General features: G+C 42.6%; 1 protein-coding gene and 1 long non-coding RNA gene across 5 annotated transcripts; both read right to left on the reverse strand.

The window, feature by feature from the left end:
* Window positions 1–13,511: 13,511 nt before the first annotated feature.
* On the reverse strand, window positions 13,512–31,446 carry LOC140687382 (trafficking protein particle complex subunit 9-like). Of its 4 annotated transcripts, none has more exons than XM_072943817.1 (3): window positions 31,315–31,446; window positions 27,093–27,163; window positions 13,512–14,031 (listed from the first exon to the last, which is right to left on the reverse strand). In XM_072943817.1, exons 2-3 carry the CDS (start codon window positions 27,138–27,140, stop codon window positions 13,783–13,785), a joined length of 297 nt encoding a protein of 98 aa, XP_072799918.1. In that variant the 5' UTR covers window positions 27,141–27,163; window positions 31,315–31,446; the 3' UTR covers window positions 13,512–13,782. The 4 variants fall into 4 exon arrangements, with proteins under 4 accessions (XP_072799918.1, XP_072799919.1, XP_072799916.1 ...); XM_072943818.1 differs by lacking the exon at window positions 31,315–31,446 and adding an exon at window positions 30,885–30,904; XM_072943815.1 differs by lacking the exons at window positions 27,093–27,163; window positions 31,315–31,446 and adding an exon at window positions 30,885–31,271.
* A 6,108-nt stretch (window positions 31,447–37,554) lies between these two features.
* Window positions 37,555–59,126, reverse strand: LOC140687385 (uncharacterized). The gene is made up of 3 exons (XR_012061637.1): window positions 58,921–59,126; window positions 40,258–40,443; window positions 37,555–37,779 (listed from the first exon to the last, which is right to left on the reverse strand). It is a non-coding gene; the product is annotated as an uncharacterized lncRNA (long non-coding RNA).
* Between the last annotated feature and the right edge of the window lie 12,963 nt (window positions 59,127–72,089).

Raw genomic sequence — 72,089 nt, forward strand, 5'->3', positions numbered from 1 at the left:
AAGGCTTTCCTAGATAAAATGTCTAGAAATGGTATCATTCTTGATATCTGTTAAACAAGGGAAGATGAAGGAATTACATTTAGTCCCTAAAGTGCATTGATTTTTTTAAAGACATCAATTTTATAGAAATTTTGAAAAATTAAATTGACAGAAAATTGCAAAGCACCTTCTCCTTCTGGTAAAAAACTGTTCTGTTTTCCTTTTTTGATGAATGTGACATAGAAACAGTCCTAATATTGTTTGTATTGTACTTAGTGTTTACAGAGTGATTCACAGCTATTCTCCTATTTCATCTGTGCAATGACCTCTGAAAGATAAGATTTCCTAGTTATGCATTTTAATGTCTATTTCTTATCTCTGTCTAAAAGCAGATTTATTGAGCTCCATTTGCTCAATTTAGAAGGCTGGACTGATTAACTGTGTCAGAACATTCCAGGAGGCAGAGGAAAGGAAGAGACAGGGGTTCTACACGACGGAAGCTGCTCCTGAAATGATTTGACCAGCAGCCTTATCCATTTTTCCCAAGGCTTGAAACAAAACACAACCCAAAGCAAGGAAAACAGGGAGCCCATGTGACTCCAACCTTGGCACGTAGAGTCACGGCTGTCCTCCTGTGCCTTGGAGAAGAGGATGCTTTGGGTCTCTGTTCTACAATCTCTGTTTGGCTTTTCCTCCACAGTGTCTTATTTTACTAGCATATGCTGAAACTTGATTAACATTTCATAGCATTAAAACAAAAATCAGGAACTCTTTATCATTTATAAACATTTTGGCAAATAGTTTTTGGTGAATCTTTAACTTTATTATTAGGACTTACTGTGGCAATGTACAACAGCTAGCTCCCCAGATAACAGCAGTGGCTTACACATGCTAACCTTGTATTTCCCTCTTACATAAAGAAGTCAAGCAATCAGTACCGCAGTGCTGGCTTGCATGAAGGCCCCAGGGTCAGAGAACCAGATGCCTGTTATTTTCAGCCCGTCAACTTGATGGCCCGAAGTGTCTGCCTGAGGGTCAACCATCAAGTCCACATTCCAGGCAGCTGAGAGGAGGGAAGAAAGTTGCTTCAGTTCCATTTTGGAATGGTTCTGTAAAGTCCCAGGTAGCTTTCCTGCTTTTATCTTGCTTTAGACAAAGGGCTGAGAGAAGCTTGCTATGAGGTAAGCTCAGCTGAGGACCAGCCATCTCCCTCGAGGGGAGGGGGGAGGGGGCAGGGAGGCAACTTTCATCCTGCACGTGGTGTAAGGCAACACGATGAGCCACCAGGGGCCTCCGCCGTCCGTCCATTGCTTCGGGCTGCACTGAGCGGCTGGTAACTGTTGAGATTTTCATGTAGAGCTGCGTGTATGCTGGAACAATTGTTCAGTTCATTTAAACTAGTGGCTACTAGAGCACGTTGGAGAACACATTTGTTCTCATCTAGCCAGGGACCCTCCCGCCAGGTTTCTGTCCTGCTGTTCATTTCCACGTTATTTGCCAAGACTTCCGGAGGAAATGTAAGCAGCCTGATGCTCAAATGCTTTTCTGTGTGATTCCCCCCTTGTTCTTTAAAGGAACAGCAAATTGCCTAGAGAACAGTGGACAAAATGCCAGCCCCCCCATTTCTTTAAGGGTCTGAGATTTGGTGTTAGGAAATAGAAGAAATTTCCAGAAACACCCTTAAGAAACATTATTTCTTTCAAATGTGGTTTGGAACAGCAAAAGACAATATATTTTATAGCACAGCTTTTAAGACAACTGAATTGGCAGTAAGTTCCCGTAATGAAAATTCCAACAATTCTTTATATTTCTCCTGGAATTTCCTTGGTTCTTGATGTAAATTTTTAATAATTAATATCAGCTTTCTATTCTTTCTCTCCCTGTAGATGTAGAATTAATGTGAAAATAGCTCTTTGTGTCACTGATAAAGCCTCCTGGTCAGCCTTCTAGCTAAACAGCTTGTGTATGTTTCTGTGGCAGGTGTGCTAACTAGTAGTTTTCAGGCACTTGAGGGATGCCCATCACACCAGTACTGCGGGAGCCTGTTTCTCACCCACGACCAGGTGAGACCCTCCTTTCTTCCGCTGCCTCACCCAGGCCCCCATATTCTGATTCTTTCTCACGATCCATTTTCATAAATTTCAGCCCTGTACCAGCAGAGGAAGTCTTGGTTTCTCAAAGACCAGGAAATTAGTTCTAGGTTTTCTGTTAAAGGACAGTGTATAAAATCAGGCACATTGATATGTCTTCTGAGGTCTCAGTATCCCTGCATTTAAAACAAGAAGTTGAGTTACAATACTATTCTCTTCCACTTTTGAAATTCTAAAGCTCCACACAACAGCTTTTTTTAATTGCTAAAATTTTTCTAGACTATATTTTTTGAAGATTCACAAATATCTGTTAATTTATATTTAAAAATGTTACATTTAAGAAATGGAATAATTATTTACATTTAAATAGCAGTTTAAGTCAAGAAATGTTTGATACTGAATGTTTACTATGAGTTCAAGTATGTAAGCTTGGTTTCTGTGGTACTGTCGATAAACCACAAAATTTGAGATTTGTTGGTTAAAGTTTATCTGGGGCAAAATGAGGACAAGATTCCAGGTGACAGCATTTCAGAAAGCTTGCAGGAACTGCTCTGAAGATGAGGGGGAGCTCAGAGTTATATAAGATTTCAGTGAAGGGGGACATGATGTCCAGTACACGTTTAGGCAGAGGCTGCTGCTAGTCAAGGAGCAGGTGTCTCTGCTAATGATTTTAGTGCTTTTCTAGATAGAAAGAGATGCAAGAATTTGGGCTCATAAAATTTCCTGAAAATGTCTAACTATCTGAAGAATTTTCTGCCCATTTTCCCAGAGTACAGAGTGCTCCATTCCTGATGTTCAGAGGGTGTTGGAGGTCAGCAGCTGCAGTGGCTCATGACTTAAGCAAATCAGAGGCAGATGACAAGTGCCAATTTTTATTTGACAATATGTATATATTGTAGGAAAAAATGTTACTTTCTAACCCTACCCGTACTCTAGTTTTAGTTAGAGATCAACGGATTACTGTGTTAGATGACTTAGGTCAGACGAGAGGGCGACGGATTCGTCTCGTGAGCCGGCCGGTGCTCTATGTCAGCCTCCTTGATCACATTCAATTTCCTTTCTCTTCAAGTAGCATGCTTCTGATTTTGTGAAGTTTGGAGCCTGTCCTGAGCACATGGGATCTGGAGGTGGCCCTGTTCCTGTGGTCTTTGTTTATTCTGTGAATTATGGTGTGAATCTTTATGTGCCCAAGCTTCATCATAATTTCAAACTTAATGGATTTAAATATGGGAGATGGATGCCAAGTTCTGGGAATAGATTTCCAGGATAACAGCCAGGATTGGTAAAAAGTAGGGAGAATGGATACAGCCTTCAAATAAGAAATGCTGTTTTACAATTTCTGGCAGATAAATTAAAGTGTTTGTTGGGATACAATCAGGAATGTTTAATTGGTAGACTTGTCTCCCATTTTCATGAAACAAAATAATTTTATTATTTGTTCAGTGCCTACTGTCTGGCAATGAGGTAGCCTCTTTGCATATAGTTTTATCATTTAATCTCTACAGAAAGTCCTAGGAGAATACACGTGTCACAGGTGAGGGAACCAAGATCATCCAGGGTATGTGGCAGGAAGCTAGATGGGCTGGAGGGCTTACCTTCCTTCAGGCTGAGACAGAGACACCAAGATTTATTGACAAGCATGTTGCTGAAGTGGTTTACTTAATACCTTGCTTCCTTCATGAAGTGGATCCCTTGAAATTGTTTATGTCTGGATTATCTTCCCCTCTCTCCTCTGCCTCAGGACTTCTCATAAGTAGAATGAATTCTGCCTGAACTTATTCCGTAAAACCAGAAAACGTAAAATTAGCCTACACAAATGTCTGGTTAGTCCTTGTAATTCAGTAATTCCTAAAATTCCTAGAAACGCAAGGAAGGTGTGTTACCTTTGGGGCTGAGTGCATTTGAAGAGTGAGAAATGTAGTGTGATCTGGTAAAGGCACAGGCTCTATAGACAAAGATCCGGGTTTGGATCCTGGCTCCACCAAGTTCTGGAAACATGACCACCCATAGCCTCAGTTTCTTCATGTGTTGAATGGGTTAATGGAGCTCACCTCCAAGCAGTCAGGTCAAAATGAGATGGTACGAGTCACTCTCAGGCAGAATGCTTGACATAGTGCTAGTTGCTCTTGGTGCTTTATAATGTCTTCTTAGGTAATTCCGTTGTCCATTGGTCTGCGAATACCTCCTCATTTGGTTTAAGAAAAATAGCATGCCTGAAGAATCTTAAAATAAGGAATGAAGATTTACTGATTAATGCTGGGTGTATTCTTATAGGTCATTTATTAAAAAAAGTAGGAGTTCTCTAAAGAGAATTTATTCAGTGTGCCTAGAATATGATTCAGTTAAATATGATATTCCTTTAAATTCTTTTCAGAAATTTTCTGTGATATTTTTATTGAATAGTAGTTGAAGTTTTCTGAGGAGGGGTTACATTTTAAATAGTTTATTCTAGTAACAATTTGATACATTAAATAAATGATTCATATCCCTGGACAGCATAAAGCCCTGTTTTTTTTTAATATACATAATTTTGGAGGTTAGTTCTATGACTTTTTTGGTCAGAAGTATTTCCCATTTCCATTTTACAGGCAGAGAAGATGAGTCATACGATACTCATTATACAAGAGCAGCAGAGGCTGATTAATTTGGGCAGAGGAAGAAAGTGTGTGGAGCAAAAATCCTTGATTCTCAACTGGACACATTCTGCGGTGCTGTGCAGCTGAAACGGTTTTGAATTTGTTTCTCGGTTGTCCTAGATTTCGGCCCATGTGCCTGGAAAGGTCTCTCAGGCAAACATGTTAATTTAAGAAGTTTGTCATTCTAAATGCTCTTAAGATGATTAAACAAATTTCACAGCAAATAAATGAACATGTATGGAAAGTTTTCCACCCTCATGTAATTTCCAGAAAACAGACATTTTTCACTTGCTAAACCAAACACACAGGTATATTAATGAGCCTGGCTCACATGACTGGACAGCACGGAGGGAGCCTCAACTATTGGCGTGGGTTCTGCTGCAGGAACCGCACCTGAAGGTTTAATTAGAATTTATTTCCAGCGAGTGCTGCTCCAGCCTTTTTCTCCCCAATGTAAGAAAGCGCCCTCCTTGCCTGGCCGTTAGTGTGCAGAGCCCTGCGGCTCACACAATCCCCTGATCATCAGGAGGGTGATGGAGCCAGTTTGCTTAGAAACACTCAACTACACTCGCAGCCGGGATCATCAGTCACTTCTGTGTGTTCACCTCCACGTGCAGGGGGAAAATCGAGTTTTGCTGGCGACAAACGCTAATTGACCACCAGTTGTTTCAGAGGGACTGTGATGTTGAAAACTGGAGTCCCTTTCATTTTTATATGTTGGATGCAGACAAACTGCACGGCGACACCCCCACTGTAAGTACACCCACCAGGGAGGGGGTCGGAATTTGGATCTGCACGTATTCAGATCCTGGCACTGGTCAGCTTACTGTGTTCTCGCTGGGTTTGGGAGACTGTTTCCGTAGTGATTGATTTGGTTTCCAATAAATTTGCACAGCCGTCTCCTTCAGTCGAGTTCTGATGAGTTCAGTTGGGAGGGGCATGTGAAATTGGGACAGGCAGAGCGGTGCAATGAAGACTAGACACCATCTGGTTACCTCTCATTTTTTATGGGCCCAAAAATGGTTGTCTTGTTTTCTTTTCCCCTCCATCCACCCCTTCAGGTCAGGGAGTCGTCTTCAAGAATATCTTCCTAAAATATAAAGTAATGAAGAAGGCAGTGTGTCTCTTTGGTTGATTTCATTTGACTTGGGTTCATTATTAAAGATTTTCTGGTGAGGATATTATGAGCTCTTAAAAGCTGGAAGAGCAGCACAACCAAGGAGAGAAAGTCAGAGAAACGAGTCAGCGGCCCCTGTGAGGTCTGGGGGATGAGGGCAGGAGGTGGGGCAGAGGCAGCACCGTGGCCTCCCCTGCAGCCCTGAGGGCAACGTGCGCATGTAAAGCCAGTGTCTCTTGTCACCATGTGTTCTAACAGGACTCCCACTAAAGGAATGCGTGGAAATTTGGGAAGGCCTTACCCTTTACCCTCTTGTCAAACATCTTTAATGCTGACTGTATTTATTCACGATGACACAGAGATCACCTGCAGAGCTTGAGGGAGCGGTGCTTGCTTCCTGTCTTGCCCGGCCCAGGCTCACTCATCAGACACCTGATTCTTGCAGGCACTGCAGTGCCCGTGGGGAGAGTTCTGCTCCTGGGGGTCTCTGCTCCTGTGGTGGGAGCTCTGCTCCTCGGGCAGCTGGGCACGGGAGTGCTCACATTGGAGCCGGTCGCAACAGCGCTGCTCCCTCTCCACGTGATGAGCCCTTTGTGTAAGTAGTAGATGTGGGATCCAGAGTCTTCCTGCGTCTACAGAGTTCTCCAGTAAAGCCAACTTGGAGGAAAGAAAGAAAATGCCTACTGTTCCATGACTGTGTCCTAAGGGTTTAAAGCTCACTGCGGAGCACACATGAGATCCCATTCAGTAAATACTCTGAGGTCTTGACTCTGACTTCTCATGAATTTGGCATTCTCATAATGTTATTTCTCCTATAATATGTCTAAGTAATCATTTTTGTGTGATGGTTATATGTGCATAAATGTCCTGAAGAAACTTGTGGATGGAAGTGTGGGCATCAGTGATACCACAAGGGCTGGTGGCCCTGGGGGCTGCCCGAGCTCCACACCATTTGTTACCAGCAGTCTTTCAGATTGCATCTTATTCCAGAGTTCACCGGGGCTCCCATCTCTCACTATGTGTCTTGAGAGGATATTTGTTCAGAGGGTAGGGGACAGGATGCTTCCAAGTCTGGGTTCTGGGGTTACCTGTCTAAAGGTGGCACTGGCACAAATCCTTTTTTCATGGAGTAATGAAGTCCCACAATCTCGTGGCTAATTGGGCCTCCCTGTCCTTCATGTGAGGAGCCGGAGGGCTTGGTTTAGGCCCCCAAACCTGTTTATGGTGAGCTTTCAGCCCTATCACACAACCTGGGTTGTCTCATTTCAGTCACATGACTTTGATTTTTGCAGGTAGGTGTGACTCCTGGACAGTGCCTGGGACTTCCAGGTTTCCCCTACAGTAGGGACACTGAAGAAATTTCAACCCATAAGGTGTGTTTGGGGACCTCGAGAACAAGTAGGGACCCACAGACAGATATCTGGATGGGTGGCGATCAGGCCCGTGTCTTGGAAGGACAGAGATTCCATTACTGTTGTAACAGTGAACTTAAGGGAGGAATTCGGGAAGGTCTGATGCATTTGAGATTAAAAGTATTATCTGGCTTTTATTGTTAGAAGTAGTGGTTTTTAACCCTTAGACCCATTCCCGCTTTTTATAAGAAATATTTTCTAACCTTTCTTTTTTGGTGCCCGGAATTGAACATCATAGAAAGTGTAACCTAAGTATAAATATGATAAACAAATAGACAGGTAGATGGAAAGATGGGGTACCTCAATTCTTATATTATGGGGTATTTTATATTTATGCTAATTAGTGACCTCTCAGGACAAAAGACACATACAAAGGAAGTCACTTCTAATAAACTATTTTCCCAAGCCTTACCTAACTGGGAAACAAGTGGCTTCACAATGTTAAAGCATCTCCCAGGCCCCGGGGAAAACACCTTGTCAGAGTTACACTTGCTGATGGTGTCCTGTGCCAAGTGCAAGCAGATGCGGTTCGGAAGCTGCCTGGAGGCTGACTCCAGGGATTCCTTCTCCGTCGCAGCTGTGAGGGAGCCTTGCCTTTCCTGACCACAACCACAGAGGCGATTTTAAGTCTCTGAAAACTGCCATACCAGTGTATATCACAACCCCCACAAGATATGTTGAATAAAGTAGAAAATTTTAAGTGCCTCCTTTAGGATAGAAATAGGATATAAAATAAATCATGATTTAAAAAATTCTAGTGCCCGAATAAGTGCTACATTACACTGGCTGCATTATTAGGATAGACAACTTCATTTCTGCTTTCCATATCACATCTTCGAGTTAGATTTTATTCATCTTTTTTTCCCTAAAAAAAAAAATCATATGATGCATTCTTGTGTCAGAGGTGACGAGAAGAGAGGAAGTGTAAAACCAGAAATTGTGACGCTGGTCAGTCTAATATCAGCTCCGTCACTGCACAGATCATCTTAACTCATTTTCTGCACTTTTTGGAATTACCTTCTCACTTGGATAAACCCCTGTGTCAGTTAGATTTGTTAGTAAAACAATTCTTTTTCTTACCTAGAACATCAGTGATGTTTTGAAGATGATAAAAAATTTTGCCCATGGCATTTCAACAGTTGCTTGTTCTTGTAATTCATGGCTAACTGTCTCGTATTTGTCACAACTGGAGAACTTTGTTTTCTTTGTGCAAATTCTCATTGCTTTGGTGACGCAGGTACACGTGTCCTTACTGGATGGAGTATGATAGTAGTTGTTTGCATTCTCTCCCTAAATCTGGAGTCCTCTGTTATGATTCCTGTTAACTTAAAAAATATGAATATTGTTATTTACCTAAATAGCTAACATCGCACCAGTGATGCATATCAAATTGGTCCAACTAGGAATTCCAATATTAAATGAGATAGTAATTTCATAACCCACTATTCCAAAAATTTGGATTGATGGTTCAATTATACCAGAGACATTACCTGTTTTAATTGAATCAATCATTGCTTTCTTCAATAAAAGTTTCCATTCCATCTGCTCTTTTGGTTTATTGTTCTTCAGTGTTTTGTTTGCTTTCTTTCCCATATATATATATATATGACTCTGGCTTTTGTCATTGAAAATCCTTGCTGGTTTTGCTATCTCATGCTGGAGAGGAAGCCTTGTGACTGTTTTATAGTCACTGGTTTCATGGTTGTATGAGTGCTTAATGTCACCTTGCAGGGGTGTGCAGACCTAATGAAGTGTGTACATAAAAGGTTCAGTCTACACTGAGTGCAGGGCTACTGTGAGCAGCTCATGTCATCAGTAACATAGTTAATCCATTACAATCATCCTCTGTTAATTAGTGTTATCATTCTAACGTCCCCAGGAGAGGAAATGTAGTATTCTAAATGCAAATCGTTGCCACTCTTTTAGTCAATTCAAAACCTTTAAAGCTTTGCTGTAATTGGACTGTGTGCCTGCTATAACTACGTCTGCTCCTCCTGACCCAGGACACGGTCTCCACGTCTGATGATCCACGAGACACTGGATTCATGGTCCCATGGCTCTGTGTGTTCTGGGACATCTAGGGACTTCAGCACTGTTTTAGGGTCTTTGGGTCCCACCTCTTCATAGCATTGCTGAGATGATATCTGTTCTTTCACCCTCATTCTTGAGTGTACGGTGCATTTTTTCTAGAACCAACACACGCCACCGTGGTAACACTGCTTTGACCATGTGCTGGGACAGTGAATGCTTGTCAGTTCTTGGGTTTAAATTTTCTGTTCTAATTTCTAAAATGGGGTATATTGACAGATACACTCCATGTAAACAGAAGCTCTGTGGGGTTTTCAGCAACTTCTAAGAGCATAAATATTCCTGAAGCAGCTAATCTTCCTCCCAACAAGTGAGGAGGAAGGTGGCAAGTCCTGGGTGACTGTGACGGCCAAGCTGTGCAGACCAGGCTGCTCACTGAGGAGCAAGGAGAAAATCTTAAAAACCTATTTCCATGCTGTCTTTCACAGAATCTCAGAAATGAATGTTTTATTATCTAAAGAGGGGTGATTTTTTTAAATAATATTTTTCCTTTTTCAGTTTTATTAGGTAGAATTATTACAGTTCAACTTAACATACACAAATTGCATGTAAATACATGTATAGAGTATACTGCATTTTTTTAGTTTAGATATATGTACCAATTATTTTCTAAGAACAGATTAGAAATTTAGATTTTTAAAATCACAGTTACCAGAGGAATAAGGACATTTACAAAAGAATAATAAACAGAATATGGTAATCCAATCACAAAGGACAGTCAGATGTGCTTACATATATTCAAGAAATCAAAATAATATTTAGTTCATTTGTGGTCTTATTATTATTGCTATTAATTTTAGATTCCCCATAAAAGAAATCATATGGCATTTTTCTTTCCCTTTCCACCCACTTCACTTAGAATGACGGTCTTCAGGTCCATCATGTTGCTGCAAATGGCATCTTTAATGGCTGAATAGTATTCCATTGTATATATGTATCAGCTCGTCTTTATCCAGTCATGTGCTGAAGGACATTTGTGTTGTTTACATGTTCCTTGTTCTATGTCCCTTCTGGCAACAATTACGGATTTTAAATATTTTCCACCTTAAAATCCTTCCTGAAGGAGATGTGGTAACTGGAATCAAAAACAGTTACAGCACAGGGTTGTGTGTGATGGACCCTGGGGGCTTGGTAGAAAGGTTGGCAGTAAGGATTTCAGATTCTTATCAAATGATTCCTCCTCTTGTAGCCCTGCTGACCGCCTCTCTCACGGTTTGCCCTACAAGTCTGACCAGTACCTTCTATGAATCCTACTGTTTTGTGCACAAATTTGTCCAATTGGTGTCACTCAGCAGGGACCTAAAGTGAGGCACCCAAGCTCCTGTGTTGATTTTTTCCATCAGCCCTTAACTTCCTTGGGAGTGAGGACTGTCTCATTGCCCCAAGGATCCCTAATGCCTAGTGAGATGCCTGATACAGCTGGTACTTAACAAGCACATTGGTCAAATGGAAAAACCTGATTAATGAAAAGGCCCTCATTTTTCAGACATGCCTACTTGAGTTCAAAGGGTAAAATGAGATGTCTTCTTGGATTTGCTGTCAAATACTTCAACAAAGGACAAATAAAAGAACAAAGGTCTGAATAAAGGAAATATGGAAAAGTTTGTGAATTCCTTAATCAGGATGATGGGCTTATTGTACTATACTTACTGATGTGTACTTAAGTTAGCTTATAATTTTATTGCCATTAGCTGAATAACAAGTATTAATATGTATTAATTGAAATCCTTAGAACTGACCAAACTTACCCCACACAAAATCCTTAATATCCTAGTAGTCTGTCTTACAGAAATCTTTTCCCACAAAGACAGGAAAAAAGGGAAAGGCAGATCCGTGCAGTATTTCCACGTTGTCAAAAGACCAAAGGCCGACACAAAAGAAGAGATTGTAGAAAAGATAAAGAGGCTGAAATCAATGTCCGGAAAACCTAGCTAAGATTCCTAAATGGCCCAACTTAACTAACCACAGCACTGCCGCATCAAGAATGGGGCAAATAGCACCTAGTGGATTTTATTTTTACAAATAAATAATGATCCAGTTCCTACCACAGACAATTATGATAAGACTGAGAATAAGTTCTAACAACAAATAGTGTACAAATCATAATATCTACTTGATTCAAACTGCTTCTTCTATAAAATTTGAATCTTTTTCCTTAAGACGGATTTGTGCCATATGACCTAGTGATAAAATTTTCAACTGGCTTGTATTAAAAAAGTTCACCATAGTGAGAGTTTATTACATCAACTATTCCTTTATGGGAAACCCATGTGCCTTGTGACTCTCTTTCATAAGATTTCCTGAGGAAAATTCAATCCTTCATTCAGGAAAAGGCTGAGCAATATATCTCATGGAAAGCCGTCCTAAACTGCAACACAAGAAAATGAAAATGACACTGAGCAGCCCGTGAAGCTGGCAGACACACACAGTGCACTGTTGTGTTCCCGCCTCGAATTTCTGTAACCAGCAGGGAAATGTGCATCTCAAGAAATAGACATAAACAAATTTCAGGACCTGAGCACATAATTTCCCTTTCAGGGTTTAGTGGGCTTCCATTTAATTCTATGAGAAATGTTTAAAACAACAGAACAACAGCTGAGATAGGGTTTAAAGTAACTTTTATGTCAGTGAAAATAAAGCCAACTGACAGTTATCATTTTTACTTTATTTGATCTCACTCTCTTACTTTACCTCTCCAACCTCCTCCACAAAATGATGGTGAACATCCCCTCCTGGGTCAGAAATCTTAGTAGAAATTACCAATCACATTGAGGTGTGCTTTGTTGTTTTATTTTTTCAAAACAAACAAGATTCATTCATATGATTTAATAATTAAGATCAGAAACAAAGTCTACTCAATAAATGGTAGACAACACATGTTGTCATAGCTGCTCATCAGGTTTGGCCCCACGTTACACACTTTTACATGGACATGTGCCATGTGCTGTCATGGGAAACAGTGAGTGGGGACAGGGCCTCTGCTCTCACAGGGCACACAGCCTGGTGGGGCAGGCGATGTTCAATCATTGCCCTTTTCTCTTTAATGTACTTACAAATTATGGGAAATGCTATTTAAAAAGAACAAAATGAGTCAATGAAAGTGAAAAATACAAGGACAGTATTTAGGCTGAGGGAAGACAGGGAACCTCTTTGAAGATCTGACACTCCACTGAGACCCAAAGGACAACTCTGGAGCTGCAGGTGAAGGGCAGGGACACACTGATAAAGGGCTGAAATCCAGAATATACCAAAATTTCTTTACACTCAACAAGAAGGATGAATAACCTGATTAAAAAATGAGCAAAATGCCTGAACACACACCTCATCAAAGAAGAAATCTAGATGCCAAAGAAGCCTTTGGAAGGATGCTCCACAGCACCTGTCATCAAGGGGATGCAGACTGAAACAGCGAGATACCACTGCACACCTGTCAGAACTGCCAAAATGCAGAACACTGACAGCACCGAATGCTGGTGAGGATGTGGAGCACCAGAAATTATAATGCATTGTTGGTGGGAATGTAAAATGGCCCAGGTACTTTGGAAGACAGTCTGGCAATTTTTTACAGAGGTAGACGTAATTATAACATATGATCCGGCAACTGTGCTCCTTAGTGTTTACTCGATGAAATGGAAACTTATGTTCACACACAAATCTGCATACAGATGTTAATAGCAGCTTTATTCATACTCAACAGAATTCAGAAGCAACTAAGCCCTTCTTCAGTAGGTGAATGGATAAATAAACTGTGGTCCAGTCAGAAAATGGACTATTATTTGGTGTTAAAATGAAATGAGTTATCAAGGAATGGAAAGACATGGAGGAACCTTAAATGCATATTACCAAGTGAAAGAAGCCAATCTGGGAAATTTCAGCAACTGTCTGATTCCAACTGTATGGTGTTCTGGGAAAGGGAAAAACACAGAGACTGAAAGATCAGTGGCTGCCAGAGGCTAGAGGGGAAGGAGCAATGAATGAGGTGCAGCACGGAGCATTTTAAGGTCACTAAGACAGACGACTCTGTATGATGCTGTGATGGTGGATACATGTCATTGTACATCTGTCCAAATCCACAGAGTGCACAACACAATGTGTAAATCCTAGTGTCAACTATGGGCTATGGGTGATGATGACGTGTCAGTGTAGGTTCACCCATTGTCACAAATGTACACTCTTGTGCAGGTGTCAATATTGAGGAGGCTGTGGGGACAAACTGCAGTTCATACACCCAATCCAGCCCCAGCCACTGCTGTTAATAAAGCTCTGTGGGTGTGTGGACTGTCTGGCTGTTCTGGCATCTGAACAGCAGAGCTGAGCAGCTGCACCAGAGATCAGGAGGTTTTCAGACCCTGAAATATTTACCCCCAAGCCCTTGACAGAAAAAGTCTGCTGAGCCCTGTTCTAAATGAATCAAAATTCACCCTGATGAGGCAGGACAGCAGGGCCCAAACCAGGCATGGTTAATGGGACTGAAGCAATGTTTTAGTTCCAACACATTTGCTGAAGTCCTGCAGGTCCAGCGACAGACTGTAGCCAGGAAGCGTCTGCAGGAGGAGTCGGGAGCAGGCCTTCCCGCCAGGCTCTGGGATGCCGGGGGCCGCATGCTGCACGGGGGCCACCCGCTTGAAGAAGGTGGACTTGCAGTGGAAGCCGATCAACTCGTAGAGCTCGGAGAGGATGCTGCACGGCTGAATTCTCTCCTCGGAACGCTGAAGCACAGGGAGAAAAGCAACAAGCATCTGAATGAAACACGTAAGTGAAAAAAGACCCGTAAAAATGGTTTTCCCTTAAAACAGAGACCCGATGACACAGGAAGGAAGAGGAAGGCTGACTTAGTGCACTGACGGGACCGGATGCAGAAACGCAGGGAAGCAGCGCTGTGCAGACACTCCAGACCCCCTCTGGGCCCCACCTCTCCGCATTCCACCTGTCCCTTTACTAGAAAGGCCCGTATTCCCTGAAATAGAGGAATCTGCTACCTAAACATGGGACACAGAGAAGGGAAAGAGGAAAAGGAAGGGAAAATAAAGGAACAACAGTTCATCTAGACCCTAGGGTCTGGGCGGGACTTTCACCAAACACACAACTTCTCAAAGCACAGAGCGCACAGGGAGAGGCTGACAGAGTGACTGCGACTTCTGCTCCTGAAGCACCAGCTACCTGCCAGCACACGCTGCGCCCGTTACTGAATCATTACAATCATCTCAGAAACAACTACTACCCCGGCTCACAGGCAAGGAAATCTGAAACTCGGGGAGGAATTATTATCATCCTGGACAAAGTCCCACAGCCCAGTAGTCTCAGAGCCTCCGGCAGAACCTGGGCTAAAATGCTCCTCATCACCACGGGCCCTGAGACTCAGGCTGAGGCCACGTCAGGTCTGCACAGGCCCAGAGTACAGTCTGTGGGACAGGGAATGCTCCCACTCGAAGTGCCAGGTCAAGGCCCTCAGGAACTTGTGTAATGAAACCAAATCCCCAAACTCATTTCCAACCCACTGCGCTGTCCGGGAGGACTTCTCGGCACAACTGCGCTGTCACCTGTGCACAGGCTTAGCAAGGGGCCCAGACAGTGATGTGACATCCTAGTGGAAGTGGCTCGGAGACCACTTCATCACAGGACAGATTCTCCCGGCTTCCAACGTTAACTCTCCATTCCATTTCCAACTGGAAAGTAAGTTTAGACTTGTTTTCCTCTCTTAGAAACAAAGAGAGCGGTAACATCAGAGGGAAGCTCAAGACTGAGGAAGAGTCTCCTGGTCATTTGCAAGGATAGGCCGGGGAGGGAACAGAGACAGGGATCAGAAAGACCCGTGTTCCAGTCCAAAGTCTGCACGTCACTCGCTTTGACAGTTTCCTTTTTAATACAGGTGATAAAATCTAATTATGATTGTTGGGAAAACTAAATGAAATAACGTATTCCACTAGCATAGGTGTAAAATCCTCCATGAGTGTTCCAGAAATGTACGTGATCGTGGTTAGTTACTGTCTGCCAATCCTTGTGTTCTCAGCTCACATCAACCAACCAGAGATGTGCGAGAGAATGCCTCACCAGCCAGCAGCCTTCTCCAACTTGGAAACTTACAGTGTCCGAAGAGCAGGCAGTGTTGGATGCTTTGCGACACTCTGGAGGTAGCACTCCAGTGATGACTTTAAAAAGCTGGGGAGAATTTAGGGGACCATACAGTTCAAATGCAGAAAACACATTCCATGTCTACAAGCATTCATCTCTAGCCATGATGATTCAGAGATGAAATACATATTCAAACGTATACCAATTTCCCACATAAGTGCATCAAAACAATTTGGAAAGAGTGTAACTTTCTTCTCTAGATCACACAGCGGGGATTACAAGGTTTGTACTGACAGCCCTACTTGTAAATCATCTGCAAACGTAACTGGGTCCACTATCAGTCATCATCATTTGAAGGGAATGATAGAAAAGAAAAAAGCCAAGCTAATACTCTCCAGTCTTTTGTTTGGTTACGATGTCACAGAGGAGATGGACAGCTCAATAAGGAACCACTCTGCCGTGATCACGGAGCCGGCGAGCGGGATGTGCGGCAAGATGTATGATGCAGCCGCAACTGTGCCCATGCTTCTAGGCAGGTACCCAGAGTCACCTTGACAAGGTGTGAAACGTTTATGCCCACATCCTCATAACCTGACATGTATTAAAGAGTAATGGAAACTTATAAACGGCCAATACCCTTGGTGGATACACCGTCCAAAGAGCAAAGTCACAGTTTGACAACTTGCCATCCCGGTACCTTGGGATTCATTCTTGAAGAACCTTAAAAACCACTCCTCTGTCCTCAAGAAGTGCTACCTACTAGTCCTATCTTTGGCTCAGGGATACCGCATGTTGAAGTGAACTTCAATGTCTGCACAGATTTGACTGTCTTTCTCCAGGTTCACTTGTCCATTCTGAAGAGGCCTGAGTTAAGTCCAAATTCCTTAAGATTAACTCCCTCCAGTGACAACTCAACGAGCCTGTAATTACAAGCCAACTGAACAGGACTGTCCTCAGCTAAAAATGTCACCAACCCTTCACTGCTTTCTTAAACTCCTCTCCTGGCTAACTGCAACATACTAACACCACCCTCCATCAAGTTCCCCAACTATGTCAAATAGAAAGTAAGGTCCATAAAAGAGGAGACATCTCCATAGTCACCTTTGAATTCCTAGCATAAAGTAATGTCAATAAATATAACTATGATTATGGCTTCTTTTCTTTAAAACCTTTCTGGTTATTTAAATGAGACCATGGAAGGGAGGTGTTTGAGTCCAGTATCTTGATCCAGAAGACTCTGGAGGCCTTTTTCAGAATGGCTGTCCACTGATTCATTCAAAACACACCTTCTCTTTCCGGGAGGAGCTGTGATTTTCTGCCAGGGGTTTGTGGTCACTCTTATGCCAGAACAGCTTTAAACTAAATCCTTACTTTGGATATGTTATTTTTTCCCGCTTCCAAAAAATTTTACTTTCCTTACTTCCTTGCCTTGAGGAATGCTTTTATTCTTTTCTTTCTAATTCAACCTTTTATAAAGCAGGATTCTTAGGATGTGCTTGGCCTTACATAAGAACAGCCTTCCAACTCCCAGTGTGAGAGGCCACAGGCTCACCTCCTGCCCTCCTGCCAGGGCAACTGAAACTCAGTTCAGGAGCCAACCGGCACCCCAGGGCTTCTAAGGCTCATGTATCTCCCAGAATCCCTGCTTTCTGGTTTGTCTTGGCTTCTGAGAATTTCCCCTCACTTTCTTGACAATTAGCTGTGCAGCTTGAAAGATGAGGAAGGAAGGTTTTATTTCTTAATCAGAATTTAAAGGAACTTATGTAATGAAGCTTTCCACGAGTTTCTAGAACCCTCCATTGCTGAGACAGAAAACACACAAGATATTTTCTAAATTTAGCTATCATGTGCATTTTTTCTTTGCTTTTGTTTTGTTAACTGCTAATAGACATTTTTTAATTAAAAAATAAAATAAGGCCCCAAACAGGATAGAAAATTGAAGGGGCAAACAAAATTAAAGAGCAAAGAAAGAAAAATGATAAGTACTCTATAAAGTTAATAGAATAAATACACTATGGATCAGACTAGCAATTCTCAGTAACAGCTAATTGAAACCTGACCACGAGGTAAAACATCTCTCCTGTCAGGAGATGACCAACAGAAAATAGAATTAAATCAACAACCTAAAATTCTAAGTCTGACGAGGTATAGATGTCTACCAGCTAAATGTGTCTTCTTCTGGAAAAGAGGGAGTCTCACCAGCTCTTTTCTGTGGAGCCTGAGCCCAGGGGAGGACAGTGAAGTGTGTTCTGTAAGTACCCAATTAGCAAAGTGAGTGATGAGTAAAGAGATGTGAGCTTTGATGAGAGATGTTATTACTATTCACTTGTCCTGTAAAGTATGTCTTCACTTTCAGAGATCAATATCTCGGCATCCTCAGGGATTGAGATTATAGGAAAATGCACAGCCCGGGACCAGACCACTTCTGTGATTGTGACACTGCACTTAGATATCTCAAGGGCACCTCCAACTCCACCTGCAAAGAGCTAACTTCATGGTGCTCCTCCCATAGCCATCCTTCCCAGGGCCCCTGGTCGGGGGCAAGGTCTCCCTGCCTCTCCCAGCTCAGGCCAATCACTCACAGATGTGACAATACCCCTCCTTCAGGGACAAATTTCCTCAGTCAACGAGATCCACCACCCACACCTGTCCTACCAGGTACTCACTGGCACTCCATCAGCACTGACTCTGTGCTGGGGACCATGTTGCACACTGTGCACACGTTATCTCACTGGATCTACACAGCAGTCCTGGGAGGTCGGTACATCACTGCTTCTATTGATTAGATAAATTGTTTCACTTCCTTGGGTGTATCATCCAAAGTGACACGGCTACTGAGCCACAAACCTGGGACTGAAAATCACTTGAAAATTGAACACTGCTACACCTCGCAGCCACCCTACTCTGACTCATCACATCACCTCCTGCCGAGCCTTCTAAATGTTTCTAAGCATTCTACAAAACAAAAGTGATCTACGAGAGCACCACACTCCCCTACTTAAAATCTGTCAATGATGGTCCACTGCTCTTAGGAGAAAGCCCCACCGGGCCTGAGCACAGCCCAACGGCCCGGCATCCGCTTTCCCTGCGCGGCCGCGCCGCCTCACCCACCACGCAGCTCTACACGTGCAGCGTCCAGGACAGGGATGCTGTCTCCGTACAACCCGGGGCTCGTCTCACTCAAACAATGATCACCCTCTTCAGTGGTTACCTTCTTCAATACTGAATCTCAGAAAAATATTTTCTCTGGATGAATCAATATCTTTTTCCTTACAACTTCCCATCATTGATAATGAGCTCCCCCCAAAAGAGAGAAGACCTAATCCTCAGTCTCCTTATCTGTAAAGTGCAAATAACAGGGAAATATGAGAGGTTTTATTAGAAGTAATATTCATGTGAGGCTGAGGGACAATTCCCAACATACAGTAAGTACTCAATATGTGCTTACTTAATATTAATAAGAATAGATTACATTCCAGCAACCTTCAATCAATGCTTTATGGCTTTGTCTAAAAGACTACCGACAAACTGTTGGACGAACCGTTTTGAGCAGATCAGCACAAGTGTACTGGGCGAGGTAAGCGCTGACTCCAGTTACAGCTGCAACCAACCAGCACTACGGGGCGGGAGCAGTTTGCTCAAACTCTTACATGTTGCTTGAGCATTTAGTTGTAGTTATTGAATAAAGACAGGTATTATTCCCTCAAAGCTCCTGAAACATAAATCTTCAAAGATTGATGCAAATTATGTTTCAAGTACAACACTCTCACTAGAAATTATTTGAAAATTATAGTCTTAGCTCCTCTGCACATCAAAAGGGCATTTTCCTAATGTATCTGACTATATACTCTGAAAGGATTGTTTAAAAGAAATTAAGATGAAGCCATCCTGAATAAGACCTCAGTATCATCTACACAAACCCCACCCAAAGGTCTCATTTCTCACTTCCACATAGGTATTCAGATGGCTTAAGCTGGGTCTTGGTTCCTTATGACACGGGAGTGGGAAGAATTGTGGATAGATCAATGTAGCAAATATAAAGCTAGGGTACTTGCTGTGTAGGAATCCTAGAAATAAATAAATTGATATATATAGTCCCACCCTTAGGAAGCTCAGCCTTTCCATTTACAACAGCATAAAAAATAAAATGAGAGATACATTTAACAAAATTTTACAAGATTTGTACATTGAATATTTTGAAGTATCACCAAAAAAAATTTAAAATATCTTCATATATGGAAGGCATCCCATGATCATGCAATGGTAGAATATATTGTTAAAAATGTTAAGACTCCCCAAAGTAATCTACATATTTAATGGAATCCCTATCAAAATTCCAGCTGACTTCTTTGCAAAAATTGAAAAACTGATCCCAAAATTCATATTGAAAGCAAGGGACCCAGGTCAGCCAAAACAATCTTGAAAAAGAAGAGCAAATTTGGAGGAATCACTCAAAGGTTACAACAAATCTATAGCACTCAAGTCATTATGCTTCTGTCATAAGTTTGGATGCAGAAATCTATGAGACACAATAAAAAATCCTGGGGGAAACTTACATTTACAGTCAGTTTTCCAGAAATGTGCCAACAACACTCCATTGAAAGTATAGTCTATTCAACAAATGGAGCAGAGACACCTGGGTATCTGAAGGCAAAACAATGAATCTGGAATCTGGACACCATATTTTATATTAAAAATAAATATTAATTCAAAATGGATCACAGACAGAAACGTAAAAACTAAATGTATGAACTTTCTAAAAGAAGACATAGTATGAATCTTTGTGGTCATAGGATAGGCTATGGCTTCCTAGATACAATACCAAGAGCACAAGTGATAAAACAAAATAGATAAAATGGACTTCATCAAATTAAAATCATTTGTTACAAAGGACATCATCAAGAGTGTGAAATGAAAGGGGAAATGGGTAGCTCAAGTGATAGGGTGCGTGCTAAGGAAGAAAAACAAAATGAATAAATCTAATTACCTCCCCTATAAAGAAATTGTTTTAATGTTTAAAAAAATTAAAGTGAAATGACAATCTGCAGAATAGGAGAAAAATCTTGCAAAGCATATATCTAATAAGAGACTAGTATCCAGGATATAAAACAAATGCTTACAACTGAACAATACAAAGATAATCGACCCAATTTTTTAATTTGCCAAGGATTTAAATAGATACGCAATTGGCCAATAAGCATCTGAAAAGATGCTCATCATCACTAACGAAATCAAAATCAAAATGAGATCTCATTTTAAACTCACTAGGATGGTTATAATCAAAACATCGACAATAACAAGTGTCAGTCAGGAGGCTGAGAAATGGGAACCCTCAATATGAAGCCATTGGAAAGGGGCAATGGTGCAGCTTCTTTGGAAAAGCCCGATGTTTCCTCAAAAGGTTAGAGTTATGTGGCTGAGCAATTCCACTCCTACATGAAGAGTCATCCTTCAGTGTCCTCGGGGGGTTTGTTTCAGGAACCCCCCCACCCTGGATACCATAATCCAAGGATATTCGAGTCCCTTTGCAATCAGCCATCTGGATCCATGAAGTGGAAACTACAGATATGGTGGGCCAACTGTACAGCCAACAGAATGGAAATGTATTCTCACAAAAACTTGCACATCAATATTCATAGCAGTATCATTCAGAGTAGCTAAAAGTCACTAAAAATATCCATCCATCAATGAATGGATAAACAAAATTACCAAGAATAGTCCCACAAACTTTTGGTAATTGAATCTTTGACAAAGGAGGTGAGAACATACAATGGAGTAAAGACAGCCTCTTCAGCAAATGGTGCAGGGAAAACTGCACAGCTGCATGTAAATCAATGAAGTTAGACTACTCCCTCACAACATACAAAAAAATGAATTCAAAATGACTTAAAGACTTAAACATGTAGACAAGACACTATAAAACTCTTAGAAGAAGACATAGGCAAAACATCTGACATATATCTCAACAATGTTTTCCTAGAGCAGTCTACTCAAGCAATAGAAATACAAGCAAAAATATACAAGTGGGTTCTAATTAAACTTACAAGCTTTTGCACAGAAAAGAAAACAAAAATTAAAGCAAAAAGACAACCTATGGAATGGGAGAAAATAGTTGCATTAAATGAAAGTGACAAGGGCTTAATTCCCAGAATATGTAAACAGCTTTTACACTTGATAAAAAAGAAAAACAAACAATTCAATCCAAAAATGGGCAGAAGACCTAAAGAAACATTTCTCCAATGAAGACATACAAATGGGCAATAGGCACATGAAAAAATGCTCAATATCATTATCAGAGAAATGCAAATCAAAACTGCAATCAAGTATCACCTTTCACCAGTCAGAATAGCCATCATTCAGAAGTTCATAGACACTAAATGCTGGAGAGGCTGTGGAGAATTGGGAACACTCCTACACTGTGGCGGGAATGCAGTTCGGTGGAGCCATTGTGGAAAACTGTATAGAGGTTCCTCAAAAGACAAAACCTTGACCTCCCAGATGACACAGCAATCCCACTCCAGGGCATATATCCATAAGGAACCGTAATTGAAAAAGACACTTTCAGCCCAATGTTCACAGCAGCACTATTTACAATATCAAGACATGGAAACAACCTAAATGTCCACTGACAGACGACTGGATAAAGAGGTTGTAGTATATATGTCCAATAGACTACTATTCAGCCATAAAATAATAATAAAATAATGCCATTTGCAGCAATATGAATGGACCTGGAGAATGTCATTCTAAGTGAAATAAGCCAGAAAGAGAAAGAAAAATACCATATGAGATCGCTCACATGTGGAATCTAAAAAAAAAAAACAAAAAAACAAAAAAAACAAAAACAAAGAAACAAAAAGATAAACTTATCTACAGAACAGAAACAGACACAGAGACATAGAAACCAAACTATGGTTACCAGAGGGGAGAGGGTGTGGGAAGGAATAAATTGGGAGTTCAAGATTTGCAGATGCTGAGTATGTATACAATAAACAGCAAGTTTATACTGTATAGCACAGGAGAATATATTTAATAACTTATAGTAACTTATGTTTAAAAAGAATATGAAAATGAATACAGGTATGTTCCTATTTAACTGAAGTGTTGTGCTGTATACAAGAAACTGATGCAACACTATAAACTGACTAGACTTCAATGAAAATATTTTTAGAAATACCAAAAACGAAAAAAAAGGAAAAGGATATTATCAAACAAAAAGAATAAAGTACTGATTCAGGCTACAATATGAATGAACCTTGAGAATGTATGCTAAAATAAGCCCGTCACAAAAGGGCAAATAGTGCCCTTTAAGGTGAACTGTATCTAAGCATTTATTGTACTACTCCTGTAAATTTTCTGGAGTTTTGAAGTCTATCAATATCAAAATAAAATGTATTATTCATTAAAAACTTAAAACGCTTCCTCACAGGAGGGCTTTAATTATTACATGCAGAAAAGCATGTAAAACTCTTGGAAGAACAATTTTCACGTCCACACACAGTCACTGCTGTCACTGCCACTCAGAGGGTGGTGCCAGCGTTGATGAGAGCTGCCTCCACTTGCTCCCCTGCAGACAGGAGTGAAGGTCTGAGCTTTGACAGGCAGGGTTTGCGTGAACCTGGGTCAGCCACAGCCACGTCCCAGACTCTGCGTTACCCAAATTTCTTATACAAACTGCAGCATGTAATGTAAACACTCTAGAGGGATGTATCTTACAACACAGGGAATACAGACAATGTTTTACAGTAACTATAAATGGAGCATCTATTGTACACCTGAAACATATATTTTAAATCAGCTATGTCTTTATAAAAAATTAAAAAATTATTTAAAAATGTTATCCCTTTAATATTCAATTCGGTTTTAAATTAACTACTAAACAGCTTAGAATATATAAAAGCATTTAAGTGTGATTTTTTTTTACATATTTATTTACTTCAGCCTCCTGCTAAAAGAGAAATTAAACAATTTTTTAAACACAGCTTAACAACCATAACAGCAAAAAGGCAAAACTGAGAGTGAAGAGAAAATGGAGATTCAATACTTAAATGAAACCAGGGGGAGGTAAACTCATAAAAATGGATTCCATGAAGTCAGGGCAAGTGTTAAAGGCCAACTAGAAATTCAGTTGTAAGATTCTTGGCAGCTAAAGCAAAAAGAAAAAGATGATGGGGCAGGTGGTAGAGCGTGTGCTTAGTGTGCACGGGGTCCTGGGTTCAAGCCCCAGGGCCTCCACTAACAGATAAATATACCTAATTAGCTACCCCCCAAAAGAGCCCCAAAGAAAAGAAAAAGAGAAATTTCTTTCCAAAAAAATCCTGATATTAAATTTGGATTAAATACTTAAAAAAACAAAGAAAAATAGAAAAGATGAGTGACACTGTGAACGAAAACCCCAGCTGGGCTAACAAGCTAAGTCACATATCTAAGTGTGATAAGTGTCAGTTTACTGATCTAAGTTTTGCTGGGCTAACTTGTAAATCTGAAGTTCAGTGTCAGTTTACTGGGCTAACAAGCTAACTCGTAAATCCAAGGTCAACAATTGTCAGTAACGGGATCTGTTCCAAATTGATAAGCTTCAGTGTACTGATTCCTTGCTTTTTGTTGTTTGAGCCTTATTGGCTAATAGCCCCATACTTGTAATTAACCCTATAAAACCTCATGTGCACGTCTTGGAGGTGCTCAGGTCTTGGGAAAAGAAGCCACTCTGAGCCCACTGGCATAATAAATCTCAGTACTCCCACCCTCTGAGTGGTGCTTATTTCTTGGCTGGCCTGTTGTTTCCGTAACAACACAAGCGATAATGCCCGTGAGATAAATCTGCGATGGCTGCTGGCAGGTCCCCATGTCTCATGTGGGAAAATCTGAAACATCTTTCTCACCACTCAGAGTAATCCTCAGCCCACCCCACACCTCCCGCTGTTAAATGCAGGAGCACACGCAGGGCCTGGCCTTTGCTCTCTCTGTGTCATCACAGTGAGACAGGATGGAAGGGGGCAGAGCAAGCCATTCAAGAAAGACCACAGCAATTAACATCAAAATGGTGAAGAATTCAACCCCCAATAGACCTTGAGGCTCAGGATAAAGAGATTTAACTTCTAGCAGATCTTGAGCTTCATTATACACCCATTGTAATAGTAACATGGTGAATAACACGGCCCCAGGCACCATGGCAGTCACAAGGCTAGCCACAAAAGGTCAAAGGGTGGGAAATGGCCAACTCCCTGGAATCCCAGGCCCTTGCCCTAAGGCTGGTCTTTCTACTTGTTAGCATATGAAACCACAAAGCCCAAGAAAAGGAGCAACACAGAGCCACCTCCCAGGAACCACTCTCTCGACCTCTTCGGAGAAGGCCCACACTATTTCTGTGGAGTGTGTGCCTACTTTTAATCTGAGCATCAAACCCCCACACTTGGGACACAGCCCTTCACATGCCCCACATATTTTTTCTTGTATCAACAGGACTGGGATGTGAAGGGAGGTCTGAGACCCCGGCTAAGGGACAGAAGCAGCCTCCAGGTCTCCAATTGGTGGGCAGCCTCTCCCCCATCAGGGGCCATGGGGTCTGCCCTGTTCTCTGTGTTTTTTTGTTGTGCTGACTCTACAGTCAGAGAGATTTCTCCTTAGGCCTGGCTCCACAAAACCCTTCTCTCCAAAATACAAGCACATCATATCACAATCCTCTTGTTCAACCATGAATTGTTCAACCAACTTTTTCCTTCCCCAGTTAAGTACCTAAATGTCCCCCCTCCCATCCCACCACTTCTTTCTTTTGAGAACTCTGCACTCCCCACACACCATCCTTAATGCAGGTGCCTTGCTGGCTGGGACCAAGATGTTTCAGTCTCAAACATCCTGAGTCCTTTCTCTTTCCACTTTCTAACTTAAAAAAGCCTTCCTGTGTCTCCCACCGCTCTGATTCTGAACGTCAAAAAATGCTCAAGTTACATTCACTATGTGAATACCTCCCAGGTTTTGGCTAGGTTTCCTTCCCAAGATCTTCATTAAGGAGCTGCATCAAGAAGTTTAAAGGGGCTATTCTTATATTTGAGCTGAGGAGCCTGCAAGAAATTTAAATGGCTTTGAAGAGAGAGTTAACCAGGGACAGAGAGGTCGCAGGACCTAGTCAACAGTGTCATGAGGCAAAATGTTCTTCAAAGGCTCAGAGTGGCTTCTGAACACAGAGTCCTCAGGGAGGAGGTGACAGGCAATGAGTGGGGTGAGTGACACAGGGTACGATCCCCCAGCAGTGGAAGAATTGTTTATTTTCTAATTTTCCAATTTCTTACTAACTTTTTCTCTTATTGTCACACACCATTTCCTACGAATTAAGCATATCAATGTCAGTCATTTGGGCCACTTGGGAGAAGCTACACGATGCCATTCACAGGGCTGGGACATGACAGCCACACCAGTCTAGGTTGAAAGACCAGTGGGGGTATATCCATGGTAATCACGGGCATGCAGCAAACTCCCCAGATTCAATGACCTCCTCACAAAGTTGGCGCCAATAAAACTACCAAGCAAAATGCGTGATGATTATGGCCAACATCTGTTTATTAGTTAAGTGCCTGTGACACCTGCCACTTAATAGGGAATGAGTACGATCAACGAGGCCCTGTCTACCTGGCCACACGCGCCCTGCCTTCCTGCCTTGGTGCAGCAGCAGAGCTTGTTTAGGTGAGATGAGCGCCCCCAGAGCAGCCCCGACGGGAAAGCTCCCAGCTCTGCACGGCCAGACGTGTTCCTTTCCTTCTCAGAGCTGATCACAGTTTGCTGTCGTCTGTTTTTATGTTTATCCCTTTTGTAACTGCCTCTTCTCCGGAGATTTTGCTCAAGCAGCACAGGGCCAGGTGTGTCTTGCGGCCTGCCGGATATTCTGGGCTGGGAAACAGCCGAGCCCACATCTGGCTCTGGTGCTGAACGGAGAGAGCAGAAGGCCCAGGAGCCCATGCTGAACCAAGGCCCCTGCACACAAAATTATGGTTTGACTTTGGGCAAATTACACAGTATTTTTTACCCTGAGATTCCTCATCTGTCCATAAAAATAACTGCCCATGGCACACAGAGTTACAAGTATTAAAGGAAATCACCAAATTCACAAACAAGCCAAGGGGCTACCAGTGCATCCTAAACAGACACATGCTGCCTTTAAGGCTCTGACACACGCCAAGCGTGGTGGTCGAACAAAGTGTACACTGCTAAGTGCCAGTGTGTTAAGTGCTTCATGTGTGCTATAATACTCTTCAGAACTTACAACAATCCCAGGAAGTAACGAATATTATCATGCCCATTTCACAGATTCACCATCAGTTTAAGAGAGGTTACATTCTAGTCCAAGGCGCTATGGTGAGTAAATGGCGATTTCAACCTGAATATGGGCCCAGGCCTGGGCTCCATCTCTGTCCCATCTGACCACTGCCTATGAATTCCACCTGTCCAATACCCAAGTTTGAAGCCGGACAGCTCTTAAATGCAATGTGTGTCACATTTTCTCAATGTTGGTTCATTACCATAAACAGTTCTCAGAAAGCACTTCGGAAAGGAAAGTTGGACTCACATACCTGCCCACAAAGAAGAGGAATTCTGCCTTGCCTACTCCTGTAACGTGCAGAAACCCTTCCCATTCAACACCGAATCCTTCTGTATGCTTCCTCCGTGTTCATGTTTACACATGGCTTATTAAAGTAGAAGTTACCTGCAGTAATTCCATCTCGGTTCCATTCCAAGCTTCCAGATTATCCATAATCAGGGTAATATCATAATTTTCTGTGAATGAAAATACTACAAAGTGAATGAAAATATTGCAACCATGTCACTAAACAAAGAATGCTGAAACCAAGTCATCAGCGGCTGCCGCCACCCCCCAGTGAAGACAGGCCTGCAGCCACTCACAACGGTGCCCTCTGAGCAGACTCAGAAAAAGAAAGGACAGATTACTGGCCCTAGATAGCTAGGTGCTTGTCTAAAGTATATATACAGTCAGCCCAAATGTTGGCTTCCTCCCATATATTGAAAAGCATTAAATTCTTGAACGTGAGATACCTGGCTTTCTTTAGATAACAAGCAATGTTTTATTGTTCCGACTACCTGGTCTTTGTTGTAAAGCTCCTATATAATCCTAGCTTCTCCCCTACTCTTGGGAGCAGTCCCTCAGTGTGATCTGAGAGGCGGTCATCCTGGCTCGAGGCCTCCCGACAAATTAAACATAACTCTTAACATTCAGGCTGCACGTTTATTTCAATCAAGTCCCAGAATAGACACAACTCATCAATTCTGTAATGGGACACACTGGATCAGGAACCAAAAGAGTGTAGTAGTCCCAAAGAACTACGGCTCCCTCTTTCTTCCTGTCATTATACAATCCCACCAGAACTCATTACTTTGCTGTCTGCTCCTCTGGCAACCAAATTCATAGAAGAGTGAACTCAGCAGAGCGTCCTGCTGGGGAGAATCCCCAGCAGCAGCACTGCAGGCTGCCTGCCCTCCCGCACGCTCTGACGACTGCTAGTGTCCTCCGTGGAAACCAGGCCAACAGAGCTGTTCCCTACAGCTGCAAAGTCCCAAATATTAAATAAAACCTTTTATTTTATACTATATGTTACATATATACCCATCTCTGAAAACAGCTTTGCCAGAAGCCCAAATCTTCAACATTAATCTGCAAAGGCAAATCAGGTCCCCAAGGGAAAACAAGTCTTAAAACGATGCTAAGACCTCCAAAGTCCTCTCCACGACCATAAAACAAACTGCCTGTAGGTCTGCAGATGCAGGAGGCTACATGTCTGCTTTTAAAGCAACCCCTTCCTGCCCTCGGGTGCTACAAAGCCCTTTTATGCCCTCCCATCGCAGGGCAAGAGCAGCCGCTACAGAACCTTGCAGGGCAGCACTGACAGGACTGGACAAAGAGGATCAGAGCTAAACTAAGCCTTCTGATGACACGAGTTGTCACTCTGTCACTTTACAGATGAAGATATATATAGAGAGAGGTGGGGTGATATTGCTCAATGTCACACAGATAAAAAGTGACAAAGTCTATAACTCTGCTCCTCCCTCTGGTGTGACACCCCAACTGGGACAACCACAGGGCTCTCTCATGCCTGCCTGACCAGTTCTTTCCTATCACTCATGACCCACCACAGGGTCTGAAATTAGCCTGCAGTTGCAGCATCTTTTCCCTCCAGTTTCTCAGGAACAAGGCTGTTCGGGCCACTTAATGACTTCCAGGTCCCCGAAATCTCCGTGCTCAGGCTGCTCTTGCCTGTGCATCCGGCCCGCTGCTCAGAGGCTCTTCCTCCCCTGCAGGAGGACGTTTCTACTCTTCACAGGGACACCCCCTTAGGGGATCCCTCCTCTCGCCCTCAGCACGGCAGGTGTCCCAGGCCACATCGCGAGATGCCCCAATAGGACTGCATCTGCCCAGGTCTGCTAGTCAGACCAGCAGCCTCAGAGCCAGGGATTATGCCCAGGTCACACTGCAAACCTACTGCCCGCCTCACAGCCCCCAGCCAGTAGGTCACCTGGAAGTCACAGCAAGTGCCCCACCCAATCAAGAAGCCTCTTCATTTCCCAGCACCACTGATGACTGGTTTCCAAACTTTGGTCAGTTTCGCACAAAACAACACCTTCTACTGTGAAGCGGGTGGTTTTCGCTTCTGTGCCCCATTCTTACTGAAAACGTTAAGGGAAACCAAAAAGCCTCTTCTCAACCCTTTTCTGATGACACCCTCCCACCCACAATATTCATATGCTCAAGAGATTTGGATCCACGTGGTTTTGTTTCCCTTACGCTAAGTGGCTCAAAACACTGCGGGATTATTTCTTCTTTGAGGGTATTAGGACTCAGTTTCTCGGTTTTAATCTGTTTTTGTCTCTGTCTTCTTTGTTCCTAGAAGTTGCCACCTCTTACTCCCTTCAGCAGCCTCCCTCCCAACATCTATTCTAGGAAATCAGCTGTGACGAGGGGCCCGGGGGCATTCACAGAAGATGCAACAAAGGCAAAGTGAGGCTACATAATTTGCCCAAGAAATCATCTTCAACCCCCAACAGAGTGTGTCATGTCCCTCTGTTTAACTCTTATTCTAACAAGTTAACTTTTTGTAGATTATGTTTATAAACAGATGAGAAATCAAAATACATACAAGGACACATATCAACTCTAAGATATTCATTAACTCCACTATTTTGTTTCTATTTATTTTATTTCTATTAAAAAATTTAAGAAACCCTGCAATCAATATAGCAAAATGTTACTGGGTTTTAAATCCAGAATATAGAGGGGTTAAGTGTGTCATTACTCATCCTTATATGTATGTTCACAAGATAAAATTATTTGAAAGTCTCTCTCCCCTCTCCCTACTCACTACTGGCTCTCACCTGAGCTCCCAGACCACACATCTAACAACTTTTAACTTTACCCACAGCTGAACACATCAGTTTTCCCCCAGAAATCCCTCTGCAGCTTTCCCTCCTCAGAACACAGCAGGACCATCATTTAACTCATTAATCCACCCAGAAACCTGGGCCTTACTCCATCCTACATTCACAGACAGCTTTAATTCTTTCTTTTTACCATCTAAACATGCCTTCAATCTGTTCGCTTTTACCCACTATCCTACCGCTCAAGTGGAAGCCACCAACACTGCCCACCTGGACACATGAGTCTCCCAAGTGGCCCCACAGCCACTCTCCCCTACTTGAGACAAATGGGATTGTGTCACTCCCACGCTTTTTGGACTCTTTTCAGACCCACTGTTCATAGAAGAAACTCCAATTTCTTCACCTGGTGAAGGTGTTTGCCATGAAACTGTCAGCTCATGGAGGGCAGGGCACGCCCTCTCCCCTCAGCCCCACTCTTTGGCAGAGCATCAGCTTGGGAGGACCTGCTGAGCTACATCAGCCTGTATCCTAAACCTGGTCTTGAGTTCTTAGCAAACTGCTTCACTTATCCATAAATATTCAAGGAAGATAAGAAAGATTTTAGATGTTGAGCTAGACTATTCATTTGGGGATTTTGCACTGGCAACCTGCAAGTATATGTTCTAATGATTGTGTCTTGTTAAAACCACACCCAGATTAAAGGATTATTTGTGGAATGTCTCCGGAGTAAAAGGGTTCTGTACTTTTACAGATTTTATGTTTTATAACATGAACAACCCGGACAGGGTCACAAATTGAACCGCCTCACAAGTGACAGAAGACAGGTGAGACGCATATAGTAACAGGTCACAAAGATGGTAAGAGCAAAGTTGTTTCTCCAAACCCTAAAAAAATTCCTCCAAGAACAGAAAACTCAGAATTTTGAAAGTAAAATACTATCATATAAGGAAAGAAAATAAATAATCCTCTTCATCAGGGTTTCAAGATCTGACTGCAGAGTTATTAGCAGGCTATACTGAATCCTAGCACAGAAAAATCAGATGGACTAGTGGTGAGTAAGTTCCAGGAAAACGGCAGTAATTCCTACACTTGAAAGAGGACACACACACACTTGTTCAAGGTGATTGTAAACCACATTCTGCAGAAATTCAGAAGATTCAGGCACCGCTTCTAGATGGTGATGACACAGAAGGATGGCTTGGATGCATGCTTCTAACTGAGTCACCGGCATTCTTACACTGCAGGGGGAAACGGAGGCCCTCAGCCATGAGCACAGATGTTCCTGTCATGTATCCCAGGCCTTGCCTCGGGGACTCAGTTTCCTGTAGCAGTCCGGCCCCAGGCGAGGACCAGCAGCGTGGCCCACCCAAGCAGGAAGGGCACTGTTCTTGAGAAAGCCCACACCAGATGGGAGCAAGAGTGGCTGGTGGGGTTTTGTGAACTTATGAATGCTCATAGAAAAACACCTGCATACATTCAAGTGATACAATTAACAGTAGCATTCTTTTTAACAAAATTTCAATTGTCAGTGTTAATTTTACCATTCCTTTCCTCTTGTCCCCTGAACTCTGAGACAGGCTTAGGCTCTCTCAAACCTGCAGCTCTGATGCAATAGTTGTGAAGTTATTTTACTTTACTGCAAGTGTCTTCGCTCCACGTGTCGCTGTGACTGTCGTCTCTTAACACAGTCAGATATCTTCCTGGGTCTCTCCATGAGTTCCTTGCTCCTGCTTCTCAGATCCTGAGATAAAGAACAGGTGAAGGCACATGACTGGGAAAGTCAATGTGGACTTGAGCTAAGTCCTCAGTGACCCCCTAGGTGAGTGTTGACCACCCCTTAGCTTCGATTCTCAAAGTTCTGCCCAGGGTGACATCCAGACAGGAGGGAGTCCTGGGCCCAATTAAAAGCTGTGTGGCTTGGGTGCGGGGAAAGTTGCAGGAGCTGGTTCCGTAGCCGGGACCCTCCACACCTCTGCTTCTCTCTCTCCCGAGGCCCCACTGCCAAGCCCCCAGGTTCCCTGATCTTCTGTCCTTCTACTCTACTTCAAGCCCTTTTCCTCTTCCTTTATTCCCTGATTATCCCTAGCTGGAGTGATTTTCCCATCACAAAATCTGAAAAAATTTCCTGCAGCTGAAAAAGAGGTCTCCAGTGGTCAATACCCATATGGTGGTTCCTGAAGAGAGCCCCTGGTTAGGGGGACCCTCACCAACACTCACGGGGTATGAGGCATGTTGTGGGGTCGGCCACCCCCAACAAGAGTTTGCTGTGACCCCAAGGCACGCAGAGCATCCCTGCTCACTAAAGTGTAGTTGTGGTCCGTTATTAAGAAGCAAAAATTAAAAAATTGCTCATGTTTCTTACTAAAATTATTTATGAGGTAGAAAAAGAAATTGTAATAGAAAAGAACAAATTTGACTCCTTGTTAGATGTGTTCGTTTGGCTTTAAACCTGTACCTTGTTTTCTAGGCTCCGACTTGCTATCTCTGCACCTTTTGTAAAAAAAGTTGCCTTTAGCCTGAAACATCCAGGACAGCCTATTCTCCGGGCTCTGATCTTTAAGGATATTAGCTCTCCTACACTTATGTACAGATGGTAAGTTGCAAAATAGATAATAACCTTTCTTTTATTTGGAGGTTTTACGGGGGCACCTTAATTTGACCCAGATGGACAGCTGCAGGAACAAAGGATTCCAAGGACAAACAATTCGTACAGCAAGAAGTTTGCAACAACCAAACACATCCCCGCCGCTTTTTAGTATAAAAAGAGACTGAATTCTGCCTTGGGGAAGTGAGTTCTACTGCATATCAATATGCCATTTTCTGGGTCTGCCGTCTTTTCAAATAAAGTCACTATTCCTTACTCCAACATCTCATCTCCCGATTTATTGGCCTGTCATGCAGCAAGCAGAACGAGTTTGGACTTGGTAACAAAATGACTGCATTAGAGGTAGTATGTCTCCACTGTTTCCTCATTTCCAGTATGTCACAACCTATCAATTTTATATGCTGTTTAACAGCATGACAAAAAACCTATTATACAGAATTGATTCCACAGAAATAAAATTATTTCTACTCCCTCAAAACTTTTTTCTTTTCTATTTTATTTTGTTTTGCTTATTGAAAAGAAAAGAAAAGTCAAATCATTTTATTTCACGTATTTTTTATAGCTACATAATGTAAATACCACAAAGATATTTAAATTGCAATAAAAATTGTTCATATATTTGTATAAAGATATATAAACAGTCAATGCAGATTAGGAAAGGAGTAGATATTTACTAAAAATCCACTGCACATCCAGTCTTTTACAAGCATATCCTGGAATATAAGCTCTAGTATCCAGGGGTCCCCCACCCCCATTCTCACTGCCGTGTCCCTTAGTAATCAACTACCAAGGCACCAGCATAGAACCATGCGATCACTATTTTAGGTATAAATGAAGGAATTAGCTCATTCAATTATAAAACAGAAACCTTAAAATAAATACTGAACTTATTTACAGATGAACAAATTTGGACACAAAAAAGTACAGTTTCTCCCCCAAGACACAAAGATAATAATTTGTAAAGGCAAGATTTGAACTCATCTGCCTGATTATAAAGCTAAGGTGGAAATCCCCTTCGACTGTGTAGGTCCAGCAGCACAGCCCATCACCCTATCTTTGTTCGTATCTGGCTTTAGACAGCCTGAGACAGCACCCCATTCCTATGGAACTCGAGGGCAAATGATAACAATAAGGATTTTATATTCAGTAGTTTCTTAGGTCTCAATTATATAAAGTGTCAGCAGGTCAGCAGAAAACTCTGGGAAATATGAGTGGGTCCAGAGCTTTTCGCGGATAAGAAACTCAATCTATCAGGACAGAGTGACTTTCCCATGAGTGGCCTCATGAACATAAACTAAAGGCAGCTGAGCAATGAAAACTAGCAAGAACATGGAACTGAAGCAGGAAGGATCCCTACTATCCCCTGCCCAGTTGCCTCTTCACCCACGTGGACAAGATGGCAGAAGGTCCAGGTTCTTGTCCAAGTTACAACATCATGGATTCTCACCCATAAAATGTTATGACTCTATGCTGTCTTAAATCCTTTCCAACTAAAATATGATGACACCAATATCTCAGTGGAATATCTATGTCTCCACTTTCTCTCTTCTATTAGGAGACTATATCTATGGCCACAAAGCAGAAATTCAATTAAAAACGCCATGCACGAAACCTGGTGAAAGTCTGTGTAAGAGACATTGTTCTCACTCTCTGTAAATGAAAACTCAGAAAAAGTGGACCTTCTCCCTCTGCAAGTGGGAGGTAGCCTGATTTTGTGTGTGTGTGTGTTTGCACGCACATGTGTGTGTGTAAATCAAATAAAATATATTCTGGGATGTGCACAGTTTTTTTATGATACTATCATTTCATGAGGATGAGCCAACCTTTAAAGTAATTTGAATCTACTATTCTGAGAGAGTCTCAGGCTCTTTTGGTGGAGGATGGGAAAGGGGAAAGGAAAGGAGGAAAGAAGTAAATGAAGCAAAGCTGTAAGAATACTGTTAGGGAAAGGCAAGACATTAATTATTTTCCTACTTGCATCACACACAAATTAGGGACTGGCTTTCCCCCATGTCTTGTCAAGCACTGAGTTGCAGAAGAACAGGCGACAGCCCTTTTCTCACTGAGCTTGTGACTGTACGTGGCATCTTATAGACACAAATTATTTAACCTGATCAAACACTCTAGCAGCAGGCTGTAATTCTCCTACTTTGAGAGACAAGAAAACAGGAAGTGAAAGAGGGTATATAGCTTGACAAAAGTCAGAGGACAAGTAAACTAAAGAGGATGAATTCAAACTCAGATCTGAATGCAGAGTCTGATCTTCCCACTCCGAGGGCTGGGAAATCCTTAACACACAGGCTCCCCAGCTCCTCTGCATTGTTCCTGGCACCAAGCATTTCCCATGGCGATGGTCTCCAGTTCTCAGACACAGCGCTCTGTGCAGCCAATAACCTCCATTCGACCTTGATCATCTACCTGCCACGCCCACCAGGCTTCACCATACAGGCAGGAAAGCTGGATTTCAAATGCATACAAAGCCACCCTGGTTTAAGCTGGACTGTTTAGCAGCTTTTCCAGCATAAAGGCAGCCATGAAATTGCTCACAGTTTGTTCATGAGCCACACTACCACTCTCCATCTGTCTCCCCACCTATACTACTTAGCTATGACCATTTTGAGAATCTTGGAAACAAATTTTTAAAAACAGAAAAGAAAGGATTCTGTAACAAGTACTTAATACTTACAATTTTAAATGAGAAGTTACAAAGTGAGTATTTACAAACCGAATCTGCCTTCCTAGGTGTCAGTTTTAACAGTTAAAACAATATGATAGCAAAAAATTCTCACTTAAAAAATTAACAGAAACATCAACAATAATCTGGAATAAACTCAAAAACAATGCCCATGTTGTACATGGAGAAAGTACAGGACTGAACTGAGGGGTAAAGTAAGAAGTGTGAAAGTAGAGACAGCAACATATTGTATGGAGGAAAGCAGTTTTAAAGATGTACGTTCTCCTAAAGGTAATTCAAAATTACTAAAAAATCCCATGACAACACTTATCTTTTTTTTTTAACTTGAAAAAATTATATTAGAATTCTTCAGGAATAATAAAGTCATAATACAAGCCAAGAAATTTAGGGATAGAAAAAAGAATCAAAAAATTCGCACTGTCATATATTAAATAAATTTTTACAATATGTAAGATATAGTGCTAGAGTAAGAAAGTAAGATTGACAGAAATAAATCATGAGCTCAAAAAGAGACTCTAGTGTACATAAGTATTTTTTACAGGTGGGATTTCAAATTTAAAAGCAAAGTATGAATACAATAATTGTCTTGGTACAATCAGAGAATACCTGGAAAAAACAAATTCTTTTCCAGTCATAATGACCAGAATAAAAATTACAGAAAGTGATGTAAATATTAGAAAGTACTAGTAACAGCAAATACAACTCTTTGCTCATATAAATTCAACTTCTCCTCAGTATAACAAGTACCATTATCATCTCCATCTTAGAGATTAAAAATCCTACAGAGGAGATTTATACCATTATAAGAAAGTATTTCTAAGAATAAAACCCAAAAAGAAGACATTTACTATCTTAAGGTTATTTTGGGCCACAACAATAATGAACCTACTGAACAAAGTGAAAGGCAAGAAATGACAAGTAATAGCTCTCTGATACATGTTGATGAAGACAAGGGGTTAATGTTCATAATATACATAGAGCTGTCACAAAGCAACAAGAAGCTCCCCACTTAAATGTGTGCAAAGGACAAAAGGGATCCTTCACATTTTAAAAGTCAGATGGCTAATGAGTGAAAAATGCTCAATACCTCACTGGTCATCAAGTGCAAACTAAAACAATGAAAATCATTTTGCTCATCATATTGGCAAATATTTGTAAATGATATTCTAGCTAGTGTCCATTTTTGAAACAACAAAGTGATCTTATGGAGGATGACATGTCAATGGATATGTAAACTCTGAAAAACGTGTGGACACACTGGCTGAACTTCAGTTTTAGGAATCGTTACATTTAGAAAAAATCAGTTCAAGAAGATGTACTCATCAGAACATTTACACAGCAGTGTTTACAATGGTGGGAAGAAAAGCTGAAGTGGAATCATATCCAGCGATAGAGAATTGGTTACATAATTTATTCTACATATTTTCATTCCCCACAGATGAAGGAATTTCTAGATTCACTTGAAAGAAGCCTGTGATTTATGTAGTTGTCACATCCAAGGACTAAATTTCCAGAAACCTTAACTAAAGGAATACTCATACAAGACCACAGGAATGTTTGTACAAGAAGGATGTCAGTCAAACACCCTTTCTGACAGTGGAAAATGGAGAAAACTAAAGTGTCCACCATCAAGACAATGATGCAGTAAATCACGGTGAGCTGTGGCCACTAAAGTTCCGGTGTCTCGGCGTGGTCCAAGGCCTTGTCCACAGTTCTCTCCCACGAAAGATGTCCTTACACAAGAGACCAAACCTGCACATCAGGAGACCACTCTATCTGAAAGCACTGGGTGAGTCTGGAGGGGGAGGACGTTTATGATATATACCTTAGTGAATAAACCGAGCTGCAGAAAACATATAGTATGGCCTTATTTTTCAATAAAGTATATATACACACACATATACATTGATTTCTCTTATACGTGTATGTATGTGTATATATATATATATATATATATATATGACATAGGCATAAAGGTCATAAAATATATACTCCACATTGTCAGCAGTTTTTACTCTCAGGAAAAAAGGGGAAAGGAAGTAGGGGACTTTCGGTACCACCACAGTTCTCTTTTCAGAATTACAGTTAAGTATACATGGAATTTAAAAGTATATTTAAGTACAAAGTAAAATGGACGATGCCTCCACAAGACAGAATGATATAATGGTCATTAAAAATCATGCCAGGGGAGATAGAATATTGTAGAAAAATGTGTAATAAGCCGAATGGAAAATGGAGGTCTCCACACAGTAAACAGGCACACAGTGCTCGCTGGTTTTTATGACAGAGCTGATACACACTGATGAAAAAACAGAAAATAGATGTTAATGTGTTAATTATTATCTCTGAGTACTGGGACCAGGATAGACACTTTTGACCCTTTTTTCAGACTTTTATATTAAATACACATTATTTTTCACCTGAAAAAAGCATTTTTAAATGTCTAGTACCACACATTGGAAAAAATACACGAGTACTTAAAGAAACAAATAACTAGGAGACACCGCAGCACCGTCACACAGTGCAGAATGGGTGATCCTGAATAACACCGCGCAGTTACATAAGGACCCACAAAGTGAGAGCACCCGCTGTAACAGGGCCCGGCCCCCTTCTATTTGTCAGTTGTGTCTTCAGGGCTGAGGCAGTTCTGAGCACGGCCAGTGTCAGTGCTGGTGTCTGGATGGATGCCACTGGAGGTGAGGGCACCTGCAAGCCGAGAGAAAGAACAGAAATCATCCTCTGCTTTTTCTGTCTTGTTTCTTTGTTACTTTTAAAGAGAGGCGTAAATAAGATAAACTGAGTCTTCCTTACTGAAATTTCAGTAATGAAGCCGTTTTTAAAGTGTTCACAACTTATATTCTGCCTATGACTGTCTTTTCAACAAAGCATCATATTTATTAAATGTTAATAAACTCAGTTAGCTAACTACCTGTTGAAACCTATTAAAGAACATGAAATGCACTACGTGAAAGCACCACACATGCAGTGACTAGCTCAGCTGTCTTTATGGCAGTGCAGCCAGCCCCCACCATCATGTGGCCCTGAGCTCCTGATGCTGGGAAGAGAACACGCTGCCACCTCAGGTGGAGAGAAATGGTAAAAGCATTTTCTGAAATCTACAGCACTGACAAAACATAACTGATAAATCCCAGGCTACTTTGAGGCTGTCATTTTCCGTTTCTGGCCAACACCCGTCAATGAGCAGAACCACCCCATTCCCGAGCCATGGGACTCACGTGGGCAGCAGTTTTGGAGAAATTTCCAGGTATAGAATGTTAACCAACTATACATAAAACTCTGAAAAAAAAAAAGATGCAATACTCTGATTTTGGAAGACAATCAAAATATTCTCCTAAGCCTTAGTTGTTGGAAAGACTGGGCTTCTCCTAAGCCACTTATTTATTTCACAGCCAGTGAGCATCTCCCACAAACCCTGCTTCCCTGTGTCTGCTGGGAGCCTCAGGCACATTGATGCTGTCGATCTTATAAGTCACAAGGCAGAGGCGTGTGTATCACGCCTGCAACTCTCACACAGGCTCAACTCCGAACCTCAATGTCTGAACTTGGCCCCATTTTCTCACCTGTTTATTTGGCATCTGTTCTTCTGTAAGCTGTCTGAAATGCTTCTTGGAACAAGTCAGAAGAATGAGTGGGTAGAGGAATGAACAGATGGACAGGTGAGAGATGGGCAGACAAACAGGGAGACTCCAAGAGAAGGGGAGCAAACAAAATTTCCTATGCAAAACCCTCTTCTAGTCAAGGAAGAGAACCGTCATGAAGAAGTGTGAAGAGGCAGGTGGCTTAGGACTGTTTCCTGGATTCCATGAAATGTCACGCCAAGAGATGAGAGGGTAGAAGTATAAATAATAAAAGATGAAAAGCATGCATGTTTGAAAAATATATCTAAATTATGTACTTTCTAAAGAATAGATTAAATCAGCAAGGCTCAATAACAGAACCCTTGGGTATTTACAGAAGTGAGAATCCCATCTCCAAACCGCAAGGCATCCCTTCAGAGCACTGAGAGACTACACGGTGCGATCATAAAGCCGTCACCGCAAAAGCTGTGCTATCCTGCACTTATAAGGAACGAGCAGGTGTGCTCGGGCTGCCCACGCGCGTCATTTACACACCACAGCACCTCTACAGGGGAAGGATGACTAGCGAGCCCCGTCTCTGCAGGACAGAAAACAAGTCTGGGAGAGGCTAAGCCGACCTACAAGTTCTCCATCTCACAGGACTTGTTACTCCAGAGCAGGACTCGAACCCGGACCCACGTTTGTAACCACAGTACTACCGTAATTTATGTGCTTTTTGTGTGCATAATACATTTGTTTCTGGCATGAAAGGTTATTTAATAAATGATCGGTTGTCTTGTCTATCTCATTAGCTCACAATCTTTATATTTTTGAATTGTACTCTTCCCCTGGAGAAATGAACGGAAAGAGCAGTGGTCAGAATGAGGTGGGGCTCCATTCTTTCTCTGTTACCTCATCTCATCCAAGTCCCCAACCAGGGAGGAGCAAATGTTCTCTTCATCTTTTAAAGAGAGGTCTCCAGTGATGGTGACATGCTCAACTCCAAAACCAAGTCTGGGGGAAGGGCACATGCAGCAACGAGAGCAGTATCACCTCTAGGAAGGCGACAAGAGCTCAGGGGATGGCTCAATGGGTCAGCCTGATTTAATTTCAATCGATAATTCAATAACACTCTCTAAAAATACTAGCATGTAATGGATTTGCTCTTTCTTGACATCTAGCAAGTTTCCACAGCCCACATGTGACATTATCATGAACTAGTGAAAGGAAGAGTCCACAGACAAGGAAAATCAATGCCACAGGCAGGCTGAAACCCAGGCTGGAGGAAAGGAAGAGAAAGGGCATAGTTAAGAAGAGGGGAAAGTCTGGGAAAAAGACATCATCACAAGGACTCTCAAGCATCATCCAGCAATCATATAATCATTCTTTCAAAAGAGAGTTACTTAGGTCCTATTTTATGCGAGATTTTACAAAGGGCAAAGAGAGACCGCAGCGTCCATGGTGGCAGCAAGTTGTGGGGCTATAATACAATTCTAATCCTGGTACCTTGCACACTTGTCCTCAGTATAAAGGCAAAAAATAAAGTAAAATAATACTATGTAAACCATACACATTGCTGAAAAAAAATTAAAGAATACCTAAATACCTGGAAAGACACACCACGCAGATTCCTGGATCAGATGACAGCATTCTTGGGATGGCAGTGCTCTCCAGAACGATGCATACATACAACGTGGTCTCGGTAACAATCCCAACGGGCTCCTCTGCAGTAACTGACTAGCTGCTGCTACAATTCATATGGGAATTCGAGGGTCTCAGTAACCAAAACATACTTGAAAGAGAAAAACAACATGAGAGGACTTGTAATTCTCAATTTCAAACATTACAACTGTTTCTGCAAGTGAGATTAGAGGCCATATTTAAGTTAGTATTGTGTTTATCCTTATTTTCTAAATTCTGTACAACGAATATACCTGTTAGAATAAGAAAAATAAAAAGTAAGTTATCTTTTAAAACATGCACACCGATTCATTCATTGGGGAAAAATTATTTTAACTATAAAGGGGTAAACAAATATCTTGTGAAAAAGGACTACTGTAAAACAAGTGTGCATTTACAATTTTCATAAATTGAAAACTGAAAAGCACAAACACATCAAGTTCCTAGGGAGACCAGTGAAACTTATTAATAATTATTTTCAAAAATTCTAATTGAACAATCAAAACTCAAGAAAGGGAAAATCGTGATTGAAAGCCAACTGCAAACACGTGGAGAGCAAAGGCCTAGAAATCACAGTTCCTTTAACTCTGCTACTAACTCAATAGGAAAGGAAATTCCTCACTGAGGGGAGAGTGGAATTCCATGCATAAGATAGGATACACAGTACAAACTGCAGTAGTATCGGGAGTGAATAACTTAGAAGAATTCTGAAGTTACAACATTGCTGAAAAACTATAAAAACACTGACAGACAGATTAAAACACACAGTCATATATATTATATAGAAACATATGTAGTCTGCTCCCATGTTGCATAGAAATACAAACATATTCGTTCATTTATGGGCACTAATTACTTTATCCCAAGTAGAATATTTCAACTAAAACAAATAATCAATATTACACCCCTCTTCTCAAATCTACTTGATAAGTTACCCTGCTATGTAACCATAATGTGTCTAAGATAGATCTAAAATTAGTGAAAAAGAGCTTTGTATGGTTTCTTGAATTCTCCTCAAAATTCCAAGCTTAATTTTAAAATAGATCTGAGTAGTATTTCTATATTATCTTTTCCCTTGTGAAATGAACAACACAGTCTTTTTTCAAAATTCTGTCCTTACAATGATTCACAAGCACCGTATCCTCACAAAACTGCTGGACAGCAAAGCACTATCCACACACTGTGACCAAATAAATGAAACACAAGGAAGACAGTGACCCTATTCTGGAGGGCTTATAGTCTGTGTCAACACTGGGGTTTTTACTTGATTGGTTTGATTGGGTAGCAAAATAAAATCAATCAAGTACTTTGAGCATTCTATAAGTCATGACTGTTTTTAGTGTCATGAGCAGGAAAGACTTAAGCATGACTTGATTAGGTCAACTAGCAACAATCATCACTGGAGAGTGAGTAATAAAGAAGTTAACTGATAGCAATGCTTCTGCCTACATGAGCCCTATAATAAATCTACACTGACATCCGAAAGGAAAATAAGGAGATGAGGTCCCCAATGAGAAAACAAACTAACAAGAAATCAAAAAAGGAAAGATGTTTTCATTAATGATTCCAGGCAGTAGTGGAGCATGGTGGTGAAGATCACAGATTCTGGGGACAAACATGAGGGTCTGAAATCCCACAGCACTAGGTAGATGTGACACTGATATTTCAGTGAAATTTTCTGCAACTCAGTCTCCTATCCATAGACTGAGGACAAGAACCACACCCATCTCCTAGAATGGTCCTAAGAATTCAGTTATTTTATATATAAAAGCTTAAATAAAATACCTCAGATTTTAAATAATACCCCAAAAGCACAAGAAACAAAGAAAACAGAGATAAATGGGAGTTCATCAAAATTGAAAACTTTGCTTCAAAGGGCACCTTTCAGAAAGTGAAAAAACAACACACAGGAGAAAATTTTTTCAAATCATTTATCTGATAAGGAATTTGTATCTCCAAATGAAGAAAAAAAAGCCCTACAACTCAACAATAAAAAGGCAACTCAATTATAAGGTTAATAAAGGATCTGAAAAGGTATTTTTCAAGGAAAATATACAAATGTCCAATAAGCACAATGAAATGATGTTCAATAGCATTAGCTGTAAGCGAAATCAAGTCAAAACCACTAGGAGAAACCGCTTCACACTCACTACAAAAGGTTATAATAAAAAAAAAAGGGTAACAAGCACTAATGAGGACACAGAGGGAGCGGAGCGCACAGCCCTTGCTGGTGAGGAAGTAACACAGCGTGGCCACTTTGGAAAACAGCCTGGCAGGGCCTCAGAGAGTTGAACATTTGGTTTCTGCTCTCTGGGCACACACGTAAGAGAACTGAAAACAGATATCGACATAAAAAATCCCACATGAGTGTTCACGGCGACAATACTCATCACAGCCAAAAAGCAGAAAAAACGCAAAGGCCTATCACCTTGTGAATGGATAAACAGAGGGGCCCAGCCATACAGTGGAATGTTATTCAGCAATAGCAAAGCATAGAATAGTGACTAAGGCCACAACATGGACAAACATTGAAAACGTTACTCAGTGTGAAAGAAGTCAGTAACAATAGACAGTTCCACTTACATGAAGTGACTCGATATACATGAAATGTCCAGCACAGGCAAATCCACAGAGAGAAAAGTGGCTCCTTGGGGCTGGGGGAGGATGGGGAAGATGAGAATGTCTGCTTCCTGTTGGGGGGATGAAAATATTCTAAGATTTAATCGGATGCACAGTTCTGGGCATAGAGTAAAAACCGCTGTACATTTTAATGGGTGAATTGTATTAAAACTCTTAAGAACAAAAGGACCTTGGGCCAGTATCTTCCATAGTAAATGCAAATTGCTAACTTTTATTAGAGGAAAAAGAAACTGCACTCAGCATGAAAGCAGGAGATCAGCAAATGTGAGTTAACCGAAATTTGACAAGAGCATTTCACTTGAAACAGTTGCTGAGTGTACACGAAATATTCAGAAATAGGAAAATCACATTGACATCACGAAGAAGCATTCTGTTTCAAATGCAGATCAAGGATTCGGCAAGCCCAGCTACCATATATGACCAGAGAATAAACCTGGTTTATAAAACTAGCACCAGAGACAACAAGGAATGGTGATGAAGCAGGCGGCGAATATCTGGAACAGTTCGCTACAAATAATTTCTCCACAGAAAATTTAAAAGTAAAATGAAAGTGATGAAATTCTGTGTTGACATCACGTGAATGGGCTTCCTTCAGTGCTCGACTGTTCTGTAACCCCGATTGAGAGACTCAGGAGAATCAGCATGGCTCCTGGGTGTCCCCAAAGAACTGCCCACCAGCACGCTGACCACCATCACATCTGCCAGGGTTGAATTGCAGAGAAGAGACCAAGTTCTGAAAGGTACAGGAAATGTTGACAAGGGAAGAAAAGGCTGAGTTCAGTCCTGGGACAGAGGCCCGCTGAGCAGAGGCCAGAAGGCTGCAGGTGAACTGCAGTAGACCTGGGGCAGGAAGGGATCACGGGGGAGCATATCTCAATCCTCTTCAGTCTCTCCCTCCGGTAGGAGAGATAAAGCCTGCATCCTTCTCACCTGGAACTATGGGTTCTGGCTGGCAGAAGTCTTACCGACATGGAATGATTATTCAAGACTCTGTGGAAAAAGTCAAGAAATCGAGAGGGAGTAGGGAGCCATCTCCATGAGTCTCTCAAATGCTCCCAGATTTATTGTGTATAATCAAAGGAAAAATTTGTTAACAGTTGTAAGATAGTAAGGAGGAAATTCGGGAAAGACAGGATGAGGCAGAGATTGTAGAATCCACCATGAGTACAAAGGATTAGTGTATCTTTAGGGAAGTCATGGGGTGAGGGGAACAAGATATAATTTTAGATATGTTCATTACAAAGCAGACCACCAGACCTGCCAGGTCCTTGTTTTGGGGATAATAGACTATCTAACAATACACAAGCCCAGCGTTTATAGCTGATTGTCTCGGTCCTTGCTTTGCAACCAGCAGAGTGCTATCTAAAACCTCAACTACACAAGCAAAGTATAGTCTCTGCTTTTTAAGGCAAGGAGACTGGAGTGAAGATGCATAGGAACTTGCTTGCAAAGCAGTATCAAAGCATATTTTTTTTCCTTAAAATTCAGAGGCGACTGGGGTGTTTTACAATTTGTTAACCCAATCATGGGCTCCCACATGGAACCATTATGGAGGACACCCTAGGATGACAAATCCTGGATGTGGGTCTTTTCCTGCCATCTTCAGCCACTCTAGCACCGTCTAGGCACATCCGAGAATAACGATCCTACAGAACCACCCACTCTCTTAACTCCTGGTGCTTGAAACTTATTTTAGCTGTACACATCTTAACGTATTAAAGTTTCAGAAATAAAAGGTATAATATTCCTTTTATATCTCATCATATTACTGATTTTTCTGATTGCTCTAAGCTGCTTCTACTTGGTAAAGCACCTCATTCTGCAGCTGAATTCAGTAGTTTCCATTGTGCATTTCTAGCCAGTTTGGGCTCGCTAACTTCTATTTGTGAAATACCGATACACTTCATTGATTTCTTTGTTTATCAATTTCAGCCAGGAGGAGAGGGAATGTCACTCTTTTTCTCAGCCCACCCTCAACATTTCTCATCAACTCAGGCCTCCTGAAAACAAAACAAAGTATTTTTTTCCCTTCTTCTCTTTCCACAAACCCAACAGGAAACGTCAGCCTGGAGAAAGAATTCAACACAAATGTTAAAACAAAAATCTATAAACCTGAAGCAACACCATCTCCGAATCATGATACACAATGACTTGAGAGTAATTGTGTCAGGCACAAAGCATGCGGGAGCCTGACTACCTGATTTCTATTCTTAAAAAGAAGGAAGGTTTTCGTATTTTTTATTATCATTCTTGGTCATTGTTTCTGATTATGCCAAAAAATAGTTTATGAAATAATTTTGCACTGCAAAACTGATTTTTATTGTATAAATTTTTGAAGGCATTCAGAGGGGATAGGAAAACCCACCTCTGTAAAAAATGCAAAATTTCTTCCCCTGTTAAGAACACGTATACAAAATGCAATAGAGAATTCAAATTCTTGTGGAGAGGAGCAAAAGTCACAGAATTAAAGCAAAGTCATTACAATGAGTCAATTTAATATTCACTGGACAAACATGCTCAATGCATTCAAATAATTTTAAAGGCACACTGAAAGCCATTCACTTAATGATCTGCAGTCTAGAGGAAGAATTTCCCTCTTTAACAGACAACAGAATTCAATAGGGTGCCCCACCAAACCAGGAGCAGAGAACAAGCATGTTTTTAACAGTTCTGATAAATCAGCATGTTCTAAAGATCAAAATCCAGAAATTTTAAACATTCATTCAAACCACAATGAAAAAAGCATTTAAAGAAAAAATAAAAACACAAAGAAACTAAGCACAGAGATCATTTAGATAGATCAATGAGAATTTCTTGTACCGCTGGAAGAAAGAATAGGCTATAGCCTTTTACTTGAAAAATAAAACTACTTTTAAAGATAACTGTTAAAACACATTTCATCATTCATGTGGCCTTAAAAAATCTGAGGTACTTGTAGCTGATCAGAAAAGCAATTCTGAGTAATAGTATGTTACAATTCAGTGCCAGTTTGCTCTAGAAGAAAAGAGAAAAGTTACTGTTTCTAATTCTGCACAAAGTTTATAAAACCTCCCTGCCTCTATCTCCTCCCATTTCCTAAGCTCAAGCTTCCTAACCCTTCTGAAACAATTATGAGAAATTCTTATTCCCAATATGCCAAATGACAAAAGAATATCAATTTATTAGTGTAAATATATGCCAACACCTGAAATGGAGGAGAAATGTATCAGAAGTCTATATGGAACTTCTTTCTACCTTCCTGAAATCACACACACAAACGTTCACACAGACACAGACACATACCCCCTGGATTACTGGGCACTTCACAAACTTAGTACTTACAACTTGTAGAAGATAACTTTGTAGTTAATTTAAAATACAAAACTTTCAGCTTTTGATAGCCTTCATCATCTGCTAAACCATCCAAATATCAAAGAGACCCAATTAGTCTTGTCTGTAGATTGTAATTTCCCTTGATGTCAAAACAGACCCTAAGAAGTACTGGATCAAAGATTCGTGTTTATCACTACCTATGATCGTTTTTAAGCACATTAACAGATTCAGAAATGTATGTCTCAACAACATTTATTCCTATGGATATAGCATACGTGTTCAATTGTCTATAAAGTGACTAGGTCCCATGATGGTGTTTAAGAGCAATTTTGTGTATAGCAATATTTACTTTCAAGTGCAGAAAAGGAGGGTGTGTATTACTCAGTTGTAGAGCACCTGCTTAGCATGCACAATGTCCTGGCTTCAGTCCCCAGTACCTCCAAAAAAATAAATAAAAATAAATGCATATTTAAGTATAAGAATAAATTTATAAAAAATGCAGACTAAAAACCACTGCAATCTAGGTGCTACAATTATACTAAAAAAACAAGTGTTTCTCTCATATATTAACTATATGCCAATCACAGAGACAACCACAAGTCACATCTGAAGCATCAAGTGTGATTCTCAGCAACCCTACTAAGTAGACACGGATGAGAAACCCGGCTCTGCGGTTGAGGAGACGGAACTCAGAGGAGCCGGGGACGCTGACCCTCCTGCTCCCCGTGACACTGTGTCAGCCCAGGGCAAGCGCTGACAGAGCTGCACTGAGGGGACACCCAGCTGCATAGAACCTTGGGGCACTGGGGAGTCCCAGAAAACACTATAAATTTTTCAGTGAAAAACCAGCTCAAATATATTACTCTGTGCCACATCATTTAAACAGGGAAAGTGACTGAGACCTTTTTGATGCCTCCGTGTCCTTTCTGCCATCATCAGTTACTTGCCCTCACAGTGCGGCCAGTGAATATCTGGACCCCATATGAAGTGCACTCAGATGGAAGAGCTTTTAAAGCTGTTTTATGAAGTTTGTAAGACTCTGTCTATGCCTCACAAAGGCAGTCATCCATCACTTCTCACCGATGTGGACATACCACCTGAAATCACTCCTTTCTGCTTTTTAAAATCCCTTCATCTACTCCAGACTTTTCAACAGCAAAGAAGCAGCTTAACCACAGACACTGGAAAGCTTTTCACCAAATGGACTCGAACAGCCCATCTGACTACCTGGAAGCCCTTGTCTTCTATTAAACCCACTTCCAGGTAGTTCATCATTTTCTGATTGGTGGACTCGGCCTCTGACTGGCCTACTCAGAGAGCTCCCAACCTCACATCCACGGGTGGGAGAGGACCCTGCTGTTGCGGGTAATCAGTGAGGAAGGTGGACATCCTTCAGTCACATCTGCACGGGTAGAACTGCCACAGCGTGCTCAGAAATTATACCGTCATCACCCCTGGGCTCCCATGGACTGGTTTCACATTAACCAAACTCACGAGACACTGATGCAAGAAAACCAGAAACTTAGCTTATTAATGTAACAGAAGACGTGAATCTATGAACCAGACTGAAATATCAGAGTTCAACCATGAGTACATTTTCTCCTCCACGGCCCAATCACGGGGAGGCAGTCACATGGCATGCATGGACAGAAACGGAGCAGGAAGGGTTTCTAGATTAACTCAATGGACTAAATTTCTATTATACGAACAGATCTACTGCCCAGAAGACAATTAACGCCAATTACGGTGCACTCTCCGTGGACAGTGGCAAGACATGACAATGAGCACCCATGTAACTCTCCTTTCCCTGTCCTTTCTTGGCTAACTGATGCACAGAGGTACAAAGATTCAGGGATGCTGATAACGCTAAACACCCAAAGCCCATCTCTGGGAGCATCAAAACCAGACAGCCAGGGTTTAAATACCAGCTCTGCCAATTACTAGTTCTGTGATTTTGCCAACTTACTTACCCTCTGTGTGCCTCAATTTCCACACTGTAAAACTGGGATAACAATCAAACCTTCCTTACTCGCTTGTTGAGAAGATTGAAGGATTCATTTCTGTAAAACACTCAGAAAAGAATGTAGCACATTTTCGGTGTTCAACTAATGTCAACTTAATATCAAAGTGATTTACAAGTCTCCCCTCTAATCATCTTATGTGTTTCCTGGCTAGCCTAAGTCCCAAAGAACATCCTTATTTCTCCTTTTATAAACTCTTGGGGAGTACCCTTATGTTCCATCCAACCACCTGTTTAAACTGAGGGAGGGGATGCCTCCTAACCACTCCTCTGGGCCATGGAGTGTGCTTCTCCCTTCACACCCCTGGCCCCTGGCGCACAGCTAGCACTCATCACACTAACAGAGTGAGGTGTGAGTCCGGGGAGACAAGCGGGGCATGTGAAACCCTTCCTTTCACTCCAGTGTTGGTCACCATTGGGAAGCACCTGGGATGCTCAGCTCCATGGCAGGAAAGCCCTGTGCATGAAGGGGCAGGTCCTCTCAAGGGAAGGCTCGCTGTGGCCCAGAGCTTAATGGGACAGGGTGAGTCTCTACTTCTGGGACACAGTATCATGACACGCATTTTCCCACAGCCTTGAAGTTCATGGAGAACGTGGCTTCATCAGTAACACAGAAGACATTTTTCGCCTGTCTACTGTTTTGTGTCATCTCTCAGTTGGCTGCTGGAGACAACATGTGTATAAGTATTGGATCTCATTAAGCCCCAAAATATATGAAGTAACAAATAATTCTGTGGCTTAACATTTGTTCAGGGTGACTGTTTAACAGTTTTGACCCTGCTGATGCTAAATTATGGGTATAGGAACTATGGAACCTCCTCAAATATCTTTCATCATAAAAACAGCTCTTCTTATTTTCCTGTATATTCCTGTCTTCACCTCAAAGAGCAGATACTATAAATTCCTGATGTAGGATGAGGCTGCTGCCACAAACTGACTCAGCTTGAAATTAATATCCAAGATTAAGCAGCGGATACATGTAAATATTCACGATTGTCAAGTCTGCTCACGGGTCTGGGCCCTTCACTGCCTGAACGGGGGTGAAATCCCCACCCGTGTCTGGGAGAGTTACACGGCACTTCCCGGGGTCACCCAGGCTTCACGGGCTATATCCCCCCACAGACTGGCTTCAACGATTAAAAGCTCTCAAGGTTTTTACACCACGCAAAACTAAAAGACATTTCTGCAGATGGAGCACTTTCTCAGGCTTAAATGTTTTTTTGCCTACACTCACCCAGGGGGAAAAAAGAAACATGACTCTGCAAAGTCTCTGACCCTCACCACTCACAGGAGTAGAACACACACAGCAGAAGATGGCTCTTCACATTGCAGGATGAGAACAAAATAAAGATGCCCCAACAACAGTCACTCCCAGACACAGCACTCAGCAGTCTTCTGCACACTCACAGTTGTGTAGCACTCATCACCTTTTATTTCCAGAACATTTCATCACCCCAAAAGAATCCGCCTATCACTATCAGTCACTCCCTAACCCCCTCCAACCAGCCCCTTCCAACCATCACCTGCTCTCTGCCTCTGCATGTGCCTTTTCTGGGCATTTCAGATCACTGAAATCAACAATATTTGACCGTTTGTGTCTGCTTCCTTTCAAGCAACAAGCTGTTATCAAGTCTTGTACATTTTGAAGTGGTATCAGCATCTCTTTCTTTTTTTTTTTTTGAAAACTTTAAAGATTATTAGAAGGTGGTAAGTACTATCAAAAAGAGTAGAGTGGAGCATAAGTGATTGGGTTTCAAAGGGAAAAGTGTGGGTTGAACAGTCAGGGTGGACTTCCAAAAACAGGTGGCCTTTTTCATTTTCCTCTTTTTTTTTTCCTTTTAAATTCATTCTTACGTGTGAATAATGTTCCACTACATGGAGATACTACATTCTGTTCATCCATTCAGCAGCTATTTATGGATGAGGTCCAGAAAAATGAGTGTAAGAGGTGACTAGCATGGATGGCATTTAAGCAAAGGGCAAAATGTGCTTTCAAAAAAAGCCAACAAACAGAGGCACAAGGAAATTCAGTGCGTTTCTGAGCAAAGTGCTTGCTTGCTTCGGCAGGACTACCATGCAGGACTGTGCCGGACATTGGCAGGAGTCATGGTGTGGGAGTCACATGAGAAGTCTCCCCACTGCAAGTAGCTCAGCCAATTCTCCTCCCTCATCCTGTATTGTTAGAGCAATGTTTCTAGGTTACTCTTATTTCAATTAATAGCACTTTAACTGCACATCTGTTCATCTCCATCAGACCACCTTACCTCCAAGCCACAGAAAATCATTCACTGACCGGAGCAGATCCAGGACATAATGGTGACGGATTAGGGAGTCCTGCAGCATTCCAGCCTGCAGGCACAAACCCCACATGTGCCCTGGTGATGTCCAAAAAATAAAATGCATGGAAATATCTCACTGTTTGTACACGACATCTGCCCTCAAATTGCCCCAAAATCATGCTGGCAAAGCACTACTCAACCCTCTCACTACAAAAAAAAAAAAAAAAAAAGGTAAGAAGGCAAATTTAGGCTATTCCACTGAAAACCAGCAACCATCACTGCCAGTATCTGAGCTGGAATGCTCCTGACTTCGAAAACCACTGCACAGTTACTTTTCAAGCTTGAAACTCATATATGTATTCCACGTAGATGATATTGCAGTAGGATTTTTCTTTTCAAAATTTCCAGTTGCAACATTAGGACAAGAAAGTTTATGTTTAGGCTTCAAAAAAAATCAATTATCCTCCACTTTCTTAATTTTGAACTTATTATTATTTTATAAATTGGGCTATGCTGCGTATGATAAACCGTTTGATTTCTGAAAACAAGACCTTTATGACCTCATTATTTCAGAGAAAACTTAAACTATTCTTTGAGAGGTGGGGCCTGGGGCGCCCACTAACAGCTCTTTAAATACTGACAAGGATGTGCTATTAAGTAATGCAAAGGCTCTAACTCCACATTAGCTCAGAAAGCAAAGAAACTACACCAAAGACTTCCTTAAATATTTTATATATTCCTATTGTTTTGAATATTAAATTTCTTAAAAGATATGATTTTTTGAAAAAGAAAACAGCTGTATTAAATTTCCTCTCACCAAGAAAGCAATATTTATGAAGAAAAAAACCCCTATGGAAATCGAAATGCCAGGACGTTTCTATCTAAGTGAACATCCAGATCTGAACACAAAACTAAATCCTAGCAGATCTCACTCGAAGGAGCTCAACAAAGGCCTGGGCAACTCTGGAAATTAGCTCTTTTGTACCAAATGTTGGCTGAGCTAAGATCATCACACTAGGCAAGGATGGAGAGAAGAGGACAGTCCACCTGGCGGCCTCCATCCGTTTTCTTCCAGCCACAAAGTGCCTCTAGGGCGGCCTGCTAACAAGCCCCCCATTAGAAAAGCCGGCATCCACACTGCCCCTGCCGTCCTCAAGAAGCCCCAATGCCCATATCCCAGCCTGTGAATGGTCTTCTAATGATCCCCCATTTGGTGGCACCCACCCCCACTTCCCCGCTACACAAACACACAGAGCCACGGCAGCCTTCCCAAATCACAAATTTCATTACTTCAACCCCCACTTCAAATGCTTCAGAGGCTCCCTGTTAGAGTTCTAGCCCCACCCCAGACCCTGCTCGCCCAGCCTTACCTAAGTACACAGGTCCTCAGTGACCTCAGGGGCCCCCTGACCTGCTTCTACTTCCCGCTTGATCCAGTCTCATTTTGACTGTTTCTAAAGGAAGCCTTCCCTCCCTCCAACCTCCACAATTTGTTCCTCTCTTCCTAGAACATTCTTGGCTAAGTCAACTTCTGACAATGCTAAGTTCTCAAGAACCAAATACATTTAGCTTACTAATGTGGCTACACTTTGTCTCCCCTAGACTCACAGAAGTGCACGTGTAATGAATAAACGAATGACGGGTTGGGTCTCAAAGGGACAGGCATACACGCTCTCTCCTGTCCCGACCCATCTGTCTGTAGAATATCAGAAGCAAAACCAGAAGTTCCTTTCCTGAGGGTCACTTCTGTTGACACCCTTCACTGCCTACTGTGTCAGTTCTAGTAAAACTCAACTTCTTCCAAAGCCCTACACCACGGACTGTCTCCAGTGTCCTCCCCAGTAGGGGCTCCCTCCACCATGGACTGCACAGGGCACTCTCCCCGGGTCCCCACGCCAAAAGCCTCCAGGCCTCTGCCTGGGCTGCACCTGCGACCTGAGCCACATTCTTGACTCCTTCTCCTGGCTGACTCTTACTCTGTCCTCACAAATGAATTTAGAGCCCATTTCTTCCAGGAAGTCCTCTCTGATAATGTCCTTAAGTCTTGTCTGGGCTCTATCTATAGCAGCAATATATGGAGACCAACTGGGTGCCTGCTCCTAATAAAACCACGAACCCTTGGGGGCCACGTGGGAAGGAGTGAGAGATTACAAGACGGGTGGGGGAATCAAAAAGCAAAAATCACAGCCCAAGTCCCAAATTCAAGGATACTTCCTCAGAAAAAAGTATAAACTATTTCACACGTGTGCAATTTGGCTACTATTTTTGTGGCTTGTGGACAGCAAGAACTTGGTGTTCTAGTCCAAAACCCAGGTTACATGCAAAGAAATGTATATATTCATATCCAAAGGAAACAAGAGCTGCTCAACAACAGTTTGCAGTTAGAACTGAAAGGAACTTTGATAAAGGCAATCTCTCTCTCTCTCTCTTCTTTCTTTTCTGGCATCATATAAATTTAGAAGTATCTGCGTGACTAACAGATGGCCCGTGATTCTGCACTGGAGTGTTTGGGGCTTAGGAAGCCCAGATTAGATTCACTCTGGAAATGCAATCACACCAACACACTGATAGGTGCTGTGGTGGTGAAGCTGATGTTCCAAAGCAGGCAACCTTATTCGGTAAGAGAACTCTAAATAGAAAGGAAGAAATGCAATGTCCTATACTGAATTTCATTTGCTATATGGGCCATTAACTGATAGTATATCTTGACTAATGAAACCCAAAAATAAATTGTCAACGTCGGTTTTCTTCATCTGACCGTTTTATGCTAACATCGGATATTAAACCCTCACTCCATACGGAAGCTCAGGCCTACGCTGCAGCACAGTTACACCCCGTGGAAGAAAGCCGACCAAGGGAGAATTGGAGAGTTTCCCTTTAGAAGCTGCGAAGTGTGGTTTTACACCTGTATATCATTTGCAACCACATCATCGACAATGGAGTTAGACGTTACCTCTGTGGGGCGAAAAGCACTGCATGCTTCAGAACCATCAAAGAACGCTGAGCTTTGTGAAACAGTCCTGAGGCACTTAAATCATACTTTTTCTGAAAGGCTCCAAATCTGACCCACTTCACCATTCCAGGTATAACAGGGAAGTACTGGAAACAGTAGAGAGAACATGCCCTTGAAGTCTGACAAGGCTCTGCTTGAATCCTGCTACAGCATTTATCAACCGCTAAACAAACCAATTCCTTAACCCCTCTGAGAAGGCTTCCCAATCTTCAAAAGGGGGCTGCCATCGCCCACCTGGGAGTCATGGATGTGAATGCAATACGCAAGTAGGGCGGCCGAGTGGTACCTGACAAGGTGCCTGGCTAGTTTCCCTCCGCTGCCCTTCTGTCCCTTTAAACTTGCACTGATCCCCCTGGTAAGGATCAAGCCCCCGGAACAGACTGCCCGTATCTTCTGTGTATCCCTGGATACATGACTTACACTTAGGAGGCCAGAAAAACAACTGCCTCCTCCCAAGTCACTAACAATATTCTTAAGAGTCTGGGTATTTTTAACTCTATTTTTCAGGGAGACTATTCCAGAACTTTCCAAGCACCATTCTCCAGGTTGGCTCCCCTCCCAGTGCCCATCCTTCTTACCTCAGATCCTCTGTCTGACTGCCTTCTGTTCATGGGAAAGCAAGTCCGGTAGGGTGGGGACTCCCTAGGCCTCCCTCCCTCCCTCACAGGTGACTGTGAATACCTTCTCCCCACTCCAACTCCAGCTTCTGAGGATTCTAACCTTCCGTATCCTGCAGCCTCTGTACCTTCCCAAGACACACACGTGGCCAAGACTCTCCCTTTGGATTTCTTTCTGGCTGGCCCTGCTGACCCCCAGGCCCCTTAAGGATAAATGGGATTGCTCTGAAAATGACAAACGCCGCTGGCTGACACACCAAAGCTGCATGGTCTGTGCTTTCCTCCAACCGAGGCACAGCCCTCCCCTCCCTCAGCCTCAGTCTGCAGCTCTCGAGATGATCTAATTCACATGCAAGGCTGTGAACACCAGCTAAGAATGACGACTCCCAACTTGTATCTCTAGTCCAGCTCCTTCACCTGAGCCCCAGTCTCATAGAGCCGAGTGCCTCTTTGAAGTCCTAACTTGGATGAAAAATGGCATCTTAAAAATGCCTCATGTCCACCATTTACTCTGGAATTCGATTCCTGGCAGGGACCTCCCAGACTCCCCATTTTAGTAACAGCCCCAGCACCCACCTAGTTGTCTCAGGTCACATTCAATTTCCACTGTTCCCTCCCCCCGGCCCTGCCCTGGAATCAGTCCTGTTATTTTCGCCAATAAGCCAATCTCAAGTGTGGTTTTGCAGGGACCATGGCCAGAACCCCACAAGCTCACAGCATGGTTCACTAACAGTCCGCCGTAGGGTGCTCCCTGGAGGGGGAGGCATCTCCTGCCGCTGGTCACCTCAGAAGGCACTGGATTCTCACACAGGAGGCCCAGGAGAAGGGACTCAAGATTTTCCCGTGGTCTGAGCTTTGAAGGGCCCGAGGTCTGGGGGAGCTCCTAATTAGCAGACACACTTGCCAGTGAGCAGATGAGGATGGGGGAACCCAGGGAAGGCTGTTCTCACTCCAACTCCTGGGCTCTCGGGAGCCACGGGAAAGACCTGTGTCCAGGGTACAGCCCAGCCATCACAGATCCCAGCCTGCATTTGCCAACCCGGACAGCCTAGACTCCATCTACTTGCGACACTTACTTCTGTTCTGTTCCCCACCCAGAATGTGATGGACTCATTCAGATATTCTTGCCTGTCTCAAGCGAGACAAATTCAGTGAAAAATGAAGTGTCCACATTTGGACCAGAGCATGAAAGGAGAAACAAGGCCTCATGGTCAGCATGATGGTGGTGGCCAAACCCTTCCACCGGGTGAGATGAACCATGGTGAGGGTGAGAATCCAGGGTCCTAGGTCGGCCAAATCATCTTCCTTCACGGTTGTCTGGGGTGTTGGAGACTGACTACCACAAACTAACGACACGGCTGTCAGTGGTGGATGTCAGCTGCAACAGAAACGGATTCAACTCTTTACTGCCAACATGGCTTAAAAGTAAAGGCCGGGGCAGGGAGGTCTGCACGGCTGCTGAGGCAAACCACAGACCCAGCTCTGAATGCCCACTGGCTGGAGCAGAGAGGAAACTACGGCCCTTTTAGCTGTCCCTGTGTCCAACAGATCCAGGTGAGCCAGCTACTTAGGAGAAGGTCATGTTGTCCTGATACCCAGAAAAACCAGCCTCGTAAAGGGAACAAATAGTGTCATAGATTTTAGACCCAATTCTGCCCCTTTATGAAGGCAAAGTAAAGTAAATGGCACGGGGAAGTTGAATGCAAAAAAACAAAAAATTAAACAACCAAACAGTGACTGCTTCCTCCAACAGTGTCCCCTGCATCTGCTCACCCCCGAGCCGGCCACTTCCTCACCAGTGACCACCGGCCAGGAAGCGCCGTCACGCACGTCACACAGAGACAGCCAGGAACCGTGGGCCGAGCACGTTTGTGTAAAAGCAGGAATCGAGCAAGATGCTGCAGAATTTGACTTTCCAAGTTTAAATACTCCATGAAAAGAATCCCTCAGCAGCCGCCTAAATCAATTCGCATCTCACTTCTTCAAAACAATCAAACAAATTTAATAAGGGCGCATTTGTCACCAAATAAAAGGAGGACCAAACAGGTCCCTCAAAGCAAGGATTTTAACAGGTATCTAACACCAGTGGGTAATGTGCTAACAAAGCAAATATTCCAAAACATTAGAAAATACAAAATGACTAGGATAATACATGGATCAAGACAGCTGTTAAGATTTTGCTTTTTAAAGCGATGGAGACAGTATGGAGGGCAATCTGGCTATTTCCAATGCAGGGTGTGCACAGCCCACATTTTCAGATGCAACTACATGCTCACTGGGCAGTACAATTGAAAAAGGAATAAAGAAAAAGGAAAAGAGGAACAAGAGAAAATTAGAAACACACAAGAACAAAAATGATTTTGACAGCATGTACAAGAATTTACGTGAGTGTGTGAGGCCAGGGATGAGGGGATGGTGAGACCCACCCTCACCTCCTGCTCCAGGGAAAGCAGGGGCCTGAGGGGAGCGGCGCTGCCGGGGGACCCCAACGTGGTCAGCGCCCCTAACCAAAATTCCACCTACAAGCTTCTAGGCAGCTTTTGAACTACAAATTGTGGTCGCATTTCAGTCTGGACAGTTTTACTCACTTCCACCAAGAGTAGCAGGAGAGAATTAGGCTCTGCTCCTGTACCAAAGAATTGTTTAAATAATTAATGACTGTGGAATACTAAAAGCAACAATGGGGTAAAAGTGACTGGAGGAGAATATGCTTGACCCGAGCTCACTGGCCGCGTTATCTCACTGACGTTCAGATGCTGGCTGAGCCCTTATGGTACCAGAACAGACAGACCCAAAAGGAGGGAGGTTTAATGCGCTGCTGTATTTCGATACTGGGAGCCATGCCTGGTACACGAGGTTCTGGGTAAACAATGGGGACAGTGTCAACCACTGTGGGCTAATTACACATCCGGCTACTCCGCCAAGTCCCAAGGGCAGACTTCAAAAGACAAAAACAATCTGGCATTCTCTGGTGGGGCTGCAGACTCAGAGACAAGCATTTGTTGAGCAAAAATGTCACCAGTGCCTCCTATGACAAAAGAGGAGGCACTGGCGTGGGGGCTGGGGCAGGGCTCCAGGCTTCCACTGCTCACTCACCAGTCTGTCCAGGGGGAGAAATGGTCCCTGCTTATGTTGCACCGATGCACCTACCTTGACTAATGCCTGGGGCCTCAGCAGGGGTTGACAGGAGAGGTGAACGGAGCCAGACTTGGTGTAGCACGGTGCTGGCAGCTATGCCCTCAGCAGTGCCCAGGCTCCTAAACATGCCAGCTCATCTTAAGAAGCAGATGGGGAGTGCGGGCATATAGATCACAGGGCCCTGAGAGGACAAGTACAGATCATGGCTACAACATGCCTCTCCCCTTCCTTAAGTCATAGAGGTATTTCTGGGAGGAACAGAAAATTCATCCAGAGCCCGCTACATTGTCTCTCGCAGGTGGGACTCGTGTCCCCTGTGCTTCTCACACACAGGGCTGGTCTAGACATTCTTTTTATCAATTCTCTAGCATCTTCTCCTCCAACTTACCAACAACCAGAGAGTAGGATCTGATCTTAGCTAAGTTCAAGAATCACAGAGCACTTCCTTCACAGCGGGCCCAGAAACATGTGCCAGGTTCTCCGACCGTCACCTGTGGGACCACCATGAGCCCTCTCCAGACTCAAGGACAGAGGCCGTAGGCCGGGGGAACACAGCTTCCCTCACTCTCCCCAGCAAAGGTTTCCACGTCTCGGAAAAGGCATCTCACCCTCTTCTGCCTGAGGGACAGCACGACAGATACACCGGGAAACAGAGCTGAAGTTGGGGGGGTAGGCAGCCCAGAAGAGCTCGTCTGTACTTCCGAGGCAATTTGGGGCCGTTGACTTAATCACAGGGAAAAAGTGAGAATGAACATTTCCCTGCTCTGTCCCATACACCGTGATACGCCTTTCCCTGCATAAGGAGTTCATTCGGAAGTCCCCGGCGGTGTTTCTGATGTCATAACTTGGCATGGAGGCTGTCGGGCAAGAAGAGAGGGCCTGAGCAGAATAGGTGCTGGGCCTGGGAGGCAGGAGACACCGGCTCCAGCCCCAGCTCAACCAGCTCCTCGTTCCGCCTCTCGGGGTTCAGCATCTCATCTATAAGCAAAGGGATGAGACTGTCCCAGGATAGGCTGCCCAACAGAAATGAAATGAGAGCCATGTAAAGAAAGTTTCCCATTTGCCACGTTTAAAATGGTAAACAAAGAAACAAACCAACAAAAAACAAATACTAGAAACTGATTTTAAGAACAGATCTTACTTAATCTACTGTATGTAAAATACTATCATTTTGACATGTAATCAATATAGGAAGTAAAGAGATAGTTTATATACTTTTACTAGACAAGCCTCAGTGTCTGATGTGCATCTGACCTACAGCACATCTCAGCTCAGTCCAGCCTCCTCCCCAGTGCTCCTAGCATCAGTGGCTTTGGCTACTTTATTGGACAGCATCCCCAGGGGTCCCACCATGGTCATGGCTGTAAAGCGGGAGTAAGTGTCCACACTAACCCTAAAAGGATCTCTCTGAAAAAAAGGCGGATTCACTTTGAAATGTCTGTAAACCGGCGGGCTGCATCTCCATCCCCCCTTGGCTACAAGACAGACTTCTTCCTTGCTGATACCTTTCTGGATGTAGGGAAGCAATCCGGCACAAAGCCAGGGTGGACTGGCCTCCAGGTAAACTTACCTGCTGTCTGTGTCCAGTCTCATGAAGTCCTCCTTCTCAAACAGGATGCAGAGGAGGGGGATCTTGTCCCCAGAATTCTTGTGGCCACCATCCAGCCACTTGGACTTGAGCAAGATGAAGAGTGACTCCGTGAAGTCCTCGATCTTCTTCTCCACCACCCTGCAGTCCTCTTAGTTTGAAGGCAAAGTCGATGCGCGGCTGCTCGACTACCTCCACATGCAGTACAAAGACAAAAAGCTGAGAGTCATTATCGAGGTGCCATACAGCTCCTCTGCACGTGGAGCTTCTTGAAGGCCTTGGCAGAGAGACAGTCCGTAATGGTGACAAGGCCCACGAACTTGCGGTGGGTCTGGAAGATGCTCCACCCAATGTCGGGCACATAGTGGTGCCTGTAGTGAATACAGAGTGTCCACTGGGAGCCGCATGGGCTGATATGGCTCACCAAGGTGAGTAGCTGATAGTTGCAAAAGAAATTCTCTGAGATGATCTCTAAGGATTGGACCACAACGGGACGAGTCTCGTGGTCCTCAGCACACTGCACGTAGTCAGGGATGCTCATGTTGCAGGCCCTGCCGAGAGGGGAGACGAGATCGAGGTACATACTCTGCTGTGTGCTAAGGGCCCATCTGGGTTGCGGTGACCTCGTGTGTACCAGCCAGAAGGCAAGGGAAGCCAAAGCAAATCCGGGGGTACAGTTTGTCCTCAGAGTCTGCACATGGCTACTGTAGCTCGGATCATATTTCCCAGATTTTGGTCTAGGCTTCCTGCCTCTGCAGAGAACGGTCATTTCGTATTTTGTATTTCCAAGCACCTAGCAAGGCCCTGATGCAAAGTCACTGCTCAAAAATGCTGAATAAAGAAATGAACAAAGGAAATGCTTTCCCCAACCCCCTTCAGCAGAATATAAAGAAAAGGACCACAGTAGCATCAAAAGATCTGGATTTCTATCCAATTTATTTGAACTCCTAAGCTTCATAATAATGGATAAGAAAACTTGCCTTGGGGAAGAGGGTACAGTTCAGTGGTAGAGCACATGCTTAGCATGTACGACGTCCTGGGTTCAAACCACAGTACCTCATTTTAAAAAATGACACAAATAAATACACCTAATTACCCAGCTGAAAAAGTATTTTTTAATTCAAAACTCAAAAAACACCTTGCAATTGACACAACATTGTGAACTTGACTATACTTCAATTAAAAAAAAAATCCTTGCCTTACAAGAATATATCTGGATTACGGATGTTTGAAAATGTAAAATGCCTAGGGTACCACCTGCATAAAAGGAGGTGACTGTACAAATGTTCTATCCCTCCTTTATGAGCTATACTTCCTTTGGGGGGGTTATAACCTCTCAGAGCTAATTTTCTCAGATTAAAAATATAAACATTACCTGATTCTCAGTACTGCTGAAGAATCAGATAACCCTAAGAAAGCATCTGACACAGAGTTTACTCAATAAATGTTTGTTGAATGAATGAATAAACAAGGAAAGTGAATGCTGCTCCCTGCCACAAACCATCATAATGGTACTGCCTGGAAATCCCAAGCCCACGTTCACCCTACTCTGCACTAACAATGTGGGTGACCTGGGCAGGCCTGTGTGCTTCTCTAAGCCCCAGTTTAATCATGAATAGAAATAAGGGCAATAACACAAACCTCAAATTGTTAGTGGGTCAGTAATGAATTGTACCCCAACACTGCAAGATGGAACCATTAAGAAAACTGGGCAAAGGGTCCATATGCCCTCTCCATATAATCTCTTACTACCACATGGGAATCTACATTACATCTGAAAATTAAAAGTCTAATATTTTAAAGAGGTTATCGAGGTTAGGTGAGCTCACTGTCTCAAATAAGGAACACACAGTACAAATAGTACAATGCCCAGCCCATGATATACACTCAGTTAACATTCCCACTGAACCCAATAGTCCCTCCAACTTCAGAGCAAGAGGATGGGTCCTCGTGGCAACAGGCCACAGCACCTGAAGCTAACAAAGCTAATGGTGTCCACTTCCAAGAGCCCCTGTCACCACCCTTGTTCTAATATTCTATTTGTAATTTTTTACTTTTCATTAAATTGAAACTCCCAATTGCATACAATTCTTACCAGATATCATGATGGCAGCCCTTCAAAGCCTGACCACAGAGATCAAGATGGCAGCCCTTCTTGGTGAAACAGTAAAATGAAAAGCCATTTCCACAAGGCCTCTGTGTAAATCTACTAGGGAACTTCATCCTAGACTGAAGAAGAGGACTGGGGAGTAGGGGGTAAACTGAGGTACGGAGTAATATGTGCCAGCTGTCCCACGATGGACTTTAGACTCACCCTCACCCTCCAGGAACTTCAAAATACACACAGACAGAGTGCTATGGACAAGAATTTTTTTTTAATCAAATTCCTGAATCCCTAGCAGATCTTGTTCCTACCGAGACACAAATGGCTTATGTGTATAATGTTTCACAAAAGCCTTAAATTATCACCCAAACTTGACCCATCAAGAAACTGAGGTAGAGAAGTTTATCACATTCTACAAGATTAGAGAGAGGCCATGTCAAATACCGTATTTAAATCCAAGTCCCTGCTCCAGTGCTCACACTAGAAAGTGTCACATACTGCCCCTTTCCTGACCTCTCCCTGCAATAAATCTCTGAAGAGTCTTTTCTGTGTCACCTGCAATCAAAATCACACCAATTTTTCACAAAGAGCTATGTCACTCCTTGGAGGACTTATCAAAATCTAAAGGGTTGGGTTGAGAGGAGAGATTTGCATTTTCTGTTTCTCAAAGGAAACATGGCTTTAAAAGAAACTGAAAAGTACTTATCTAGTCTATGCCCTCATTGTGCAGAGAAAGAAACGGAGGCTCAGAGGAGAAGAGGAAATGGCATTATTAACAAATATTGCCTCAGCGCGGCACCAAGCCAGCCGTGGGCTCTTCTAGGGGAGGATCTGGAAGGCCCAGGAGAATGAGTTTTAGAAAATAGAAAGAGAAGAAGCATATAAGGCCCCGTCTCTACACCACCATACCATGAATTTCCACCAATTACCCAGTATGGGTGCAGCCAATATTAAGGTTGTCTAAACAGGTTATAGAAACCAGGAATTCTCAACCATAGTGGAAATTCCAGCATTTACTGTGCTTTTTTCCCAGTCCAACCATCAATTCAGTGGACACTCTGTACCAGGGACTGCACGAGGCCTGGAGTTCTCCCAAATAAAGATCTCTATTACCACGTGTGCAAACCATATAAAGGCCACCAGAAGAAAAGTGCCCACAGATAAGATGGAATTACTGAAACTGAAAGCACCCAAAGAGCATATATTACTAGGAAAAACGGTGCTCCTAGAAATGGACTCATGGACATAGAAAGCAAACTGTGTTTAGCAGGCAGGAAAGGGGGGATTAACAGATACAAATTAGTAAATATAAAATAAATGACAAGGACCTGCTATATAACACAGGGAAATATATTCAATTTCTTGTAATGAGTTATACTAAAAACAATCTAAAACATATGTATATACATATGCATATGTTTATAACTGAATCTCTGCTGTACACCTGAAACTAACATTGTTAATTGACTACACTTAAATAAAAAATAATTTAAAAAATAAGTAAAAATAAAAGCAACGCCGTTAAGAATAAATAAAAGAACACTCTATTCCCCTTAGCTGTAAGTGGTGGAGAATTCTGGTTGCAAGCAGCAAGTCCACTGGATCACTCCAGCACTGGCTGTCACTCTTTCTGACCATTAGAGAGTCACTTGCTTCACTGAGGTTACTTTTCTCTTCTGTGAAAGGCTACAGCTGCAACTAACGATGTATAGAATCTCATCATTCACAAGCCCAACAAGTAGTGAGGACTTCCCATGGGCCAGGCTCTGGACAGAGGAAAAGATAGGGTCCGAGATATATTCATGGGTAGAAGAAGTTTATGCCATAAAGACATTAATTCTTCCTGTTTTGATAGACAGATTCATTGCAATTCTGATTAGAATTCCTACCAGATTTTTCTTGGAATGTAACAAGTGAATTTATGGTCAAGAATAGCCAAGAAATTTCTTTAGAACCACCACTGGGGAGGGGTGGTTATGTCATTCATTTCCACAACTCTTTCTGAAGTGATAAAAACGTTCTGGAATAATAATGGTTGCACCACTGTGAATATGCTAAAAGCTGCTGAATTGTACCATTTAAATGGATGGAATTCATGGTGTGTGAACTATATCACAATAACACTGTTACATGAAGAAATATTTCTTGACAATTATTTTTCTGTTTATACCACTAGTCTATCACACAATTTAAGAAAAACAAAAAACCAAAACAAACCAAACTGTGCCAGGAGCTCTTTAGGACTGCAATATCCCTGGGTCTCCAAGGCCTCTGGTGGTGCTGTTCCTCTTAACACACACTAGCTGGGCTGGGCTAGTTAGGGACTGTAACTATCTTTTTAAAATCGAGGATCACTCCTTTCACCCTGGGAGAGGGAAGGAAGGAGGATGTCACAGCCTCATGCCTTCAGCTCATTTTTAACAGAACCAAGGCCTGCTTTCACCACTGTAATCACTCTCACTATAAAAACACGTGACATCAACAAGCACAGCCATGATAACACCTGAAAGTGTTAAAAGTACTTACCTGCAGCAGAAAAACTGAGGGAGGAGACAGAAGCTCGCTCAGCACTGAGGCTCCCTTTTCCCGACTCCAACTGGAGAAGCAGGGCGTTACTGCCGGAGGTTCTCAGCCCAGGGAGCAGTGCCCAGGCCACTGAGCTGGTCCTCCGGGAGCGGGAAAGGGAGAGGAGGGCTGCCCCGGGGGGAGGGAAAGGGGAGGGACGCGGGCTGCAGCCCTGCTCGGAAGCCAGCCCCAGCCCCAGCCCCATCCCCCCGCCCCGTCCGGGTCCGCAGTCCCCGCCCGCCCGGACACAGCCCTCCCAGGGGCGTGAACGAGCCTGCGGCCGAGTAGAGGATGCCGTGGAGGAGAGGACTCGCGGGTGGGAGATAGGAAGGGGACGCCAGCCGCGGACTGAGGGGATCCCGGCTGGGTGAGAGATAGCAGGTGCACACCTGACCCTGGACAGCTGTGGCCGGGGCTCCGGGGCAGGTGGCGCTGTGAGAGGGGCTGGCCTGGGCAATTCAGCTGAACCCGGGCTGACTGGCGCCCTGAGGGCTGTGACAGGCGGACCGCCCTCCCGCCGCCGCCTGACCCCTTTCCCGGGAGCCCCCCACCTTGCACTTCCACAACCAGAGGCCCCGGCCCCAGGCAGGAACCAAAGGCCTAACGGGTGACAGAGTTGAGAAGCCTTTGGGCCCGATCCCCGGCTCGGATACGGAGCTTCCAACCAGGGGACCACCTGGCACTACTGCGCATTCGCAGGAGGGCCAGCGATCCTCTCTGGGTTCTGCAAGAGAAGGTGGGACAGCGAGGGAGGGAGAAGATGGGAGCGGGTGGAGCGGAGGGGAAAGTGGAGGGATACAGATGGACAGGATGAGCACAGAGTAGGGAGGGGTATGGAGAGGGGAGGGTGGTAGCGGTGTTGGAGAGAAAAAGCTTTACCTCTGGGGCACCCCTAGGCGGCAGACCTGCCTCTGTAGCCTTCTGTAACCCTTCAAATCCCGCAGCTCAAGTTTTGCCTCCCTGATCCAGCCCTCCAACCGATGCTTCTGCAGAAGCCCTATGGGGATCACACCCATTGCCCCCACGCGGAACTGGGTTTTCTGTTGCTCTGAGAACCAAGCACCCGCAGGTGTTGTCGCTCAGAACTACCTTGGGAAAGGTACATATTCCCCTTTTACAAGCTGGGAAACAGGCAGGCAGGATCTCTGCCTTAGCTCCACTATCCCAGGTGTTGGGCTGGCGGGGAGCGGGATGGTACAAGATCAGAGCCCCAGACAGAGCAGACTGCCTGAGTGTTGGTGCATAGTCCCCATCCCTCCTGGGTAAACCATACACCCTAGTGGAAACATCAAGGGTTCACAGTAGTTCCCTGGGTGTGGGAGAGCTGTCCTCATGTGAAGGAAAAGTCCAGCTGGGCTAACAACCTAAGTCACAAATCTAAGTGTGATAAGGGTCGGTTTACTGATCTAAATTATGCTGGACTATCTCATATATCTGAAGTTTAGTGTCAGTTTATTGGGCTAACAACCTAACTCGTAATTCCAAGCACAACAGGTGTCAGTAATGTGATCTATTACAAATTGATAAGCTCCAGTGTACTGATTCCTTGCTTTTTGTTCTTTGAGCCTTACTGGCTAATTCCCCCTTACTTGTAATTAAGCCTTCAAAACCTCATGTGCATGTCTTGGAGGTGCTCAGAACTTCGGAGCAGAAGCCCCTCTGAGCACACCGGCATAATTCTTCTGAGTACACCAACACCCCGATTGGTGCCTGTTTCTTGGCTGGCCTGTTTCCATAACACTCAGCTCCAGTGCCCAGCTTTCTAGGTAGATAGGAGTGTTACCAAGTCGAAATTCCTTCTCCTCAGTGCAGGACAGGACAATAAGTTGGGAGACCAGATGTTGGGGCATGGAATAGCAAGTTTCTGTAGACCTAGATGGCAAACTAATGTCCTGGAAAACCATCTCCCCAAGTCACAATTCAGGCTCCTTTCCTATGTGCTTGGTTGTTGCAAACTTCTTAGTGTAGGAATTCCTTATTGTTAGAATCCTTTGTTCTTGCAGCTATCTGCGTGGGTCAGATCCCTGCAGTCCTCCAACAAAACAAAAGTTATTTTCTATTATGCAATTTGCTATCTTTTAATGAGTGAAAAAGTGTTAAATATCCTTAAAGGTCTGAGCCTTCAGAATAGGATCTCCTGTTTATTTCAGGCTCTAGGCAACATTGTTTTACAAGCAAGATGAAGCCTAGGAGACAGAGCATAGGGTTAAATTCAAAGGAACAGATCTAATATGGAGTCAGATTTGTTCTGTTCTATTACCCGGCCAGAAGCCACTTGAGGATTTAAATCCCTTTAAGTTAAAAATAACTAAAATTTTAAAGTAATTTACATACATAGGTGGGAATGCGCAAAGCATATCTGGAAAAGCACCCAAAGGATAGTAAACAGTGGCATCTCCAGAGAGGGCTGAAAGAACAGAGGATGAGGGAAAACTTCTTTCACTTGTGTATTTTTGTGCTCTATATGAGATTTTTTTTTTAACCATTTGCTTGTATTTCTTTTTCAGTTAAAAAAATGTGTAATGGAGCAAAGAATTAACTAGCTTAGCAAATAGAGCAGCCATGGAATCACTGAGTCATCACTTTTGATTTAAGCCAGAAAGCATTTATTGACTCCCTCCAATGTCCTCAGTCCTGTTTTAAGACTTCTTTTAATATTATTATTATTATTATTATTACTACTACTACTACTAATATTACAATTACTATTATTACTATTATTAATATTATTTTATGAAATAATAACACTGTTTACCTCACACCTGCCCATGGCTGGTGGAAAACCAACTGAGTTTTTATTGTGTTGTTTTCCAAGGAGTAGAGATGAGTTTATAAACAGAACACATCTTCAGGGTAAAATAGGCAGAGTGCTTTTCCAGCAGGCCAAACAGCTATGAAGGGTTTTCTACAGAGGCGCCCAGAAGCTGAGAGAGAAAGCCTCCAAGACACTACAAAAAGCTGACCAAACTGTCTTCTCCATGGCACTACTGAAATAGGAAATTACAAATCTGACTCCATATTTGATCTGTACCTTTGACTTTAACAAACCCAAGTTAATATGCTCTGGTCCTTTAATGGGTTATGATGTCACTTAGGAGATGGATAGTTCAACAAGGAACCACTCTGCCGTGATTACGGAGCCGGGGAAAGGGATGGGCTGCAAGATATATGACGCAGCCGCAACTGTGCCTGGGCTTCTAGGCAGGTATCCAAAATCGCCTCGACAAGGTGTCAAACACTTGTGCCCACGTCCTCATCAAAAGACATGTATTAAAGACAAATGGAACCATATAAAAGGCCAATACCCTTGCTGGGTACACCGTCCAAAGAACAAAGTCTTAGTTTGACAACTGGCCATCTCGGTTCCCTGGGATTCATTCTTGAAGAACCTTAAAAACCACTTCTCTGTCCTCAAGAAGTGCTTCATATTTGTCCTATCTTTGGCTCAGGGATGGAGCACGTTCAAGTGAACTTTAATGTCTGCACAGATTTGACTGTCTTTCTCCAGGTTCACTTGTCCATTCCAAAGAGGCCTGAGCTAAGCCCATCCTCCGTAAGTTCTATTCCCTCCAGTGACAGCTCATTGAGCCTGCAATTAAAAGCCAAGTGAACAAGACTGTCCTCAGCTAACATGTTCACCCACCCTTCACTGTTTTCTTAATCTCCTCTCCTGGCTAATTGCAACAGACTAACAACTCCCTCCACCAAGATACCCAACTATGTCATTTTGTCTCCCCAAAGAGAAAGTAAGGTCCATAAAAGAGGAAACAACTGCATAGTCACCTCTGAATTCTTAGCATATAGTAATGTCAATAAATAGAACTCAGATTATTGCTACTTTCCTTTAAAACCTTTCAGGTTATTTGAATGAGACCTTGGAAGAGAGGTGTTTGCTGTCTAATATCTTGATCCAAAAGACTCTGGAGGCCTTTTTCGGAATGGCTGTTCACTAATTTATTCAAAACACAACTTATCAATCAAGGAGTAGCTGTGGTTTTCTGCCAGGAGTTTGTGGTCACTCTCATGCCAGAACAGCTTTAAACTATATCCTTACTTTGGATTTGTTATTTTTCCCTACTTCCAACAAAATTGACTTTCCTTACTTTCTTGCCTTGAGGAATTTCTTTTTCCTCTTTCACCCTTTAGTAAACCAAGATTCTCAGGTTGGTCTAGGCCCATTATATGATCACCCATCCAACTCCTAGTGTGAGAGGCCTGGGGCTCACCACCTGCCCTCCTGTCAAGGCAACTGAAAATCAGTTCAGGAGCCAACCAGCACCCCACGGCTTCTAACACTCACGTATCTCCCAGAATCCCTGCTTTCTCATTTGTCTTGGCTTCTGAGAATTTCCCCTCACTTTCTTGACAATTAGTTGTGCAGCTTGAAATATGAGGAAGGAAGGTTTTTATTTCTTCATCAGCATTTTAAAGAACTTGTCTAATGAAGGTTTCTAAGAGTTTCTAGAACCCTCGATTGCCGAGACAGAAACCACACTAGACATTTTCTAAATTTAGCTCTCATGTGCAGTTTTTCTTTGCTTTTGTTTTCTTAACTGCTAACAGACATTATTTAATTAAAAAAAATAAGGCCCCCAAAATGATAGAACACTGAAGGGGCAAACAAAATTAAAGGGCAAAGACAGAAAAATGATAAATACTCTACAAAGTTAATATAATACGTACACTATGTATCAGATCAGCACTTCTCAGTAACAGCTAATTGAAACATGACCATGAGGTAAAATTACTCTCCTATCAGGACATGGCCAACAGAAAATACAATTAAACCAAAACACTAATATCCTAAGTCTTTCAAGGTACAGAACGCTACAAGCTAAATGTGTCTACTTCTTGAAATGAGGTAGACTCACCAGCTCTTCTCTGTGGAGCCTGAGCCCACGGGAGGACGGTGAAGTGAGCTCTGTAAGTACCCAATTAGCAAAGTGAGTGATGAATAAATAGACGTGAGCTTTGATGACAGAGATGATACTACTATTCATTTGTCCTGTAAAGTATGACTTCACTTTCAGTGATCAATAATTCGGCGTCCTCAGGATTTGAGATTTTAGGAAAATACACAGCCTGGGCCAAGACCTCCTATTTAAGCTCGTGACACTGCATGTAGATGTTTCAAGGGCACCTCCAACTCCACCTGCAAAGAGCTGTCTTCACCCTGCCCCTCCCATAGCCGTCCTGCCCAGGGCCTCTGTTCGGGGGGTAAGGTCTCCCTGCGTTTACCAACTCAGGCCCATCACTCACAGATTCGAATGGACCCCTCCTTCAGGGACCAGATGTCCTCAGTCACCGAGTCCCACCACCCTAAACTGACCTACCAGATACTCACTGGCACTCACTCAGCACTGACTCTGTGCTGTAGACCATGCTGCACACTGCACAGTGTATCTCACTGGATCTCCACAACAGTCCTGGGAATTGGGTACATCACTGCTTCAATTGACTAGATAAATTGTTTCACTTCCTTGCCTGTGACATTCAAACTGACACGGCTACTGAGCCACAAGCCTGGGCCTGAAAACCACTTGAAAATTGAACACTGCTACACCTCGCAGCCACCCTACTCTGACTCATCGCATCACCTCCTGCCAAGCCTTCTAAATTTTTCCAAGCATTCTACAAGACAAATGTGAACTACGAGAGCACCCCACTCTCCTACTTAAAATCTGTCAATGATGGTCCACTCCCCTTAGGAGAAAGCCCCACCGGGCTTGAGCACAGCCTAAGGCCCCAGCATCCGCGTTCCCTGCGCGGCTGCGCCACCTCACCCACCACGCAGCTCTACACATGCCATGTCCAGGACAGGGATGCTGACTCCGCACAACCCAGGGCTTGTCTCACTCGAACAATGATCACTTTCTTCAATGTTCATCTTCTTCATTGCTGACTCTCACAAAAATATTTTCTCATGATGAATCAATATCTTTTTCCTTATAAATTCTCATCATTGATAATGAGCTCCCCCCAAAAGAGAGAAGACATAATTCTCAGTCTCCTTATTTGTAAAGTGAGAATAACAAGGAAATATGAGAGGTTTTAAGAGAAATAATATTCATGTGAGGCTGAGGGACAATTCCATCATACAGTAAGCACTCAATATGTACTTACTTAATATTAATAAGAATATATTGCATTCCAGCAACCTTCAATCAATGTTTTATGACATTGTCCAACAGACTACTGACAAATTGTTGGACGAGCCCCTTAGAGCAGATCACCACAAGCGTACTGGGAGAGGTAAGCGCTGACTCAGTTACAGCTGCAGCCACCCAGCACTACGGGGCGGGGGCAGTTTGCTCAAACTCTTACATGTTGCTTAAGCATTTAGTTCTCATTATTGAATAAAGACAGGTGTTCTTTAGTCAAATCTCCTGAAACATAAATCTTCAAAGATTGATGCAAATTAGGTTTCAAGTACAACACTCTAACTAGAATTTATCTGAAACTTATAGTCTTAGCTACACCACACATCAAAAGGGCATTTTCTTAATGTATCTGACTAAATACACTGAAAGGGTTGTTTAAAAGAAATTAAGAAAAGGCCATTCTGAATAAGCTCTCAGTATCATCTGCACAAAGCCCCACCCAAGGGTCTCATTTCTCACTTCCACATAGGTGTTTTCAGGTAGCTTAACTTGGGTCTTGGTTTCTTATAACACGGGGCGGGGAATAGTTGTGGATAGATTTATGTAGCAAATATATACCTATGGTATTTGCTGTGAAGGACTTCTAGAAATAAGAAGATTGATATATAGTCCCACCCATAAGAAACTCAGCCTTTGCATTAAAAATAAAGTGAGAGATACATTTAACAAAAATTTACAAGATTTGTACATTGAAATTTTTGAAGTATCACCAAAATAAATTTTAAAAGATCTACATATATGGAAGACATTCCATTTTCATGGAATGATTGACAAAATTATTATAAATGTTAAGACTCCTCAAAGTGATCTATATAATCAGTGGAATCCCTATCAAAATTCCAGCTAGCTTCTTTGCAAAAATTGAAAAACTGATCCCAAAATTCACATGGACGTGCAAGGGGCCCAGGACAGCAAAAACAACCTTGAAACAGAAGAGTAAAGTTGGAGGACTCACTTTAAAGTGTACTAAAATGCTATAGTACTAAGTCAGTATGATACTGGCATAAGTTTGGATAAATAAATCTAAGAGACACAATAAAAACCCACGGGGAAAACTTACATTTACAGACAGATTTCCACTAGTTGGCCAAAAACTCTCCATTGAAAGAATAGTCTATTCAACAAATGGTTCAGGGACAGCTGGGTATCTGCAGGCAAAAGAATCAATCTGGAATCTGAACGCCCATATTTTATATAACAAATAAAATTAATTCAAAATAGATCACAGACAGAAATGTAAAAATTAAACCTATACACTTTCTAAAAGAAGACACAGTATAAATCTTTGTGGGCTTAGGATAGGCTTTTGTTTCCTAGATACAAAACCAAGAGCACAAATGATAGAAGAAAAAAGCAGATAAACTGGACTTCATCAAAATTAAAACCTTTTTCTTACAAAGGACATCAACAAGAAAGTGAAATGACAGGGAAAATGGGTATCTCAATTGAGAGAGTGCATGCTTAAAGGATAAATTAAATAAATCATTACATCTAACTACCTCCCCTGTAAAGAAATTGTTTTAATGTTTAAAAAAAATATAGTGAAAGGACAATGTGAAGAATAGATGAAAAATTTTGCAAAGCATGTGTCTAATAAGAGAGTAGTATCCAGGATATATAACGAATGCTTTCAACTGAACAATACAAGGATATAGGCCCAATTTTTAAATTTACCACGAATTTAAATAGATATACAAATGGACAATAAGCATATGAAAAGATGCTCAGCATCACTAGGGAAATCAAAAACAAAATGAGATCTCATTTTACACCCACTAGAATGGTTATAACCAAATCATGGACAATAACAAATGTCATTCAGGAGGCAGAGTAACCTCATATGCGGCCAGAGGTAAGGGGCAATGGTGCAGCTTCTTTGGAGAAGTCTGGTATTTCCTCAAAAGCTTAGAGTTATATGGCTCAGCAATTCCACTCCTATATGTAGAGTCATCCCTCAATACCCTTCGGGGGTTGGTTTCAGGAACCCCACACCCTGGATACCATAACCCAAGGATGTTCAAGTCCCTTTACAATCAGCCATCTGGATCCATGTAGTGGAAACTACAGATATGGCAGGCCAAATGTACAGCCAACAGAATGAAAACCTATTCTCATAAAAAATTTCACATCAATATTCATAGCAGTATCATTTAGAGTAGCCAAAAGTTACTAACAATATCCACCCATCAATGAACGGATAAACAAAATTACCAAGAATAAGCCCACAAAATTTTGGTCATTGAAACTTTGACAAAGGAGGTCAGAGCATAGAATGGAGTAAAGACAGCCTCTTCAGCAAATGGTGTAGGGAAAACTGAACA

Source organism: Vicugna pacos, chromosome 19, assembly GCF_048564905.1.
Source record: "Vicugna pacos chromosome 19, VicPac4, whole genome shotgun sequence".
Taxonomy (NCBI): Eukaryota; Metazoa; Chordata; class Mammalia; order Artiodactyla; family Camelidae; genus Vicugna; species Vicugna pacos.

What these genes read in the sequence shown, in the direction of transcription:
- LOC140687382 (XM_072943815.1), bottom strand. Translation starts at nt 31,004, where the DNA reads ATGCCGGTGACTCAGTTAGAAGCATGCATCCAAGCCATCCTTCTGTGT. An exon ending in TTTACAATCACCTTGAACAA is followed by an intron (nt 14,032 to 30,884) that starts GTGTGTGTGTGT and finishes CCTGTGCTTCAG; the next exon opens with CGTTCCGAGGAGAGAATTCA.